Raw genomic sequence first — 60,948 nt, 5'->3', positions numbered from 1 at the left:
AGTAATGAAAACCTCAAATGACCCATTATAAGCCAAGCATCCCACCAAGTGCATTTGAACAAGGCACTCATCATTGATGTCTTTGGGAAGCCCCGCATGTGAGGTAAACACGACTTCTTCTGGTCCATGCCATCGATCATTAAGCACATGTTTTATTCGGAACTCTTCAAAGACTTATCTCTGCGACGCATTGCCTTTAAAGATTGTGCTTCACAATGCTCCTTTAATAATTTCTTACTCATATCCTTTTCCTTTGTTGCCTTCGCACCTTTAGCCATGCTTTTAAAGTTTGCACAAACTAAACAATACCCCATTCTTACTTTCCACGGAATAATAACGTTTGTAAACCATATTGTCCACAATCTTGTGAACTGATTGTATGTAACGCATTTATCACTTGATATCAACATTTCTGATCTATGGACATCATATACTTTCTAACGTGTGTAATTATCAAAGTGGTGCATCCTAACGGTAGTAGACATTATGACACAATTTACCTTGAAGTAATTTTTCATCCAGCCAATAACATGTCTTCTAGTTGCGCCTTTCATGCTTGGAACATCTTTACAATGGACCGTAAAATCCCCATAAGAAGACGTTGTTGTACTCTACGTAGCCCGATGTTACTAACACATAGGGCAATTTTGAATGCAACCTCACTTTTTCATATTTATACTATGTTGTGAATGTGTGTGTGACCTCACATTTTCACATTTTGTCATATTGGACACGCCACATCAGAACACCGTAATAAAGTAATTCGCCAAGAAGTAATATGTTGTACTATAAGGAACACTTCATGCAGTTCTCTAAGTTAGGTTTTATTACACAACCAAAATGCACTAAAGGTTGCCATTGGACAACTTAGAATATCATCTCACCAACTTGAGACATTCTTACCAAATGCACTAAAGGTTGCCATTGGACAACCTAGAATATCATGTCACCAACTTGAGATTGAAAATGGTCATACTAATGGACTCCCAATAGAGGAAAGGATATGTAGATTTTGTCGCATGGAGATAGAGGATGACTATCACTTTACATGCAAGTGTCCAACTTACACCGAGATAAAGGACAAATACTACGACATACTCGGCCCCTCTCCCACCCTCTCCAAACTATTAGATACTGCAAATACAAAGAAATTATGTAGATATATCATAGAGCTAAGACAACATCGAGAGAATAAGCTACAAAATGTTAACAATAACCTTTCTAATATCACCAACATATAACAAGTAAATGTTTTCAAGGATAGGGGGAGAGGATCAATGTGGCAATAGCTACGCCACTCGGCCTCTCCCATGCTAAAGCAAAAAACGAAAGAAGAACCAAATGCCCTCAGAGGTGGGGTTTTCAAAGCAACTTGACATGGTGTAGATGCAATCCAAAAGCTAAGGGAACGTGAGGTACACCGCCTAGAAGCTATGGTTGAGGTACCAAGCGGCACACCCACATCGAAACCCTTTGACGACTAGGATGGAAATGAAACTAAACCTAGTATAAAGTCATTTCCTTTCTAGAATATGTTACATGATAGCATGTTTTGTACAATACTAGAACTCTTTTAGCTTAAGTTCTATTTTGGTTTATTTTTATTTTCAATGGTCAGGTAAACAACCCTTTCTTATTGTAAACCAATTGTCTCATCGGCCAATTTGTGTCTTAGGTGTTGTTGATATGATCCAACAGGGACATAGTCTTCAAACTGTCTAGGACTCATAAAGGGGCCCATTCCCACTTTCAAATAAGGCATAGTTTGGGTTTTCTCAAGATTGTCCCAACTCTGTTTATTGACTCCTTGGGGCTACTCAGGATTGTTCCGACTCTGTTTGTGGTCCCTTACCAATTGGGACTACTTAAGTGCACCACACTTGCGTTGAATTAATATTAGATAATTTTGTCCCATGTTTAGTCTCCATTGCATGTGCTTGTCTATGTTAAGTCTAACCGTGTTTTGGGAAAGTCTAACAATGCCGATAAATGTGGAAGAGAACTTCGAAAGCATGTTTCTGTAAGAGCATTATGTCAAGTGTTTACTAGTCTCCGTTGTGTATGGTTGTCAGTATTAAGTCGAACAATGGTGATAAATGTGCAAGAGAACTTAGAAAGCATGTTTCTATAAGAGCATTATGTCAAGTGCTTAGTCTCCATCGTGTATGGTCTAACAATGCTGATAAATTTGGAAGAGAACTTAGAAAGCATAACAACATTATGTCAAGTGTTTAGTCTCCATCGTGTATGGTTGTTGTGTATTATGTCTAACAATGGCGAGAGAATTTAGAAAGCATGTTTCTATAATATTATAGGGGTCCATATACTTAATATCTTATTTACTTTCTACAATCGTTTGGGGTTTGTTTCAAAAGTGAACCTGGAAAAACACATTGATCTTGAGAATTTCTGATTCCTCCAATAATGAGCTTTGACTTTGAGTTATAAAATCATATAGTTGACTTACAGTTACTTTTGTATTTTTTACTATACAGCTCACTTACATCTGCAAGATGATCAGAGCGACAGATAATAAGATCTAACGACCATCCAGCTTTAATGGTGGGGCTACATGAAGCGTTGAAACCATGTAGACTTTGGATTGCTTCCATGTAGACTGTGTTTTGGTGGGGTAGCTGTCGTTTAAAAAGTTTTTGTGTTTGTTAATGATCTGACTGTAGGCTATATATATAAGTAACTGGAGGCTTTGAGTGTATTTTACAATACGCTAAGAATGGCTACAGGGAATGATTTTAGTAGTGAGGATAATGGAAGAGGGCCAACGACCTCCTCCGGTGATCATTCCATTAGCATCCGATCCCCACCATCTAATCCTGCTGCTCCATCCGATCCCGAGCATGAGAACAAGCTCAACACCTTTGCCTTGCAGCTAGCTATTCTCGAAAAGATCGCAGTCATGGTCGGCACTCTCACATTCATTTGGGCCACGGTCGTCCTTCTCGGTGGTTTCGCAATCATGATGAAGGAGATCGACTTCTGGTTTGTCACGGCAATCCTCGTGATGGAAGGCGCACGGATCTTCAGTCGGAGCCACCAGCTAGAATTGCAGCATCAGGACAAGAATGACTGTTCAGGCAGCCTCATCCAGAGAACGGCCAAGTTCTTGAACTTGGGCTGTTTCTCTCGTCCGGATCCTTCTCCTCATTCAACTGCTACAAGCCATGGAGCAAGCCATGGAAAGGATACTTGGAGAACTCATTGGGGACTCCGCCAGTCGAAGATGAGGAAATGGGATAATTTGAGGTTTCCCATCCTCCCTTGGCTTGAGATTAGGGCTTCCAACGTTCTTCTACTGTTGGAGTTGGTGCAGGTTCTGGCGGCACTCGCCACTCTTGCGATGTCTATCATCCGTCTATGCGTGCGTCGGTTCACATTGCCCAAGGAGAAGGAAGATGGGACACAGATCAACCACCGGTCTGCGCTCTTCATCTTCTACAGCCTCGCGATAACGGAGGCGCTCGTGTTCTTGATCCAGAGGATGTACTGGGAGATCAACATCTATTACATGCATGTGTTGGAGCGAGTGAACAAAAGCTTGGGGCTCAAACCAGAAGACCTACCCATGACCCGGAGCTTCTTCTACCAGGTCTATAGCACATGCCTGAGCCAGAGCATCTACGGGAGTCTGAAGATGGACATGGTGGACTACGCTCTCTCATGCTTGCAATCGGATCAAGCCGACGAGCAGCTGGGTGGGCTGAGTGTGCTGGTGACCTACTCTAAGAGAACGCAAGTCGACTCGGGCAGAGTGGATAACACCCTCCGCAGCATTGGGATGAAGCAAGGAGCCGTTGAGCGGCTTCTGGATATGGTGACTTGGAACGACCATCAGACCACTCTCATCCAACAGTATGCTGCCGATCTGTTGTGCATGATAGTGAAGTCTAGCCAACAGATCGCCATATCGGGTTCAATCGAGCGTATCGCCAGGCTTTTCATCTCCAATGACAACCAGGATAAGATCCAGATTCGCATCGTGGCCCTAAGGATTCTGAAGTATATGATCAGAGACCCTCTGGCCAGGGACAGCATCCCTACTGTGAGCCCCCTGAAAACCTGCCTCCTCAACTACATCAGGGATACCAAACACATGCTCAGCGACGCCCAGAAGAAGGAGCTTATCATCCTGCAGCTGAAGCTATGTTTGCAGCTCCTCCATATGTTGGCCAGCAAGGATCTAGCTAAGGAAAACACGAAGAGGCTGGATCAATCTAAAACCAGTCGGAGGGCTGGCAAAGCTTTGCGTTTGTTAGAGCAGACGAGCATGGGCCATGCCTTTTCAATGGAAAATAACCTTAACGAACTTAAGGAAGCCTTAGAAAGAAAGAAAGAAAGAAAGAAAGGTGTATTAACGTCTTCTAAGGCCAAATTTGGCCCATGAGACAATTGGTTTACAACAATAGAGTATTTATCCAGTCATCATAACTAAAAATAAAATTAAGTAAAAAAAAATAGAACTTAAACTAAAAGAGTTCTAGTAGTGTACAATATGTAGTATACTCGAAAGTGACTATACACTAAGCCTAATTTTATTTCCACCCAAGCCTCTCGAAAAGAAGTGGGGGGTCAAAGGGTCTTGATGTGGGTTCCAATGTAGAGAGTGCCCTAGCCATGGCTTCTAGGCGGTGTAGCTCACGTTCCCTTATTTTCAATATTGCGTCCACATCACGTTGAGTTGTTTTTAAACCCGGCACCCGAGGACGTCTGGTTCTTCTCTGGTTTTCTGCCTCATCAATGGAAAGGCCGAGTGGTGCAAGTGTGTCGGCATTCGTTGTCTCCTCAGGTTCCTGAAAAACTGCATTTGTTACATGTTCGTGATCATTAGCAGCATTATTGTCAACATTTTGTAATTTATTCTCTCTGTGTTGTTTTAGTTCTAGAATGTATTTGCCTAATTTCTTTATATCTAGGGTATCTAATAGTTTGGGGAGGGTGGGAGACGGACCAAGTATGTCTTGGTATTTTGCCCTTATCTCGGCATAGGTTGGACACTTGCAAGTAAAGTGGTACTCATCCTCTAGTGGTATTTTGCCCTTTCCTCCCTAGGGACTCCACTAGTACGGCCATTTTCAATCTCAAGTTGGTGAGATGATATTCTAAGTTGTCCAATGGCAACCCTTAGTGCATGTGGTAAGAATACATCTAGATATTTTGGCCGTGTGATAAAACCTAACTCAGAGAAGTGCATGAAGTGTTTCTTATAGTACGACATTTTAGATGGGAGTGGCTCTAGTGGGGTGATCCATTTACACCGAGTGTAAATTTGCCATATTTCTTGGCGTATTACTTTATTACGGTTCTCATGAGAGATTAAGGTGTTATCACTCGTGTGGTTGTGCCTAAGGGGAGGTAGGTTATTAATGTCTAGACCATTCGCAAGAAGCCAAGTCACCATCATGCCATACCATGAGCTAGTATAGCCGGACTCATACAATGATCGAGAGGCCTTAAAGGCTTGATGAGATATTCTATCATGTGGTTGGCTATGTATCCTATCAATAAAGACTACAAGTTGAAAAAGTGCCTCTACTAGCATTGGGGGTAACGTGAACTCGGCCCTAATAATGTCATGTGGTACAGTCGATTTGCTTCGGAGTTGGCGTGATAGCATCATCACCAATGGTCTCTCTAATTGCGTCCACATGAAGGATGGTAATCCTGGAGCCCAAACCGCAGATGCATACATGAGGGAGGGGGTCACTAATGAGTCAAAGAGCCACCCTTTAGTCCGTGGCTCTTGAAAGTGTGCTTGGTGGCATTGTCTCTCTAGGAGTGAGAGGGATGCATGTCCTCTCGTGAGTCTATCCTTCGCTGCCTGTGTCATCGAAAATTTACCTGAGCGGGCACTAAAAGTGACTCCGAGATATACGTACGATCCAACCACCTCGACTGGGCTATGGGAGATAGTTAGGTGACACTTAGCTCTAACTTGGGCCGATGTGTGGAAGATAAGGACTTTCGTTTTCCCTAGATTCACTACTAATCCTCGTTGTACACAAAAGTCATCTAAGGCATTGAGGTGCCTCTGTAGGTCGTGTTCGGATTCAGAGAGCAAAACTATGTCATCCGCATAGAGCAAGATACGAACCTGCGTATCCCCAAGGACCACTCCGGTGCCTCCTTCACGAGCAATAAAATCTGTGATCTCATCAATGTAAATCCCAAAAAGCGTCGGTGATAGGGGGCAACCTTGTTTTACACCAATAGTGCTAATGAAACGATTGGATAGGCCACCTGGGCATCGGACACACCCGGACACTTGTTCATATAGTGCGTAGATGGCCCATACCATATCATCTGGTATCCTCAAGCTTTTAAGTCTATCAGACAACCGATCTCTAGGGACTGTGTCAAAGGCTTTGCGGAAGTCCACAAAACAACAATATAATCTCTTCTTGCGAGCCCTAGTTTGGTCAATTAGGCATCTAAGTGTGAAGATGTGATCAATAGTGGAGAAGGCTCGTCTAAAGCCAGCTTGTTCAGGTGCACGAAGGTTTAGGGTCTCCATGTAGTCGCTAAGCTCTGCTTCCATTACTGCACCATATAACTTAGCAAGGGTATGGCCTATCATAATGGTCCTATATGTATTTGGGTCCATGGGGTCCCCCCCTTTATGTATGGGGGTCACTGTATTCATAGTCCACTGTGGTGGAAAACCCTCCGCAAGGGCACGATTGAAGATTAGAGTTAGCAAGGGAGCTAGGCACTCTCTCGCATATATAATGTGTTCTGCTCGCAATCCTGTGTGGTCCATGGACTTCCTATGTTGTAATTTCTTTATGACCTTCATGACCCTAGAGGTCGTGAAAAGTGTCCCCGTGGTAGGCCGGGGTGTGGAAGGCATTGGAAAAGGTGGTTGGTTTGGGATTTGGTAAAGTCTCTCTGTATATGTGTGCCAAGTTTCGGGATCTTCGATGGGTGTTTGTGGTCTTGGCTCCCGTAGTCTCTTCCATGCCGTGGCGCAATCGCTACTCATGAGCATATGGTAGAGTTCCCAGTATTGGGATGCCTCCCACGCTCGTCTCTTACGACGTGTCATCTTACGCATTTCTTTGCGAGCTTGTGTGGAGGTAATACTACCATTGAGTTGCGATACTGTAAGTTGTCTATGTAGGTCCCTACAATCCTCGTCATGCCATTTATTTTGTGGCATTGATCCTGATCTACCTTGATTTGAGTGTTTTGTATATGGGAAACTGCTAGCTGCTGCGGAGTGAAGGATGTGTGTGAGTTTTGTACTAAGGCTTTCTAACGGTAGAGAGGGATCAATGGAGGGGAGATGGGCCTGAACATGTTGAGAGTATATGTCAGAGAGCTCATGTGTGAAATGTATTGTGGTGTGATGGCATGGTTGACTAGACTTGGTGACCTTAGAGATATCACATTTTAGCTCGAAGTATAAGAAGCTATGGTCTGCGCCAATAGGGCATGGGGCCACTCGGAAGGAGTTAATCAAGTGGGTAGCTGTCGGGCGCCCTATTAGATAGTCAACTGTGCTTTCCCCTCCTCCATGTGGGAAACATGTGAGCTCTTCCGAGCCCGGCCACTTAGCTAAACCATTATATATGACCATCTGGTGCCGACTGCCAAGTTCGAGCAGGTGATGGCCAAAGCTCGTGGCGTCCGCACCTTGATCCTTTGATCTACGTGTGGTGCCTATGTCTAAAGGATCAACATTTACCATTTCTAGGTTTCTATTCATCTGAAATACTGTGCATTGTCGGGATTGGGTTCTCGCATAGTAACCATAGTATGAACCATACGTAACATACGCGCATTCGCATTCTCCAATGTTTCAATCATTCTCGTAAGAAAAACACCATCAAAGAATGATAAATACCATACTTTTGGATTAACTATTTATTATGAGGTAAATATGCCTAAACAATGGAAAAAAAACAAAAACCAAAACATTAAAAAATGGGAAAAAAACAAAAAAAAAAACACAAGAATGTTTGAATAACATTTATTTAAATAAATAAATACTTTTTTATATTTATTTTACAAAACGAATGGTTTTTTAATATTCTTGGGGCCATTTTGTATTCTCCAATATTGAGAATATTGCACATGGAGAATATCACGAATATCACGCATGTGTCAATCTATGGTTCCAATGTAGTGTAGTGCGCATGGAATAAAGGCATACCACCAAATACCTTACCAAGATGTCACTTCTCTTTTTATTGTACGAATGTATTTTCTTTCTTTGTAGCTTCACACAATATGCTAACATGAGGTGGTACTTCTTTCAAACTTCCCATTGTTGTTCAACATCTTAAAGTTAAGCGCAGTAGTAAATATGTTCATGGAATAGTCTCATCAAGCATAGCACAAACTCATTTCCTTTATAGAATATGTTAAACCATAACATGTTTTGTACAATACTAGAACTCTTTTATCTAAGTATTATGTTATTTTATTTTATTTTCATATTCGATGATCGGGAGTACACCCCTTTTTGTTGTAAACAAATTGCATCATGGGCCAAATTTGGTCTTCGAATACATTAATCTCTCTCTCTCGTGAAAACACACAATTACAGTTATAAATGTGTGAAAAAAACACTACTTACAATGGGTGTGACAATGGAGTATGGCCACGCACTAACTACACTACATGGGTAGTGGAACATGCTAAATTGCCAATAGATGTCAGGATTAGTACTAAAGCAGAGATGGAATTAGTACTAAGAAGAGCAGTACTATTAGTACTAAGAGGACAGGACTGCGTAAGATTCCCGAGAGAGGACGTGAGAAGAGGAGAGAGAGAGATAGCGAGGATGAGAGAGAGAGAAAGATGATGACAACAGCTAATACAATATGTGAAAAGATAAGTACAAGCGGCTAAGAGGCTTAAGACTGGTGTTGAACCAATTTGGTTCAAAACAATGCCTTGTGCCTCCTTTTATAGTGTTTTTAGGAATAATCCTGAAGCTTCTAGAATGTTCTAGAGAGATCTGGAATATACATCAAATTTCTATGATGAAGCATAAATGAAAATAATATCCTACAAATTACAATTCATAGTCTAATGGTAAGAGCTCGACCCATGTAGCATAAGATCATGGGTTCGAGTCTTGCCATATCATGACACTATCTCCCCCTTAAAGACGACGAGTGGAACGAGTTGGCGCTGATTGCGGACCGGGTTTGTCCGGATACTTTCGGTGGAAATCAGCAAGAAGATCCTATGCATTGGCAACATGCTCGACGGGTTCCCAAGTACGTTCGCTCGGACTATAACCGAGCCAATCGACCAAGTAATAAAGTTTGTTGCGAACAAGTTTGGAATCGAGGATGGCAGCAACTTCATACTCGGGGGCGGCGGTGGTGTCACACGATCGGGAATGGTGTTTGCTTTATAAGGTTCAAGAAGAGAACAATGGAAAACCGGATGTATCTGAAGCTGCGGAGGGAGATCAAGGCGGAAGGTGACATCATTAATCTTCCCCGTAATACGGAAAGGACCGAGTCGTCGATAATCCAACTTGTCGCACGGTCGAGTAGTCTTGATGTGACGACGTAAGAGCCATACTCGATCTCCGATGGCAAAAGAGGAGGGAATCCGATGACAATCCGCATAAGTCTTCTGTGTGTGTTGAGCATGACGAAGGTGAGTAGAGAGATCCATCTGGATCTTGCGTAGCCTCTCCAAATGGTCCTCGGCACGAGGGTTGGTAGGTAGCTCCGGAGTGTCGATCACCGACCAGCGAGGATGGAAACCGGTATAAGCGAAAAATGGGGAGACCCGAGTCGAGGAGTGAATAGCATTATTATACGCAAACTCCGCAAAGTGGAGAATCTCGGCCCAATCGTCCTGTTGATAACTCAAGAAACACCGGAGATATTGCTCCAACGTTTGGTTTGTTCGTTCCGCCTGTCCGTCGGTCTGAGGATGGTAGCCGGAGGAGAGGTTGCAGGAGACCTTGAGCATCCTGAAGAGATGCTGCCAAAATTTGGAGACAAATTGCGGGCCTCGGTCACTGATAATACTGTCTGGGAGGCCATGATGCCGAAATACCTCACGCATAATAAGAGCGGCGGTTTCCTCGCTAGTGATGGCTTTAGTACATGGCACAAAATGTGCCATCTTCGTATATCGATCGATGACGGTTAGGATAGCATCGAACCCCTTCGAGACCGGCAGATCTGTGATAAAATCAAGACAAATAGACTGCCATGGCTTACTTGGAATTGGTAAAGGTTCCAACAAGCCATATGGATGGTGTCGTGGCATCTTTGCTCGGCAGCAAGCATCACAGGTCCGAACGTAGTCGTCGACAAAACGGCGCATGTGGGGCCACCAAAAAGATCGCTGCACTAGCTCCAACGTCTTGGTACTACCGAAATGTCCCGCCGTATGGGTGTCGTGACAATGTTGGACGATTTGAAGGCGACAGGAGCAATCGGGGACATATACGCGCTTTTTAAAGAATAACAAACCATCATGATATTCGAATTGTCGGTAGTCAATACCTGGTTGTTGAGACTGAGAACAGGATGCCCGAGAACTATCAATGTGCGCCAGGATGTCTTGAGCAAAACTATCCGTCTTCAAGGTTGCACGTATGTCATCGGTAATCCGTGAATCCATCGGGGTGTGAAAAATCCGCGTCGTGTGCAATCGTGTTGGTCCCAAGATTAGTTGCTTTTGATTATCAAATGTTGCGTCACCAGGACGAGGTGCAAGATATGAACGCCGTGATAGTGCATCTGCTTTTCCTTGCTGCTTCCCCGGTTGATATGTGATTTCGAAGTCGAAACACGTGAGGAATTGCGCCCACCGAGCTTGCGGTCGATTTAGTACGCGAGCGTTCTGAAAATAAGCAAGATTTTTATGATCGCTAAAGACAATGACCTGATGTGGAGAGCCCTCTAAGAAATGCCGCCATTGTACAAATGAATCCACGATGGCTAATAACTCCTTGTCATGTATTTCGTAGTTGATTTCTGCGACATCGAATTTGCGCGAATGGAAAGCCACCGGATGCAACTCTTCTTTATCTCCTTGTTGAGAAAGGATGCTACCGAGGGCGAAATCTGATGCGTTGGCCTCCATGATGAATGGTTTGCTTGTATCCACATGAGCTAGAATCGGTGCTGATGTAAAGGCTTTCTTAAGATGCCGAAAAGCCATATCTGCTTCGATGGACCAAAGAAATTCTTGGCCCTTCTTCGTAAGTTGTGTGAGAGGTAAAATAATCTTCGAGTAGTCCTGTATAAACTTACGGTAGAAGTTAGAAAAACCTAGAAAACATTGAACATCTCGTACCGACCGTGGAATTTGCCAGTCTAGTACAGTTTGGATTTTAGCTGGATCCATGGCGATGCCCTTTGAGGAGATGACGTAGCCTAGAAATTCCACTTGCTTGCAGTCAAAGCTACATTTTTCTAGCTTGGCATAAAGACCATTCTCGCGGAGATAAGACTACGGGTGCATTGGTTAGGCCGAACAGCATAACAGTATACTCGAAATGCCCATACCACGTGCGAAAGGCGGTTTTCCATTCATCTCCCGGTCGGGTTTGCACGAGGTTATACGCTCCTCCTAGGTCGATTTTAGTAAAAAACTTGGCACCATTAAGTCACTCTAAAAGGCTTGATATAAGAGGAAGTGCATACTTATTCCGGATGGTGACCTTATTCAATCCACGGTAATCAACGACGAGACGAAGTGAGCCATCTTTCTTCTTGACAAAGAAGATGGGTGCACCGGCTGGAGATTTTGAATGACGGATGAACCCGCTTGCCAAGTTCTCCTCTATGTAGGCTCGAAGGACTTCTAACTCGGTGGGTGACAAGTTGTAAATTGGTCCCCATGGTGGCTCGGTTCCTGGTTGTAAATCGATGGGAGAGTCATAGGGACGGTGATGAGGAAGGGTACCGGCTTTTACCTTGTCAAATACATCGGCATAAGGATGATATTTTGCCGGAAGTTGTATTGAGGAGTCCTTCTTAATAGTGCTGGAAGGATGTACTGATATTGCAAATAGGAACATTGCCTCCTTGTGTCCTTCTTCGCGTAATTGATGGAGTGAAATGGTCGAAACTCGGTGAGTAGATTCTTGGGGTGGTCGATATCGGACTTCTCTTGTTCTCCAATCTATGGCTGGATTATGTAATTCAAACCAAGGTAATCCTAGGACAATGGGATGCTCTGGACTACTAATTATATTAAATGATATTACACACAAAAAACTACCTAGGACAACTTGAATGGGTTCTGATTCTTCTCCAATATTCCCGGAGCAATGGGACGACCATCAATGACCACTACAGATGCGGGACAAGGAAGTTTCCTTAGGGATATCTGAGAAGCTTGGGCAAAATTTCGATCCATAAAACAGGAATTAGCTCCGGAATCTAAGAGTGCTAGGACGGGTACTGAGGGAGTACTTTTAGTACTAACAATGACTTGGGCTAGGAACACATTGCTAACTTGCTTGGAAGGAATGGAACCACTAATGGGCTGTACATATCTAGGGCTGCTGTCGAACCAAACAACTCCTATTTTGGCTAGACTCAATCGTTTAACTCTTCATCTAATTGACTAAGGATTTCAAATTTGTTTGAGATACTTGGGCTATTAGTACTATGAATACTATCTGACACTCTATTAGTACTATTAATACTATCAGACACTCCGAAGGGAAGAATTGACTCGGGTTTAGTACAGGCGACGATTTGATTTACCTGTCTTCTTGGCCCATGGGGACAATTGATGGCGATATGCCCTGGTCCACCGCAATAAAGACATAATCGATTGGCATGTCGTCGTTGCTTTTCTTCTTCCAATAACGGGCCGCGTCGACGCATGGTGTCGATCTCCATCGGTGTCGGAATATTGGCTTGAGGTACATCGCGTGCAAACGGTTTAGCCGTGACTGAGGCGTATGTGGGTTCCGGCCGAGAGCGTGGTATTTGTAACTGACGTTCCAAACGCCGTTCGAAAAGGCGGTTGACGCATCGGACCGCTCGACTGATTGCCTCCGTGAGAGACTTTGGTTCTTCGGGGAAGGTTAAAAGCAAATCTTTGACATCATTGCGCAACCCGTAGCGAAACTGCTCCATGAGGGCCTGATCATCCCAGGGGATATCTGAGGTGAGTAGACGGAAATCCGCCGCGTAGGCAGAGGCTGGACGATCGCCTTGACGCAATCTTCGGATCTTGTTGATCGTCGTCCTGATGCTATCGATATCTCCAAAGCAAGCTTTAAACTCACCAATAAAATCTTCAAAGTTATTAAGCAAGGGCGATTGTTTTTCTAGAAGCGGAGTGAACCATGCCAAGGCTGAGCCGCTAAGTAACGTGCCTATTAGGCCGACTCGAGATGCATCAGTGGGATATCGGGAAGGAAGCATCTGGATGACTAAGCGTACCTGATTAAGGAATCCCCAGAATTGCGATCGCGTTCCATCAAATTACACAGGAAGTCCAATCTTGGGCTCTTTATGAAATCCTTGGGGACTTGATCCTTGTTGCAATTTTGCTTCGAGTTGTTGTACTCGTAATGCTAACTCCCCAGGTTGTTGTTGCGTTTGTTGTTTTTTGAGAGCGATTTGTTGCAGATCCCCTATCAACCGTTGGTTTTCTTGTTCGAGGGCAACAAACTTTTCTTTTAGGCACTGTAACTCAGAGAAAATGGATTGATATTCTTGGGCGCTAACAGTAGCCATAGTATAGGGAAAAGGGTAGGAAGATGAGGGAGAACGACAAGTAGGCTGGAGGAAAGAGAAAATTGGTTCAAACTGTTAGGAATAGTACTAAAGCAGAGATGGAATTAGTACTAAGAAGAGTAGTACTATTAGTACTAAGAGGACGGGACTGCGTAAGATTCCCGACAGAGGAAGTGAGAAGAGGAGAGAGAGAGATAGCGAGGATGAGAGAGAGAGAAAGATGATGACAACAGCTAATATAATATGTGAAAAGATAAGTACAAGCGGCTAAGAGGCTTAAGACTGGCATTGAACCAATTTGGTTCAAAATAATGCCTTGTGCCTCCTTTTATAGTGTTTTTAGGAATAATCCTAAAGCTTCTAGAATGTTCCAAAGAGATCTGGAATATGCATCAATTTTCTATGATAAAACATAAATGAAAATAATATCCTACAAATTATAATTCATAGTCTAATGGTAAGAGCTCGACCCATGTAGCATAAGGTCATGGGTTCGATTCTTGCCATATCATGACAATAGGCAAGACAAACACCCCACCGACGAAAGAATTTCCACTTGCTCCAATAAAGAAAATTGTGGCCCACAGCTTCCGGCTATGGTCGTCTATGAACGTCATGAAGTACTACGCTCCGGCATGTGACTTCATATCCACTTGACACACATCAGTATGCACCAACTCCAGTGGTGCATTACGTCTCATTGGTGGCCTTGATCGGAAGGAGGTCCGGTTTTGCTTACCGGCCAGGCAGTCGGTGCACCTCTCAAGATGCACGTTCTTCACCGGAATGAGGTTGTCATCGACAAGCCTCCTCATCCCCTTCTCGCTCATGTGACAAAGTTTCTTGTGCCACAACTCATCGGTAGTGTCGGATGCAACGTTCACTTCTTTCGGGCATAACCGGGCATTCATCAGGTACAACGTGTTGACTTTCCAGGCCCGAGCCACTATTAGGCTCCCTTTGCTGAATTTCATGACTCCGTTTCGGATGCTACCCATGTAGCATTCGTCATCCACCCGACTGGCTAATATCAGGTTCAATCGAACCTCCGGAACGTGTCGGACATCCTTCAGCAACAACTTGCATCCGGTTGGTGTTGTGAACCAGACGTCTCCTATGCCGACAATCGGCATGTACCTTCATTCCCCATCCGGACACAGTCATGCTCGCCGGCTGTGTAGGATGAGAAGCATTTCCGGTCCGGGGTAAGGTGGAACGACACTCCAGAGTCGACAACCCACGTTGTCTCGTCGCCGGCAAGGTTCCACTCACTCTCTTCGGTGATGAGCATCAACTCTCCTTCACTTGCCGCGATTGCCATCGTTCCCTTTCGGTCCAGTCCCCTTCGGTCTTTACCGTTCCGGTCCTGTGACCGCTTCAAATCGGTACTGTCGGTTTCCTTCTCTTTCCGGAAATGCAGACAGTTCTTCTGGAAGTGCCCTGGCTTCCCACAATAGAAGCAAGTGGGCCTTCCCCTTGACTTTGACCCTGGCCCCGACTTTTCCCAGTTCTAGGGACTACGGTTCCTTTGTTTCCGCGTTCCAATTCTGTAAGGAGCGCTTTGGATTCGGAGCTCGTATCCTTGTCTTTCCGACGCGCCTCCTCATCTAGCAAGCTCGACTTGACTCTTGCTAGGGATAATTGTTTCCCTTCCGGCCCGGCGTTGCCCAAAGTGACAACTAACGTCTCCCAGCTATCCGGGAGGGAACCGAGCAGGAGTAATGCTAGTACCTCATTGGCGAGAGGTACTTCCAACGATGTTGGCTGGTGAATCAGCCCCTGGAAGGCATTCATGTGCTCTACCATACTGGAGCCATCTTAGTCCCGAAACCGCACTAGCTTCCGGAATACCGAAACCCGATTCACAACATTTTTGTTCTGAAACATAATGTTGATCTTCTCCCAGAGCTCATGAGCCTTGCTCTCTTCATTCAAGTTGTTGTACAGGCTCATGTCGATGAAGCACCGTCTGTACGCCATTGTCTTCATGTGCATCACCTCCCATATCGTGGCATCGATCTTGTCTGGTCTCTTGTCCCCGAACTGAACCGGCAACCAAAGATCTTTAACCATGAGCATGTCCCTCATCTTCGACTTCCACACTGAGTAGTTGGAGCCGGTGAGCTTGAACATGCCTCCTAACGAATTGTCCATTTTTCTGTGCCATTTCGCTCTGATACCAATTTGAAATGTATACGCGGAATAATGCTCGGCCAGAATAGAGACTTCAATCACTTCATTAAAATCACAACCACAGAAGAAATGGGCAATGAGGGTAAATGCACATATACCCAGACAATATGAGAGAGGGTACACAGTATGTTAACGTGGAAAACCCTAAACGGGAAAAACCACGGGAGCCCACAAACCCCGAACTATCACTATGTATGAAGAATAAAACAGAAAAGAGCACAGAGGCGGCAACCTCGTGCTCTTAATCTTCGCCTGGCGGCGGTTACAATAGAGACACACTTTGTATCTCTCCCTCTCTCCCTCTCTCTCTATTATGCTCTGTACAGTAATTACAACATAACAACACCAAGAGTATCGATATTGTTTGCCCTAAGTCATATTTATACTAATATAACTTTTGGGCTATTTACAAATATAGCCCTAGTGGGCACTCTAGAACATATTTACATATATATCCCTTCAACCGATGAGAGGTTCTCACCGGGCCTGCATCATCCGGTTCTCACCGGGTCTTCCATTGCCAGGTACTCCTCATCCGGTTCTCACCGGGTCTTCCGCTGTCGGGTACTTGTATCCCATTCGGAGGAACCAAAATCCTAACATTATGCGCAATCCCCAATATCTCAGAAATAGAAAAACGATCTCCATCTCTGATTTTTCGTCAACCTTTGTAAATTGTTCAAACACCAACTGTCTAGGTGTCAAATAACATTGTGATAAGACTTGCCAAATTTGAGAAATGTAACTCCAAATCTGACAAGCAATCGGACGTTGTATAAATCGATGAGTATTATCTTCCATTTGAATAGTGCAAAAGAAGCAATTACTCGCTGCTAGTCCACGAAGCTTTAGAGCTAATCCCAAAGGCAATCCTCCAATTTAGAATGCCAAGTTACTACGATGTAGGATCTGCCACCACCCATGATCGGATTTGTGTATTCTCCATTCTTCTTCAACCTTAGATGATAACCATCCAAGAGACTCAACAAAGCAATGATAGAATATCTCTCTCTCTCTCTCTCTCTCTTGCTTTTTAGGGCACACAATCGTATTAATTGTATATAACATTACAAGACTTCTTAGTCTGGTTTTTGGAAAAAAAACACACTTCATAGTCTCCACTACCTATCTATCCTATGTAGGGAGAGGGATGTCCTAATAGAAAACCAGAATATACACTTGAGGAAATGATCCCCACATGCTCTAACAACCAGATATTCCACATCACACTACCTTTCAACTTCTTCATATAGGCTTGCACCTCATGTCTTCTACTGTCAAACATGAAAGCATATGCATATTCCAATTGTTTTCCATGAAAGCGCTCAAGAAAATCGACCCGACTCAAAGAACGCCGACTACTCAACATGGGAGCAAGCGGCAAGTCAAGACATGTATTGCTTGGCAACATGTGTCCACGACCACATGCTTAGCCACATTCGAGATGCCAAGACGCCCAAAGAGGCATGGGAGAACTTAAAGAAAATGTTCGCCACCAACATGACCGCCCGAAAGCTTCAACTCCGACAAGAGTTGAACAGCATTCGGCAAAAAGAAATGTTTGTGTCGGACTACACTGCCAAGATCAAGAGCATTTGCGACTCTCTTGGCTCCATCAAAACAAACGTCGACGAAGATGAGATGGTTCAAGTATGCTTGGCTGGCCTCGCACAACAACTCGACTCGTTGAGGACGGCAATCTTGGCGAGGGAAAATCCTCCTTCGTTCTTTGACCATGAATCAATGCTAATGGTTGAAGAGAAGCACGTCCAAACCAAAACCAAGACATCAGAAGGACAAATGTTCTTCTCGAATTTGGATGGTGGCCGAGGACAAGGTCAAGGTGGTAGAAGAGCCCAATTCGGCCCATCACACGATGGGAACTCAAACCTTCACGGAAGCCATCGAGGAACATTCGGAAGAAGGGGGAGCTTCCATGCCGAACAAGGCCCGTAACTTGCAATTATTGCGGCAAAATCGGCCACCAGGAAGAGGAGTGTCGGAAAAAGAGAAGTGAGTCGGTTTCGACAAGCTACGTCGACAACTCTGAATACGAGAACTACAGTGGTCTATTCGTAATGAGACATAGAGCAAACTCTTTGATGGCCTTTGACTCCACAAGCACCTCAAACTTGGAAGACGTGTGGTTCGTCGATTCCGGCGCCTCACATCACATGACATCCCACAAAGAGTGGTTCAGTGATTTGCACACACCCGATCGAGCCGGTGTCATAGAGACGGGTGACAACACCACACATCCCATTCAGCACATCGGCAATGTCCCATTCGGGAAAGAAGGCAAGAAAACTTGCATCAAGAATGTCTTTGCATGTGGCCACAGTAACAAAGAATTTGGTCTCCGTCGGCCAAATTGTGGAGCAAGGCATGTAAGTCCGCTAAGGGGCGGAGAGATGGTCGAATGTTCATCCTCGATTCGAACAAGGTGAAATCGGCAATGTATGCTAAAGGTCTCAAAACTGAGACAAGCACAGAGTTGTGGCACAAGAGAATCGGCCACATAAACCTCCAACGGCTCCAAGCTATGCAATCAAAGGGAGTTGTCATCGGACTTCTAACATTCGAGTCGAAACGGCTATGCGAAGCATGTGTACTCGGCAAACAACATCGACTCCCATTCCCAAAGATGAGCCACGCGAGCAAAGGCCTCCTCGACATCATATACTCAGATGTATGGGGACCGCTCAAACGTTGATGATTGGCGGATGCCAATTCTACGCAGCTTTATTGACGACTACTCATGCTACACATGGATCTTCCCGATGAAGAAGAAGAGTGGAGTGTTCTCCCACTTCAAAAAGCTCAAGGGCCAAGTCGAAAAAGAAACCGGTCGGCACATTTGATGCCTACGATCGGATGGAGGCAACGAGTACTTCTCCGATGAATTCACCTCCTACCTCCAAAGTGAAGGCATTCGGAGAGACTTCTTGTGCCGACACACATCCCAACAAAATGGAGTAGTCGAAAGGAAGAATAGGCAAATACTTGAGGTAGCACGCGCCATGATGCATGAGAAGCACATGTTGAACTTCTATTGGGCCGCCAGAGCATCCATGGCCGTCTATCTCATGAACCGGTGCACCACCAATGGAGTCCATGAACTAACTCCCTACGAGCTCCTCTTCGGAAGGATGTTGATCCTGTTGCACCTCAAGGTGTTCGGAAGCATTGCGAATGTACGCATCCCGAACGACCAACAACAGAACCCCGACACGAAGTCGGAGGAATGTATCCTCATAGGATACTCGTCAGAGTAGAAGGCATACTAGTGCTACAACCCTTTTACCCGAGTTGTTCGACGAGTCTGTATTCTGGTACACACCAGGACAACTTCGACTCCGACTCCGCTTAACCCGGAATCCACCGAAGAAGAGGTGGAAGATGGAGATCACTTCGAGCACATGTTCGAAGAAAGTCCGATTACGGCAAGGCCTAGTGGGCCACAAGAGCCCTCATGTGGCCCAAGCACGTCGTGGCCAAGTACGAACTTGGATAAAGGCAAAGGTAAGATGCCCAAATACGAAGTCAATCACCTTGACGACAGCGATTCGGATGTGTCGGTTCCCTCACTAGACAGTGAGTTCGGTGTACTTATCATGCGGACACCCAAAGCAAAGAAGAAGCTCACATCGGCAAGCGAAAAACTTCGACGTTCTTCTAGAGAGAAGAATCCCGTCACTCGGCTCGGCTACAACGAGTACATGGCCCATCACTATGCCTTCGTGATGAAGGTAGCGGCCGAACAAGAGCCCAAGAGTTCCACCGAAGTGGCTCGTAACCCAGAATGGGTGGAAGTAGTCGATCTTCACCCACACACTACAAGCCTTCGTCATCAGCTTGACGGGGAGGAACCAAGATTGTCACGGTGAAGAAAACCGAAGGCCAGACAGAAGTCGCACATAAGCTGACATCCAAAGCCGGACAACGCCGAAAGCAGAACCAGATGTCGGACACCTCACACTTAAGCTTGAGGGGGCGTGTTGAGAGATCGAGCTCAACTTAGTTTAGTTAGTTAGTCAACCATGTAACTTCGTAGTTACCTAGATAGAATCTAGTTAGAAGTGTTGACTACAACGCCTTAAATAGGACCTTGTACTTAAGTAGGATATTCTAGATCCTCCACTCCCAAGTACATTTAATATCGGACTTACACCTTTGTACCTACATTCTCCTCACACATGTGCACCCTTTCACATGAGATCTATATATACCTCATTGTGGGTGTTTTCGTTTTTGATGATGATAATGCTAATTTAATATAGAGTTAATCATCTCCTATCTTGTGTTGTTCATAAGTGTTAACTTCCTCTCTCTCTCTCTCTCTCTCTCTCTCTCTCTCTCTCTTCCTCTCACACACATACACACACATATCACTTAATCTTCGGCTTATCAACTAATCACGTAATTAGGTACTAATTAACCCTTGCTTAATTACTTACATAATTCTTAACAATTTTGGTTAATTTACCGAGTAGTAGGTGACAAATGTGAACATTGGGAGGATTAGTGTGTATGTAACCTCAAAATGTAATCTAAGATCTCATGTCATTGTCAAAATTGATGATCATTAATAGCTAAGACCTTTTCATTTATAGGAAAATTTAGGGCATACATTGCAAAAAGGGCTTGTTGATCGCAGGAAAACAAAAGAATGTCGTCAATTTATTGGTGAGGACATAGTGGTCCTATAGTTAATGCAATGGATGGATTGGTCGTTTAAGGCAATAGCTTTTGTATTGTTCTGAAATTTTGGTGAGAGTCCAAATAATCATGCTTCAATGCTAGCATTGTGTGTGTGATTAGATAGTGTAGTGGATCTCATGATATCAATCATTTGATTGATTAAGGAAGGAGTAATATATATAGATACATGATGAAATCTAAATTCTTCGACTATAAGTTGAATTTGTATGTACACACTTATTCCAAGCTAAGACCTTTTTGTTTATAGGAAAATTTAGGGCATGCATTGCAAAAAGCGATTGTTGATCAAAGGAAAACAAAAGAATATCATCAATTTATTGGTGAGGATTTAATAGTTGTCCTGTAGTTAATGCAATCAATGGATTGGCATTAAAGTCAATAGATTATGTATTCTAGTGAAATTTTGGTGAGAGTCCAAATGCTAGCCCGTTGTGTATGATCACATAGTGTAGTGGTTCTGGTCGTATCATTCCTGTATAATAATAATGAGTCCATGATTTTACAATAATATATAATTTTCATGATTCTTAGTTGGGTTTATTTGTTTTCAGATTACCATTGGGTCATGTTTACATACTTGTTCCTCCCACACATACTCTTTTGCAATAGGGTAACAACCATGTTTGAAAATGGGTTGGATTTCCCCTTCATTGGCACTGTGAATTGTCCTCCAAAAGAACTAGATTCATTGTACTTTCACTTTCGTTGACGATAACCCAACACTCGATTGCTTCTTTATTGCCAGATCAAAAGCACTGTGTCCCAGCTAGGAGCAGCTTCGTCAACATCTAATTTAACATCAGAACTCAGACATAACAATCTCCAAGTGATTGACAACGAAGAGGATTTGTAATCTTAGGTATTCAGCTAATCTCTCAAAGCCAAAGGTCTAAGTTTGAAACTCAAACCCATAAAGAATTTATACAGTTCTCGAATGCAACCTCTACCAGGGACGATGATAAGCATCTATATTATTAACAGGGTCGTGTTTAATCACCATTTTTTTCAACAGAGAAACCTGATAAATATAGTATTGATGATGATTGGGCTTAGGTGGGAGCCTAAATAGACTAGGTCAATGTACGGAACTCTTTAAAGTCAATGCCGACAAGGCATTCAAAATAGCTCTTGCCTCTTCTTTTGGTGGGTAGTTGTCGTTAGGAGAGCTTTTGCTACCTACAGACAAAACAGTCAAATCGAACTTGGCACTAATGGTTTCAACTAAGAGCTATGCATGCATGCATACATACATATATATTCATATGCTAACATATTCACATGCTAACAATGGCCGCACAGAATGGGCTAACTAGTGAGAATCATCTTCGAAGTGAAGCAATAACCTCCTCCAATTATCATAGCATCAACATGGATGGCTCTCTAACATCACGAGCATCTCCCACTAATGGCACCAGATATTCCCAACCTACTTCCACTACCACTACCACTACCAGCACCACTACTACCCCTGGTGCACCCCAATCATCTCAACAGGCCGTTCCTTACTCTCTCGAGGTTCCCGCAGTGCCATCAAATCCGTTGATGCAATCTAATCCTAGCATGTCGTCGAATCCTGCCGATGCAATCTAATCGTGGAGTTGCTCAACCGTACCCTGAGGAATTAGTCTACCGGATTGTGTTGGGCCTGGTTATCCCTGAAAAGATGGGAATCCTGTTTGGTTCCCTTATGTTTATTTGGGCCACCGTCGTCCTCGTGGGTGGTTTTGCAATCATGATGAAGGCGATTGACTTCTGATTTGTCACCATTATCGTCCTGTTTCTAGGTGCACGGTACATCTATCGAACCAGCCTGCTAGAATTGCAGCATGATGAGGACAATGACGGTTTGGGCGCCACTTACACCATGCCCAGCGAGGGTGTAGCAACAAAGTTAAACCGAGGCTACGCACTTGAAGTCTTACGGGACGTTAATATAACTTTTCTATCATTTGTCTCATGTGCCAATTCTGGTCCTACGGGACATTAATATAACTTTCTTTTAACAAGTCATGGAGTCTTTCTTTCTTTTAACAAGTCATGGAATCTGAGAATTATACTTAATAATACATTTCTCTTGCCTTTTATCACATTGGACTATGCGTTACTTTAATACATTGTTACTGCGCTTTATCACATTTGATTATGTTTTCCACACATATTCGAGCAAACCCAATCCTTACATGAATTTCTGTCTCATTGTCCCAATAGTTTACACAAGCGATTGTGACATTGATTAGTGACATTCATCTCTAAAGGTTTCTACATCAAGAAGTGTATGCTCCAATGAAAAGTCTGTTAGTTATATTTTCATGCTACTGAAATGGTGCTATGGGTTGTTCTTTGCAAGGCTAAGGGTTTTTGTATTTAATTTTCAAATAGTAGATATATTGCATAACTCAAGACATCACATCTTGTCTGTGGCAAGACATATATGGTCCAAAGCCCATTGTATGCATTAACCCAGAAACAAAGAACTAATTAACATGATCATACACTTTCTCCAAATCTAGTTGCACCATAACTCTCTCACCTCACCCCCCCCCCCCCCCCCCCCCCTCTCTCTCTCCATACACCCTTCTCCTCCTTGAGATGAATCACTTCTCACTGAGATCATGGCCATGGAGTGGGTTGTGGAATACATGCTTAAGGTTCAAAAAAGTCCCTCACTCTCTCTCCCCATACACCCTCCTCCTTGAGACGAGATCACTTCCCATTGAGATCATGACCATGGAATGGGTTGTTGAATACATACTTAAGGTTCAAAAAATTCTCTCACATCGACTTCCTAAAATTGCATTGAAACCTATCATGAATAATAGCAAAGCTCGAACCCTCAACTGTAGCACACATCTTATAACACCTTACCCGTTGGGTCATTTAGATTATGTGATAATAATTCATGTCATTATTAAGAGATGTATATATATAGCATTATAGAACATTTTGGAATATTCCAAAACAGGGATGACATGTGCCATTGATTGCAGTTGCAGGGATGACACATGCCATTGATTGCTCCTACATGTGGCATCACCCACTCCTATAAATTGCAGCCCCTCACTATTTTCAAGCCATTCCAATTCAACACCAGTCTCGAGCCCTCTAGCCTACATTATCATTCATCCTCTTAATTCTCTACCCTAGTGTAATAATAAATATCTCCATTCCGCTTCTTCTAAGCACCTCTATCCTTTTCTCTTGTCCGCGCACTGGTAGTTTGAACTGGAATTCACCTCTACCCAAAATCTCCTAGCACTCTATTGGCTTCCATTAGCCTTGAGGAACATCAATTTGTCCTATCAGAGCTTGAATGCTTGAAAGGCAAATTCGTGATGCTTGAACAAGATAATCAACGTCTACTTGGAGATCTACAACAACTCATAATGGAGAAGCGACAACAAGATGAAGGATTGAAACAACGAGTACGACAATATGAGGAACAAGTTCAAAAATTAGAGATGGCACTAGAGTCTTGACAACAACAAGCAATCGAAAACCAAGGCATTTTTAAGGAACCTAAGATATGTCTTCCAGCAAGGTTTGATCGAACGCGCTCGTAATTTCAGGGCTTTCTGAATCAGGTACGATTCGTAATTCAAATGCACCCGACACATTATCCAACTCAGGCATCAAGCACTCGTAATTTCAGGGCTTTCTAAAATGGCCTTCACAATGATGTAAAGGATTTGCTTCTAACTTTTCCGAAGGATCCCAAATCACTTACGGAGGCAATTAGTAGAGCAGTAAGATGTGACAATAGACTATTCAAAACGTGTTCCGAGCGGCAACAACGTATGGTGCGATCAACATTAGAGCCCACATATGCATCAATTGCGGCAATACCACATTCTAGGTAATCATCTGACATCACTCTTCCTCGAATGATTTACATGATAATAAATAGAACAATGATCTTTCAACCTAGGAAATATTGATATGGAGTGATAAACCTAAAGTCATTTAAATGAAAACCTTAGAGACGTGGGGTAAGTTTACTATAAATTCTATTTGAATAGGATCAAGCCATCAACTCATCAAGATGTATATTAACTTCACAACTCATCAAGAAATAACTCGTCAACGAATTGGTAAGCCCATTCAGGAGCTGTTACCGCCGTTTTAGTAGCAATAAATCTGGCCATTTTAGTTAGTCGATCAACCACAACCCAGATGGCATCGTGGCCTTTTTGGGTGCGAGGAAGCCTAACAATAAAATTCAATGATATACTTTCCCACTTATTATTGGGAATGTCCAAGGGATGTAAAAGTCGTGCGACTTTAAGTCGCTCAGCTTTGTTAACCTGACACTGGTGACACTTAGTCACATAGTTATGTATGTCAGGCCGCATCTTAGGCCAATAGAATTGAGTGGAAATGAGAACGAGTGTACGATGTATTCCAGGGTGCCCTGTTGAGGGTGTATCATGGCATTAAAAAAGAATTCTCTTTCTGACCTCAGGCAAATTTGGAACACAAACCTTCCCATTACGGCAGAGCAGACCGTTAGCAATGTGGAAGATATCCTTCAAGGATGTGGTGGTGTCTGTTTCAGACTCAACTCTTGCCAAGTATTTTGCAACATAACTGTCATCAGGATACTTTCCTCGGAGGTGATCATAAAGATCTGATGTTATTTCAGTGAAGTTAAGCATGTTAACTTCACGGATGTGACTTTGTGCATCAACGATAGTGTTCATGGAACCTTTAAGATGAGATGTGACCATCATGTTTTACGACCTTTAAGGCCTTGTTGGTCACAAAAATATTTCAAGAACTCATGGTCCGTAGTTACCACAAAAAAGTTTCCATAAAGATAATGGCGCCATGTCTTGAGTGCATTAATAACTGCAAACAATTCCTTTTCTTGCGCGGTATACCAACACTGAGCCGAATCAAGTTTCTTACTCTCAAATGTTATTGGTTTACCATCTTGATATAGGACGACACCTATAGTATAAACGCTTACATGAATTTTAACCTGAAAAGGTTTTGAAGGATCTAGTAAAAGAAGCGAAGGAGCCTTGCACACTAGGTCCTTGAGTTCCTTAAAGGAGAGGTCTAGTGTAGCATTCTACTGACCTTTGAGAAGATCAGTAAACGGTGTCATCAATTGGGAGTAATTATGAAGAGATTTTCGCAAAAACCCGACAAAACCAAGGAATGATCGAACTTCTCGAATATTCCAAAGAGTGGGCCAAAGTTTTACTTTCTCGATGCGAGAATGATCAATTTCAACTCCTCATTCAGTTATGAGATGTCCAAGGTAAGTAATTGATTTCTTAAAGAACTCACATTTTGAGATCTTCGTGTAGAATTGCTTGTCACAAAATGTTTGTAAAATAAAGTGGACATGTTTAACATGTTCTTCTAGCGTACGACTATAAACTAGAATATCATCCAAGAAAAAAACGACAAATTTTCCATGTTGTTCTCGGAAAATGTTATTCATTTGTTGTCGAAATGTGGCCGGAGCATTGGTCAAACCAAAAGGCATAACCAAAAACTCATAATGGCCATTTTAGGAACATCTTCCTCACTTATATGAATTTGATGGTAGCCCGTACGGAGATAATGTTTCATAAAATACCGAGCTCCTTGGAGACGGTCAATTAGATCGTCAGCCGGGGGCAATGGATATGAATTCTTGATCGTCAATTTATTCAAGTGTCGATAATTGATACACATACGCCATGTGTCGTCTTTCTTTTTTGCGAAGAGAACAGTTGCCCCCAATGGAGATTTACGATAACGTTGTCGTAGTGTATTCCACACACTACGTGAAAACCATAAAATAATATATCCGATTTGAGATACATATAAATAAATAAATAATATATCAAAATATTTATCACGTCAATTTATTCAAGTGTCGATAATTGATACACATACGCCATGTGTCGTCTTTCTTTTTTGCGAAGAGAACAGTTGCCCCCAATGGAGATTTACGATAACGTTGTCGTAGTGTATTCCACACACTACGTGAAAACCATAAAATAATATATCCGATTTTAGATACATATAAATAAATAAATAATATATCAAAATATTTATCACATGCATAAGGCAAGATTCGAACCTTGCACCTCCACATAGATAAACTCAACTTTACCATTATGCTACCTTATCTTTAGTGTTCTACAAATAGATTTAATAACTATAAGTGCTTTATTTGCACCTACCTATTAAAAGGTAAATCATGCATTTTTAGAGTGCGTGAATATTTTATAGAAAAACGCAAGCAACTAAAAAGTGACTCATGCACATCTAGCGTGCATGAGCACTATATTTAGCAAATAAAAGCAAGGATTAGAAAAGCATCACATGCACATTTAGTGTGCATGAACATATTAGAAAAAAAAAAGCTAGCTATGCTTAGTCTCTCCCATCACTATATAAGGATGGGGAGCACATTATAGTTTTTGTTGATTATTTTTCTACAAGGATTGATCAATCTAATATATTCGTGGGATTCACGAATTTTGCCATCTAAATTACTCTTATAATCTAAATATTGTTTTAAATACACTAAACTCGTGGGATTCACGAGATTGCTATCTTACTTCTCTTTCTACTATTCATAACTAGCCTTAAGTTGTATTCCTCTTCCTCCTAGTTCAAAACCTCGGCGGTTCCCACCCAACTCACGCAACGATCCAGAGCCGAAAGGCACGACACAAGTTGGTGAACCCATTTGTAAATAGTCATTGAGTTGCTTAGATACCTCATCCTCTTCGGATCGACTTATGCGATAAGGAGGTATACTTATTGGTGCAACACCAGGTACAATATCTATACGGTGGTCTAGATTACGTTTAGGAGGTAACCCATGTGGTAGTTCACTCGGAAAAACATCACCAAAATCATTTGAGATTTCATCGAGCTGTTGTTCCTAAAAATATGATAATTGACCCCGAGACATTATCGTTATTATAAACATGAATGTTCTGATCAAATACACAATAAAATAAAGAAGAACAAGATAACTCAGATATTGATGGAGAGGAAACAATCGAAAGAGATTGTTTATTTAAACATTGAATAAAATGAGTACAATCATTCAGTGCAAAGGAAATGGAATGGTGAACCCAATCAATAGACAAAGAAGAGTTTTTATTATAAAACTAGGGATAGCCTAGTATTACATTAGTGGTTCAAAGATTCATTACATGGAAGTCTACTTCCTCTATATAAATAACAATAGAAATTCATAATGAATGAATCGCCTCTTTGATTATACTGTACTCTTCCATCAGCCAAGTACACCCTATAGGTGTGATCACTTACGGTGGGTTAGATTCCCCATGTCCGAACCAAACGATCATTCACAAAATTGTGTGAGCTTCACGAATCAAATAAAAATTGTACGGGAGATCCATTGATATACTCGTTTGCACGTAGTAAATCATTAGGTCCCAATACATAGTGAGGGAAAGAACATTTACAATTATTTAAATGATGTGTATAGACCTCAAGGACATCAGGAATCTGTCCTTTCTAGTCTGCAACTTTTGTTTTGTTGTCATGCTCTTTCCATTAGAGCTTTCGACATTTCTCTTTTGTATGGCCCTTCTTTTTGTAGAATACACGAAAAGGATTTTGTTGCTTACAATCCCGATCCATGAATTTGTTGGGTGTCTTGCCTTTCCCAGCAAATTGCGACGGCTTAGTCCCAGGCGCTTCGTTGGGTTTGTTATGGTCCTTTGAAGTGTGTTGATAGCAAAGAACTATTTCAACAACCTCTCCGAAGGATTTGGGATCCTTATCGTGCACTATCCAGTGATAGTCCGAATTGAGGATGCCATGGACAAAACAAGCTATCAACTAATTGTCCCCTTCTAGACCCGATTTTTGGATTTGTGTTCTAGCATCATGAACATAGTCTTCTAGCGAGGAGAACTCCCTACTAGAGAGCTTCATTAAAGTTTGTGTTGCCTTGGTTCGAGATGGAGGTTACAGAAATTGGCCCATGAAAGCTATGACACATTTTGTCTAGGTATTGGGAAATTTCTCCAAAGTCTAGAACCCACGCCACCAGGCTTGGGATAGAGCTCAAAATGAGACTCCCATCAGCCCAACCACGTGCAGATTGCTTCTTCGGTTCTTTCCTTTTTTTCTCCCGTAAATGGCTTTACGACAAATGATCGTACGCCTTGACACTCATCAGTGACAAGGCCTTAGCTTGACCAAAGAAGATTAAACAAGAGAGGAAAAGAAAGAGAGAACAATGACTATATTTTATTATAATAGGAAAATATACAAGAGCAAGAACTAGAATATTTGCCAAAGACTGGTGTTGAACCAGAATAGTTCTAACAATACAATATGTCCTATTTATATAGGAGTAGTATGTGCCCCTTGAATGTTTGTAGAGTCATGATACCCTTTGGGATGTTGTAGGGTCATGATACCCTTTCGGATATTGAAAGGTCATGGCCCCTTTCGGATATTTATAGGGTTACATTATCAATATTATAATAAAGTAAATTATAATATCTTTATGTACAACATATATAACCTAATGGCTAGAGCTAAGTGCTTCTCCTTAGGAGGTCACAGGTTCGAGTCACCCTAAACCTCATGAGGTATCATCTACTCATGACAATCAAATCTATTAGTATCACGTTGTAAACTAATGACACGTGCCTCGAGAGCATTATGAGATTGCCAAAGTTCACACATCTGATGCACGGTTGAATTAAAGACATTTTGTATTTATATCAAATACGACTGAACGGGGATTGACTAGGAGGATTTCCTGATCAGGTCGTTAGTATGAGCCATTGAATGATAATTTCTGGCAAAGAAGTAGGATAAGGTCAAACAAATAGTCATAACATTATGTCATGATGTAAACATATCATGGGCAAACATTAATCGATATGAGCATCTCACGTCAATACCCCTCTAAACGTATGAGATAAGGTTCAAGATCAGGTTACTATGGTAACACAAAGGTGTTTTAAAAACCATGGGGGTGACAAATGAATGTGTTTCCCTGATCTTTATCTCGATTTTTTCATGGCAGCTCCCCGAGGCTCAACCATGTATGTTTGCTTCATGAATAGTTTAAACACGAAAACTTGTTAACAATAAACTATATCTCTGCGGCTACCCATGTGGTTTCAGCTCTTTAAGTCCTATTACGAGGATCTCGAAGTGCACTTATACCTCAAGTCTAAACATGTGTTATTGTCATATGTATCAACAATGTTGTATGGTCTTGGTCATATTTGAACTCGAAACCTCGAGAAGAAATACATTAAACACTTGAGCTAAAAAATGGTTTGCTTCTTTTGAAGGTTTAATGTTTATGCATATGAGAGATATGCGAAGGCATTTGCCCATATATGTTTTTTTAAATGAAAATATATATGTCGAGAGTCCTTATTTCCCCCTCGTTTACTACAAAACTATGTTGGTACGTTACCCAACCTCAAGGCTCATCATTACAACGACATACCCCAAAGTGCAACCTAATGGTCAAACCACACGAGCCCTCTTTTCATAGTAGGCCCACGTGGCCCATCACATGGTTACATCATTACGAATGCCTTTCGTAATGATGATCTCCTGGTGGCATCGTAACAATGTAACATGGGAGGGATGTTGGATGTGTGTGTCATAGGGGCGACCTCACTTAAAGTAGGTTACGCCCTATGCTCTCAACATCATTGTGGCTATAATCGTTTCATTATAACGCATAGTAAGGTTGAAGTGACCAACGGAGATGGCAACAACAAAAAAAATTGTTGAAAAAAAGGATGGTGAGTACGACATTGATGCTTTCCCTGAAAAGTACAACATTCGACATACACAATCACGTAATAAAAACTAATATATATATATATATATATATATATATATCTTTATCACACGTATACGATTAAATACGTATACATGTGATTATATATGCATATATTAATTATTACCAATTATTACCACTACAACATAATTGAATCAATGTAAAAAAGTACATATTGACTATACATGCTTATATTGGGAGAAGAAATAATAGATAAAAAAAAGAGTTACCAAAGTTCCTTTGTTGATAATTATCTGGATCAAGCTCGATCATACATCAATCGATCACCATCCAACAAGAAAAAAACAATCAACAAAAGAAACATTAGAAACATGGCTCAGATACCAATTGTTAGAGCTTAGCTACTAATGTACGCATATGATCAGGATAAAAGATTGATAAATAAGAAAGGAGAGAGAGAAAGAAGGGTGCGATCACCCCCGAGCCTCGATCGGCATCCCATACCACCGTTGTGGCGTCGAGTCGTACATGGTGCTAGCGTGCTGGCTACATAAGTTGACCCACCACAATGATAGAGTCTCCACATAGTCGATAATGTGTCGAATGAGGGTAGCAAGTACTCATATTTATAGCCAAACCTAAGGCCCCCAGGAAAGTTCACACTTGCCCTAATGGGTTGTCTGAATCGTGAGAATTAAAAGTAATCCTCCCCTTCTTTACACTCTCGTTTAACCCTCATACATTATCCACATTGTCGTGCCTTTCAGCGCCAAATCGTTTGCATGAGTCGGGTGGGAACCACTGGGGTTTTGGACTAGGGGAAAGAAGAATATGAGATAATGTTAATTAGGAAAAGATTGCAAGAAGAAGATATGAAAATTGTGAATCCTACGAGTATAGTGCATTAATTGATACTTAGATTGTAAGAGAGAAATAGATGGCAAATTTGTGGATCCCAAGAATATTTTATATTAATCAATCCTTATAAAAAATCAACAACCATATACATCTTTCTCTCTTCCTTATATAGTGATGAAAGAGTCTAAGTTTATCACATGCAAGCATCATGCTTTTTCTAACTTTAGTTTTCATGCACACTTTAGCTTTTTTTACATATTTCACGTAGTGTATAGAATACTATGGTAAATTCTCACCATAGATATTATATGGTCATGCTCGTAATAGAAAACAATGTTCTTCATCTGCATTTCTCGAAGTTGGGGGAAGTTGATATGTCCGAACGATTTGTTCCATAGGTCGATATCTAACTCCTCTAGAGTTGTATCATTCCTCTAGAGTAATAATGATTCTATTAGTTCCCATAATATAATTTTCATGATCTTTAATGGCGTTTTTTTGTGTTAGGATTACTGTTGGGTCATGATCTACTTGTTCCACCCACACATACTCTTTCACCATAGCAAACAACCATGTTTGGAAATGCTATCTATGACAAGATTTCCCCTTAATAGGCATTATGAAGTGTCCTCCACAATAACAAGATTCATTGTACTTCACTTCCGTTGATGATAACTCGAGAATGGATTGCTTCTTTATTGTCCGATAAAAAGCATAGTGTCCTAGCAAAAGAGCAACTTTGTCGACATCTAAACTCAAATATAACAATCTCGAAGTGATTGACAACAAAAAGTTCTCAAAGTAATATTGGTCATTCAGCTAATCTGAATGTCAAAGTTCTACCTTTGATACTCAAACCCATGAAGAATTTATACATTTCATGATCTCAAATGCAACCTCTACATGATTAAATCCAATAATCACTGGAGAAACCTGATCAATACATTATTGATGATGATTGGGGTAGATGGGAGGCTAAGGAGACTTCAGTCAATGTACGGAACTCTTTAAGGTCAATGCTGACGAGGCATTGAATGCTGCTCTTTCCTCTTCTTTTGGTGGGTAGTTGTCGTTAGGAGAGCTTTTGCTACCTACAGACAAAACTCAGTCAAATTGAACTCGGCACTTGATAATGGTTTCTGGTAAGAGCTATACATACATACATACATACATACATACATACATACATACATACATGGCTTTGAGTGTATTCATATGCTAACAATGGCTACGCAGAATGAAAGCACTAGTGAGGATCATATTGGAAGTGAGGCTCTGTAACCTCCTCCAATAGTCATACCATCACCATCAATGCCATGCCAGTAACTATTACTACCCTAAAGTTTCTCAAGTATCTGACCAGAGATCCCTGCTCTCCATACCATCAAAACCTGCCTCTTGAACTTGATCAAAGAGATGAGCACCCACGCGGTAGAATTAAACAGGACTCCTGCCCCACTGCAGAAGGCCGTGCATAATGCCGGCAATAAGGAAAATGATGATGCCATATGCAGAAAACATGAGAAAGGGGTCAGATGGCGCTGCAGGTAGCGGCAATGGGGTGGGTTTCTGCGGGACGTGCCCGGTGACATATTGGAGATGGGAATGAGAAGCTTCATGAATATGGATATGCCGGCGGTGCCGGCGAGGTCAGGCGATGCTATTGGAGGCCAAGAGCAGATGCGAAGATCAAGCGAGCAAGAGCGAATGCTTCCCTATATGAAGCGGAGTGCATTGGAGCTCGCAATCGCGCTCCTCAAGCATCACAGCAGCATTTTCAAAACCAACTTCCGCCGCTTCGATTTTAGTGATGCTCTGAAGGGCTTGTCTTCGTCGGACCTCCTCAAAACAGAATCCTCTGCCGTCAGTGCCGTAGTGGCCCACCCAGTTATCATGTCCTTCGATCCTCACCTCAATAATTATGCGACGATCAGCGCATTGCACCTTCTCAACGAAGCCCAAAATGCAGTTGAATCTGAAGAGGATATGTTGTTTATTGCTAGCTTCAATCCAAGAATCTAACACCTAGCTACCTGCCACTTACACTCTCTAAACTTACTTCCCTGCATTTCCAGTTGTTGTTTAGCATCTCAAATTTGGAGGTCTCCAGCTATCTATCTATGGAGACGCAATTACCCCTTTTTTCTCGTATCTCTCTTTTTCTCTAGCATGATGTAACTCCTCGCATTTTATGTTCCGTTTTGGGATTGGCCCCTTGGCCATTTTTATTTTTATGTATTTTTATTTTTATATTTTGGATGATTGGATACATATCTCGTTATTGTAGAGTATGCCAATCCCATTATTGGGGCCTTTTAAGCCACTTTATTTTTTGTTTTTATTTAATTTTGCATCATTAGGTACACATTTCTTTATTGTATCATTAATGTGCCAATTCTGGTCTTAGATGACGTTAATGTAACTTTCTTTCTTTCTCTAATAAATTAGAGAGAGTCTCATCATTAGATTTAGATGGATTCCTCTTGCCTTTCATCACATTCGCTATGCTTTCCACACATTTTCGACAAATCCCAATCTTTGGATGGATTTCTCTCTCCTTGTCCGATTAGTTTTCACTCTCAATTATGACATTCATCAGTAAAAGTTTTTGGACATCAAGAGTGGCTACTTACTTTCACATATATTACTTGAAAATAGAATATTTTTGTTCTCAATGCCAACAAACGAAACTTTGACATTGGTAATCTCTTCAACTTTTGTAGATATGGTATCACTCAATGCCTACCATTGATTATAAACACAATACATATATCCTAATTATGCTGCAATCCCCGATATCTTAGAAATAGGAAAATGATATTTGGCTCTAATTTTGCGTCAACATATATGAACCGTAGAACCACCCATTATTTTGGTGTGAGTTCCTCAATGCTAACCCTTAGTGTATGACTACATAGTGTGGTGGTTGTCATGATATCAATCATTTGATTGGTTCTGGATGGAGTAATTATGTATATAGATACATGATAAAATCTAAATTCATCGACTATATGTTGAACAAGTACACACTTGCTCCAAACTAAGGCCTTTTCTTTTGATAGGGAAATTTAGGACGTGCATTGCAAAAAGGAATTGTTGATCAAAGTAAAACAAAAGAATCTCATCAAGTTATTGGTGAGGATGTTACGGGCATAACCATAAATTATTCGTAGTAAGTTTGTACTGTAGTATTCTACCATTGAGGACAAACCCTTTAAGATCTTTAGAAATCATCTTCTCTTTCTGCTCCATAGTAATTAAACCTCCTTCATCATCTTCTTCCTTCAAAACGGCATATTATGTTGTCATTTCCTATTCTGATAAGGAATCTTCACTTTCATCACTTTCATATGCGGACCCGCTATCATATTCAGTTATTCCATCTTCTTCTTTCTCAATAAGTCGTTATTGCCGCATATCATAATGTATGCTCACTCCATTTGATGGCGTTATGGTCATCAAACCTTTGCTCCAATCTTGGACAACATTGAGTTCTTGCATCCATGGTCTTCCTAGTACCAAAGAATATGATGGTCCTTTTAGTGGTATTACATGAAAATCCATCGAAATGCTTACCCCAAAATACTTGATGACCACATCCTCCACGATGCCAATGCAATGAACGACTCCACCATCAACTACAACCACCCTTGCCGAAGATGACCTACTAATAGGAATTCCCACTTTGTTTACCACAAATTCAGAAATCAAGCCAAGACATCTCTGATGTGAAACCCTTTGATGGAGATGGGGATGGTTGGTCGTATGTCCTTTTGATCTTCTACTCGCACGATCCCCACATAACGCACACTCTTCCGACTTTGGCGAATACTTGCAAGCTGCCCCCACTCCTTTCGTAATGTGGGAGATAATTGGAGAAGTTGCGACCATGTTATCCTTGGTCCACTTGATATCAACTCATGCTGCAATGTGGGAGATAATCGGAGAAGTTGCGACCATGTTATCCGTGGTCCACTTGATATCAACTCATGGTGCAAATTGAAAGCTTCTACACCTTCACCCATAGGAATGTCCTCCATCTTGATCTTTCTTCTAGAGTGTCTTCTTCTCAATATTTCCTCATTCTCATTCTCCTTAGACTTCTTCTTTTGTCTTAAGGCACTAGATTCTCCTTCAACTTCTTTCTCCTTTTGCGAGTACCTTGTCCTTTTCACATGAGCTACTTCACAAGACATATCACTATCATCAATAAAATTAAGAAGATTCACATGATGAGGAATTGTAGGAACCTGAGCCATAGGAAGTGTTACGCCTCCTTCAACTTCATTGTTGTTAGGTCGTTGTCCATTCCTTTGCACTTGATACATTCCTCTTCCCATGCCTCTTTGTTGTCGATGAGGAGATCTTGTTGAGATGTGTCCCTCCTCTTGACAAGAATAAAAAATTACACCATCGGGAATAGTGTTGTGAATTGCTTGGGATTGTCGCAAGTGGGCCATCACTTCATTAGAGCACCGATTTACCAATGCCATTGTATCTTCTTCACTCTTCACTTGTTCCACTTCTTGAGATATACTTGTTGGGTTTATTGTTGTGGTGGTATACACATTTGGAAACACTTGTCCACCATGCACAATTTAATATGAGGCTTGAAAGTTAGCATGAGGCATCAAATTTGCACCCAAAGACGTCATTTGGGGGTCCCCCATGGAACTCATCATCTTCACTTGTCATTCGTAAGCTTGACAAACTTGGATAAGAGCTTGAAAAGATGTGGGATCCTTCAAGTTTGCCTCCAAACAGAAATACATATCAAGACCTATCTTGAATCATTCCATTTTAAACCACTCGTCTTCAATGCCACCACGAATACGAGTCCATGTTGTCCACAAATCCTTGAAATTTCTTTCATACTACATGAAACCAAGTGGTGATTCCACCTTTAGTCGAAATAGCTCTTCCCTTACTTCGGTTGCAAATGGCTTGACAAATCAAGTGGAAGGACGAGCCTTGGCAAATAAGACGATGTCAGCTATTTGCAAATTTCTACTTGAAGAGGTTGTCTGCCGATACGGATGTGTGGGGAAGATAGTGGCCGACCGAGGGGAATTGGATGCACACAAAGCAACGGAGCTTTTCGAACGACTAAGCGTGAAGCTCTCCCTCATGACTGCCTACAATCCAAAAGCAAATGGGAAGATCGAGCGAGGGCATGGAGCAATCGTCAAAGCCATCGTACGAGCATGCAACGGTCAAGTCGGGAACTGGCCACGACTATTACCTTATGCCTTGTGGGCCGACAGAACTACACACAGTTCAGTGACAAGGTATATGCCAACAAAGCTTATGTATGGACAAAAGCCGGTAATGCCCATTGAAAGGACGATCGCCTCCTGGATAGTGATACCATGGGAAAACAAGATGAGCCAAGAAGAATTGTTAGTGGCACGGATAAGGTAGCTTGAATGAAGGCCTGAAGATTTAGAAAAAGCGCGAAAGATGATTGAGGTAAACCAAGTGAAGAACAAGATTCAGTTCGACAAGACACATCGACTGTGTCCCAAGAAGATCAAAGAAGGAGATTGGGTATTGGTCTACAACTGCAGCCTTGACAATTAACACATGACAACCAGAAAGTTCGCAAGAAGATGGTTTGGACCGTATGTGGTGACAAGTTCCAATGACAATGCCACATACCACCTTGCGGAGCTAGACGGGTGAAGGTTGGCCATACCCATTGTAGGAAAAAGAGTAAAGATTTTCAAGAAAAGACAAGATAAGGATTCTGACCTCAATAACCTTGACGATGAAGATAGTAGGACAAAACCTACAGACATAAGTTATGTGAACGAGGACATGGAGGAATCTGATTGATCACCATAGCCAAAATCTCACACTCTCTCTTCTTGGCACATATCGGAGGACGTGCGGTTTGGTGGGGGTGGATGTCATGAAGATTTTCGGCAACTGTGTGAAAATTGCATGGAATGTACAAAATCGAGTGTGGTTCTTCACACACAATATGAAACAATAATAATGAAGATACAATTTTATATTAGTTTAATATCTTGATACGAAAAGATAGATGTCTTCAAGAGCTTCCTAATGCATTTAATACGTGTGAAACGGACAACTTAATGTCAAGTTATGTGAGTGTAAAGTTTGAGAAGAAGAGGAAAATAAACTGTGGGATATCCCACATAGATAGGACAACAACAGGATTCAAGAATATATAAGTAGTTGTTCTAATTGGTTTTGGACGGAACTGGACCGCCGGACGACGACGAAACCGGGACCGGATAGGTTGATCGCGATGATTTCGGTGTGAAACGAACAAAATTATCTAGAGTAAGAAACCTAGTAAAAATGTGTATACAAGAAACCTAGTAAAAATTTGTATACAAAGGGATGTATGTAAGCAAGGCTTGATCCTTGCACCTCCAAGAGGAAAGGCAATAAACTTACCACTAAACCAATTCATTTCTTCAAGAATTATATTTTTATCATTGTGTTTACAAGTAAATTCTTATACATGAGAGCTTGAATGAGTGACATGTTTATCATGCATCACATGTAATGCATGAGTGCCAAATTGCAAACATGCATGTCTTGCACCCTTACATGCATCATATGCATGAGGGCATCTATAAAATAGTGGATGGAAAAGAAGAAGGGAGCTATGTATGGATTAAGAAATTAATAGAAAAGAAAATTCGTTATCCCATTTGATGATGTATTAATCTTATTTCTCAAATCTAAAGTCAAGGGTTCAATCTTAATCTCTCTCTCTCTCTCTCTCCATCTAAATCTTTCTCTCGCCATATCAATCTCTCTCAATCTATCTTAAATACTTTCTCGCTAAAGCTAGTGCAAACTTCAAAATCCTTCCGGTCCAGGACCCCGGTGCTTTTGCCTCACGATCCGCACATAGTGACGAATCTTCACGACATCATGTTTCCCGGGATGCAATCCTTCAAGACTTTGTTCATGGCATGCATCATATGAGCCACCGAGTTCGTTGCACCTTGAGGTAAGAACCAGCTGCCACAGACGCTAACACCACGATCCGACCTGAAGTTGAGCTTGAGGGGGAGTGTTGGGCGGCAAGCTCAACCGGATCCGAATCGGCTAAATAAGCCTGAGCCGAATCAGCATCTAGAAGGATGAGACGGATTGGCCAGCTGGTGAGCGAGTGAGCCGATCAGCTGGGGAGCCGGTGAGCCAAACTCAAGCAGTAAACAGAACCCTAGTAGTAGCCTAGACTACTAGGTAAAAATAGTCTCATAGTTAGTGTCAAACGCTCCTGTGAGCATTGAAGTACACCGTACTTATGTCAATCCTTCAAGGACTTGTATAAATAGTGTTGTTGAGCACATTGTATATACAGAGTAACAATGGATTGATATTATATTTGAAATAGACTTCTACGTTCTGCTCATTCTCTGTCTCTCCCGCGTATATTCTCTGTGTTGAGCTTTCACTCTTATTTTCTTACTCTCTTTCGTTATCCGACTGTCTAACGCTTCCACATCTAAGCTTTCACATGGTATCAGAGCGAGAGGGTTACATAAATGACGCACACGATCTTTGGCATGGATGTAATCCATATCCATATCGCGCTCATTTTGTCCCCATGCATGGACATGGCCACATGGTGTATTTGTATGTATGTGGACATGGTGTAAGTAGGCCCATGTAACATGCCTTTTGGGTCTTCTTGTTCTTTTTTTCCCTTTCCACACTTCGTCTTGTCATCATTGGCACTCATGGGTTGTGAACTCCACAAAAGAGAAAGAAGCTTTTGATTTTATTAATTAGGTTGTGAACTCTTTCTTTACCTTTAGTCATCCTCTTCTTAGCCTATAGAGATATATAGACTTATGACCTTTTTCTATTTGTTTTCTTTCTTTTTTGCAACCCCCCCTTTCTATAAGGTATCTATCTATCTTATTCCTTCTTTACTTTCTTTTGTTTTCTCTCTTCTCTTTGACTTATCTTGTATTGACATGCTTTTGTTTTTGGCACACTTTTGTCTTGGTACCCTTTGTCTCTGGCATTTTTTGTCCCTTGCTCCCCTCCCCCCAAACACTCCAATTTGCTTTGCCTTTTTTGTAGTGTTCCTAACATTTTACCCCATGTTGAACTTCGAATACTCTCTCTCTCTCTCTCTCTCTCTCTCTCTTCTCTCTCTCTCTCTCTCTCTCTCTCTCTCTCTCTCTCTCTCTCTCTCTCTCTTGTATCACCTCATCCATTTGCCCAAATGTGATGTAAATGGGGTAAATAAATAAGATTATGGATGGAGCATAACTTACTCAAAAAGAGTTAGACAAGAGAGACGGGTATTTCTTTCATAGTGAAGATAAGGAAATATCCAACTAATTTTGATAAGACATTTGCCAATGTTCTCACAATGGCATACATGTCTTGATACCATTTTTGTACACGCCTAATGCTATCATTATTACTGGCATAGAAAGTAACACAACTTTAGATTGATACAACTTTACATATGGTTTTTTTATGCATGGATTTTTTTTTTAAAACTTTGCTTGATAAGAAAATTATCGCATATCAAAATATCCATTCACATTAGGCAAAGGAAAATGGAAAGAAGAACTCTACTTCTCAATTTACCTTTGGCCCCACTACATATCATGTCTCTAGGGAGTATCCTAGATTGGTTTTTTTCAAAATAGAAGAAATGTCACTTTTTTTTTATTGGTTATTCAAGTAGAACGAGATGAGAAAGAATATGTAAAAAGGTAAATAAAGGCAAGAAAAAATATTTCATTTCCTAAGTCAATCCTTGTGAAATGTATTATGGTGCGTGGAAAGGATTTTAAATAGTTATGGACCATGGTGTGTTTCCTACCTTGTAGTGTGAAAACAAACTAATTTAGTTTTTGTGATTGTATTGTTGATCAAGTGTTTGGCTATTCTCTCACACAAGTTCATACTAGTAAGATCCAATAAAGTTGCCTTATGTTGTGCCATTTCATTATCCCTCACTCTCTAGAGAATAAACATTAGAGGACAAATAATTAATCAATCTCCAACAAACAAGAAAATATTTCAATACACTTTCTTGATTTTAGTAGTATTCAAGCAAGGATTCATTGATGGTATATTGGAGCATTAGTCATTTGATTACTCATGAATCCCATCTTCATCTCCGGTGGTAAGTTTTTGTAGAAGCCCTCCTCATTTGTAAACATATGTCCTTGTCAAGACAACTAGTGTGGCCATGTAGAATCTAACATGTACCTTTTGTCTGGTTTGTTGTCTTCTTACTGAGAAGGTACTATATTGACACCAGTATTGCCAAAGACACATGATTCATACTAGAGTAGAATTGTATCTTAAACACAATATCGTAATAAAAAGGTATCCTGTTCTCACTCCACTCGAATGCATGTTATATGCTAACAAGACCTTACTAAAAGCATTTGGCTTCTACCCTCATTTCTATGTAGCCCCAATTATGTCAATCCTTGGTTCCAGACCAACAATAATATGTACACTCACACAACTTTCACCTATCTTGATATTGGGCTTACCATATGTTATTTCATGTTCAAGTGCAACTCTTGCAACCTCTTATCCCCCCTTTCAATCATAGTTTTGATGGATATCAATATTGCTCCCATGCCCCCCCAACAAGCAAATATTAAAAGAAAAGAATTAAGCAATGGAATCCTCCGTTTGCATAAACTTATGGAAGTTATATTCGATGTGTCACACTCAACATCTTGTTTAAAAGGATGACTATATCTAGTGTGATTGAACACAAGTTTCCAAATAACCACATTGGTGCTCCCCATTTCATATTTGATTTCACTAGTTCCATTGAAGTGAACAAGTGAAGACAAGCATGACCAAGGAACACAATAAATGCCATGTTGTTGCACCTCCATCCCCTAGCTACAACGAGACCACATTGCCATTCACTAACTTGTATAGATTGATAGGAAGAGACAAACCAAGGTTTCAATTTTCCCAACTCATGATTACAAAATCTCCCCTTCTCCCTAATCGCCAACTAAATTCTCTTTATATGGGGGCTACTAATACTTTGACTTTATATGCATTAAAACTTTGATCTTCAAGGTAAGGAGAAAACATTAAGTGACTCAATATCAATCCCCACAAAAACTCAATAGCAGTGGATGAGAGCTTCAATTGATAATTGTGGCAAGATACTATGCATGTTTTTAGGAGTCACATAAGTGATGGAAAATACAACCCCATCTTATTATCCATTATGAGTCGGATAATAAAGTTAGCAACCATGGTAATGCCTTATTTCTTTAAAGAAATAAGTTGATGATGATATGCCATTTATCATTAGTTCACTTTTTGTCCATTTTGCGTAGGCAATTCACATGAGTTACATTGGTATTTTTTAATCTCAAACACATATGAAATCAAGGTTATACTTACCCAATTGTCTTTGTACTAAGATTGTCCTTTGTAGGCACTATCCAGGCACATAGTGTGTTTCATAAAATGTAATGATGATAATGTGGTCCTCAATCAATTATTGGCCACAAATGTCTACAACAAGAAATAAGCTAAATGAACACAAACCAGAAGCTTTTGGCTTCACAAAGATGGCCTATATAAAATTTAGCTTCTTGAAAAGAAGACTTGATATATATATATATATGTATGTTTTATAAAAGAACACCTTTTATGAATTTTTGCTTTTGAAATGGAATTCATGACTTGACTACCTTCAATTTTTATTGTTAATACAATTCAAGTCGAGGGAATAACATGTGTCATGTACTTAATGCTATTATGGCTTCAAGAAATGGTAAACGCTCTCTACGAATATGTATGGACACACATTCACAAGCGAATGAGTAGACATTGGGTTATAAGGAAGATGAGACTCAGGAGTCCTCTTTAGTGAAATTTTAGGCCTACACATTTTTCAAGAATAAGGTAGTCCCAACATGAGAAGTGTACATGTATACAAAGGCTTAGCTAGATGCCCATATGAAATCCCATATGTGAAACTTTAGTAAAAAGCTTGACCATGGGGAATGATTGCACTTTGGAAAGTTGTGAGGAGATTCGATCTCATTTACTTGTGTTCTAAATTATAAAGTCATTGTACTGCTATACAAGCAACATATGTTCCCTCCGAGTGTACCTAACATATAGATGGGTGTTGCCATGAGAAGAGAGTGGAGGAATGTCTCTGCTGAATTCGGGTTGTATGAGGCTCAGGTTGAGGGTATGCAGTCGACTAATGCTATGCTCATCGAATGATGTGGTGTTTTGGAGTTTTTTTGTTGTTTCCTTTACACATGTTTTCTTTTCGACATACAAGTTGGCATGTAAGATATGAGTTGTATATTATCCTATGTACATTGCCTTAAGTAATGGAAGTAGTTTTTTTTTTTTTGGAGAATGGGGACATATAAAGCCCACAACTAGTGTTAAATATAGGGTGATAGTCTCATCGTCACTTTAGAGCTTAGGTATTTATATCGAGATTTAAGATTGGGGGATTTACTCTTAAGAAGTGCCCTAAGAAAGCAAAATATTGTTGGTGAAATGTGTTTGTTATGCACAATGTCACTAGAACGTACTAGGCATCACTTTATTTTCCCCCCTGATGCTATCTATTTGGACATATGGTTTTGTAGTGTGAGTTTCTCCCATTGGGGTTTTAGATATTCATTCTAATTTAGATTTCCTTTTTTACATATTCGAATAGTTTTTAAGTTCTTGATGTATTAGGGGTTAGGGCATGTATTACAAAATTCTAGTGATACAAATTGGGGTGCAAAGATATATTAGGCAATTGAAAGGAACATTACTTTGTTGGAATCCTCAAGGATATTATTGCCTAAGGTGATCCAAAAAAAATGTGTTGTTGGCAAGGCATCATTTTTGTCTTTTGTGTTGGTCTTTCCATAACACCACTTCTCAAAGTCTACAGAATATCAATTACGATCCAAAGGTCCCTCTATCTTCGAGTTGTTTGTAGTTTTCTTTCCAAAATTAATACAACTCTATTTACAAAAGAAATAGGTTTATTGAAAAAAGAAAAAGCTAGTTTTCATTCTCTTTTTGTCTTTTCTACTACTGTAAAGGAATTGTAATTTTGTTCTTCTCTTACCTTTTCTGATAGCTTCTATCTGTCTTGAACCACTGTTGCTAGTTATCAATATGTGCACTACCCCATCCATCACTGGTAACCATAAATGTTGCTAACTATCATGTACCATCAACCTTTTGTTTATTCTACTTGCACAAACTATTGTTTATCATTGATGTCCATTGTTGATCACAACTCCTCTTTGCTAGTCTCCAATTGTGTCAATGATCATTGATGGTGTTGTTTCACATTGCCTCGTTCTAGTGTTGATTGTGTTTTAACTAATATGTGCAACACGATCTGTATAAAAGATGAGTGATTGTTCGTATGACTCATCTATTCCTTATGTTGTTTATCAACACGTGTGGGTCTTCTATTCAATTTCTTCACCTCTTGTTCATAGTTTTCCCGTTTGTAACTAATGGAATAGTTAAAGATTGTCCAAGTGGATCCTTTACGTTCTCCAAAAGATGAAGTTATATGTGAATTTTCACAAGAGATGGACAAGTCTAGTTTTGATACCTAAACGAATAGCTCCCAAAAGAATTTATATATGGAGGTATTAAGTTCCACCCCGGTTCATGGAGGAGAATGTTCAACATCTGTGCAGTTCAATTCAACAACTTCTTCTTAAGCACTTTCTTAACTCTCATTGAGCCGACATTTGTGTTCGAAGACAAAAACCTAATACCCGGTAACAATAGACAGAGAGAAGATATGGACAGAGGAATGTCGAGTTCACTTCTAACAGAGAAGCTCGACCAGAGCAAATACGCATCTTGGTCGTATAAAATGCACCAGTACTTGTTGGGGCATGGATATTGGAGCTTCCTAGAAGGAACAAATGAAGTAGCGCCGGAGCCGTCACACAAGGATTTCCTAGTATGGGAGCAAGGAGTGAGCCGAGTATTGTACTACCTTGCGTCATGTGTGCACGACCAGATGCTCGACTACATCAAGGATGCAAAGACGCCGAAGGAGGCCTGGGAAAACCTACGAAAGATTTCCAAAATGTAATGATTTCCGTATGAGGGTGTATAGGGAGCGTAGGGCTAAAGTCAAAAGAGGTAATCGAGGAACTGGGGAGGATAGGTGACTAGATTATCTTACTCAAGAAGAGACAAGAAAGGAATTTCCAAGTTCTAAGCAAACTATCCGTTGTGCTCATAGAAAAATATGGTGGCTAGCTTGCAAAGTTGCAATGCTTTCGGTAAAGGTAATGACTCTTAAGGAAGCATCCCTTGAGAGTGTGGAATGGAAGGATGTTCGAAGATTTTGTAATAACATTATTGAGGTTCATCGAGCTGGAAAATTTGGTGGAAAGAATGCACTATGGGATTTCTTGACAAATGTTGCACAAAACCTTACTCGAAAGCCACACAGACAACGATGTAAAGACACATCTAAGGCAATTTTCGTCATGATAAAAATGTGGGCTGGACCAAGATTACACGACTTTGTTTCTAAAAATTTAGATGGACCATCATTAAGCACTACAAAGAGAGTTGAGAGGAAGACAACTAAATTCCTTCTAGGGATCCATGAATATATATACCAAGATGTGGCTAAGATTTATGAAAATGAAAAAAGAGTGCATGGCATTATAACAAAGGTTCCTTTCATTATTGTTGAGGATGAGACTGTGATTAAGCGGAATGTTAAGTGGGATAGCTCAAATGATTTACTTTTGGGTTTTTGTGGGCTGAAGTCATCCAATCATCAATGTGTCTCATCATGTATGATAAAGTTGGGTGACTCTAATGTTGGTTATGAAACCATTGTGAGCTCCTTTAAAGACTATGTGGTTGGACACTGTGCTAGGGTGTTAATTGTGAATCCTCTTCACCCTAAACTTCCACGATTAGTATTGGTTGTACAATGTACATGTAATTGCTTTGATGTAGATTTTGTAAAATGCCAATGGAATGAAGTGGAAACTCTATGGGAAAAACACCTCTCCACAAGTATTGGGCCAATTGTTGGACATGCATTAGATGGAGATAGTAGGAGAAGAAAGATTATGCTTCAAGATTACTTAACCGCAAGCATATGCTTAAGATATAAATTGCCTTGGGATGGTTGGATCTTCACATGTCAAATGCATAATGATATGGTAAGTTGTCTTCATGATCAAGATTTCATCCATAATGGAAAGAAACTTGTGAATGAACTACATAATCCCTCAAGACAATTAGTAATCGGAGATGTATGGATCACATTGAATCATGTGTCATTGGTATATAATAACTTCTCTATAGATGTACATGGCTTAAGGGAATGTGATATTAAGAGAGACAATAGACAAAATTGGGCCGGAGCCCAAAGAATTGCAAGTAGAAATGTTACTAATTGTTTAAAGATGTTATACCAAGGTGGAGAAGATGTCAAAGTCAGAGAAAGAGGTGCTTTGGGAACACATGTATACTTGCATATATTAGGTGACTATATAGATATTTTTCTATCCCCTCATGAGAGCTTATTCACGCGTGTGGTACTTGCATCTAAAGTGGCATTCTTCTTTCAAATATGGAGATTATGGATTCTAAATAATCCAATTTATAATTTAAAAAGTAATTTCATTAGTCGGGAAACATTTTTGGATGTACAAATATCTTGTCACTTTGTAGTTTTACTTATAAAAATGTTTCGTGACTTTTATCCACAACTAGAATGTCCATTGCATCTCACAGGGTCTGATGGAGCTGAGATATTTTTTAGTAAAATAGGGGGAATGATTGGTATGGAGTGTGCATTTGATATATCAGATGTTTTGCATTGTAGTGGAAATGTAAACAAGCTTGCCAAATTTGAGTGTAGTGATAGTGGATTGGTTTTTCCAAGAGCTCATAAGAAGCAAGAATCAATATGGTCTAAACTCAATTTCATGCATGGCAAGCCTCTTGCAAACTTACAAGACTACATTGATATCTCAAATGATGATCAACTTGTTTTTGCACTTAAAGAAGGTTTAAAAGAAGCCCAAATTTTATGTGAGCCGTTAAATATGAAGCCTAAACACAATAGGCAATGGTGGAATTATCCCGGGATTGAGACAAAACAGTCCTTGAGTTTTATATATGGAGAGAAAGATGATGAACAATGTGTTGAACACAATAAAAACTTAGCAATGCATGAATGTGTGGAAATTGACGATGAGATTGCAATAAGGGAAATTCGCCATGAATTGGATGCTATATTGGATGACAACAATGTGAACTCTAAAGTCCCTTCATTTGTTCAAGTGGATGATAAGATTATATTTAAATCAACACTTGTGTGTCATCTAAATGGTAATCCAACATTGTCAAAGGATAGACTCACACGTGTAAGAGAAGGGGTCTTCTACTCATGTGAGAATGCAAATAATTTCCTAAATGGAAATGGGAACCTAATTGGGATTGGTTCAGATTGTGTTGTATTCTTTATTGAAGAAGATGTTAATTCAACAAGACCCAAAAGAAAAGGAATATCAAATGAAAATGTTGTTTGGTACTTAGGACGAGTACAAAGGATGCGAAAAAAGATTGGAAATAAATTTTTGGAGTACAAGAGAGGAATTGACTTGATGGATAGACTTGAAGATGTTCAATTACAACTTGGTTGGTATAGGAAGATTAAAGGGAGTAGATTATTTGCATATGATTTGACAGATATAAAAATGGTTGACTTTGAGTCAATTATTGGATTAGCGACATGATTAGGGTTTTCTTTTTATATAGTTGGTCTTTATAAGGGCAACCTTTATTGTAATAAGTTTTTTAAGTAGACATTGTAATAACAAAATGATTTATTTTATTTCATTTTGATTTGGGTAAGAATGTGTGAATAGATGATGTCTTACATTTCAAATGGAAATATGAAGTAGGTTGCCATTTGTTTGATCAATGTGTTTGAGAAAAAATAATGTTATGGCTTCATATGAGTCTATCCATGAAACCAAACATAATGTTAATTTGTTAGTAATTTCATTATTGATATGCATTTTAGATTGTTCCATGTGTGCTTTTTGAGATATATATGTCAAGTTCAAGATTGTTAAATTGTAAATTACATTGTTTTGTATACTCTATTCTTCATACGTCTCAATAAACTAAAAACAAAAACTTATATGTGGCTTATATATGTTATACCTCTAATGTTTTTGGGTAATGTTTCCTAATTGTGTGTGCATTACTTTGTCCTTTACAGATTGTGTTTTCAATCTATGTGGCACTTGATGAAGCATTTCTAGGAATTTGCATATGATGTGTACTGTTGATTCATAATTTTGCGAGTCATCAATTGTAAAGACGGTCATTGATCCTTTCAAGGAATAGAAACTATGTGTGCATGTATATTTTATATGTAAGGGTATTTTAAATGGGTGATTATCTAAAAATATATTCGTAATAAGGGACATTTTTATTAATCGTTTTTCTACACAAGGGTCACTAAAATAGTAAAAAACATACGTATAAGGGGTTTATAAATGATGTCATGAACGCACGTGATACAACCTTCTTATATATAGTGCAGTCCCTGGGCTGGGAACCAGAGATCTTGTCACTAAAGTTTCTGAAGTCTTTGACCAGAGATCCTGTCATTTTTAATTGATGAGTTTCTCAATTCGCAGGAATCAAGACGGACATTTATTTTTTACATGTAAAGTAAGAGAAAACAGTCAAGATATCATCCCAATCGACGTCTTCAAAACTGGAGGCTATTACTTCCATGGCCTCAGATTGAATGCTTATTCGATTTATTGTGGTCGGAAGTAAGATCATTTCTTTCGAACAATCGCAATCAAGAGATCGTTAATGAGGTTTTTAATACACTGGGCATTCTCAGTAGATATTACTCGCAGTCGATCAAAGAGTTGAGTCGACCGAGCATTGCCGATGTGAGCATCCACAAGAGGCTGAAGGAGGCTTCGAATGAAAGAGCTCCAAAACTCTCCGAAAGAAGGAGGATGGGAGAGTAGACCATCGATTTTGGTTGACGGGATATGATGACATTTTGCGAGTACATGAAGCTCCAACAGCTCTAGCTCCACCACACTTTCTAAGGCCTCTTCAAATTCCCTTCGGGAGAAGTTGTAGTACGGCACATTGAACGTATCCCTCTCCGAAGCGTCGAGAATGCCCTATATATATATGTATCATGTATGTATGTATGTATGTATGTATATATATATATGAATGAAATATTGCACAGAATAATGTTTAATTCTAAAGTTAAAATGAAATCACTATGAAACCCTGAGGCAAACCTTCGATTCATGGCGACAATTAGTGGAGTACCTGTTCAACAAGTTCATTCCATGCTTGTTCGAAATAGACACTCCATAAGTTGCTTCCTGATGCATGCTTTGATCCGTCCATTTCTTGTCCGTCACATGTCGCTAATATAAACAGCATCCCATTGCTTCTCATCTCCTCAGCTCTATTTCTCAGGAATTTCCTGGCATCCCCATGGAATTGCTTTGCATATGCCTCTGAGACTGCTGCCTCACCCCCATCTGCTGGAATCCATACATGCCCTCCATTCCAAGTCGGCGCATTTTTGTCGAGAAGTGCCGCTGGAGCCTATATAATGCAACATTTTCTTCTGGTTATCTCATATGCAACAAGTTTCACTAGAATTTCCAACAGGAAATCCATTATGTAACTCTACATATTTCAGAATTTCAATGTGGAAAGCTACTCCGAAACAGTTCAATGGCGTGTATCAAACCTGCGAAAGCCAGTGTATTGCATAGGTGGTAATAGCAAAATCCACACTCCCCTCTGGCAAAACACGATCGTAGAAGGATCCAGGCACACCAGCACAAAAGAACTTAAATGACCCTTTGAAAAGTTTTGCAAAATCATGATCGTGTAACATGCAGAATAAGTTGTTGAAATCATCTGATGGAAGATCAACAAAACAATATTGGAGCTCCTTGATGAACGTTGGTTTATTTTGAGCCGTTTCTTCTTTGTATTCATTGCATTCCTCATGCAATTCCAAGAATTTGCTAGCAATAATTTGTGCATAATCTACTGTATTTCTCCCATAGCCACATCCGTAGTCTGCAATTCGAATAAATCTTGGACTCATGGCTTGTATTACATGATCTTCATTCTGCTTAGCCTTATCCCTAATGCAAATAGCATTGTTTTCCATGTATAGCTGGATGGCATCAACAAGATGAGCTTTCGCATATGCATTAAAACCAAAATTCTGTGGACCTGAGTTTATAGCATAACTCTCAGCTCCATCTCCACCTTGCATAGACATGAGTTTCCCAATCTCCATTTTCCTTTACAGTTTGTATCTTGCTTTATTGCAAAAAAAATTATGTTGCAAGTTCAGTTTTCGGAAGGTTTGTCTTATAACTCTCACTGCCTTTAGGCATTATGATTAAATCAGAGCCATGGATTCTTTAAAATACGACATAATTGATAGCTTAATTTCGACTGAATTATTTTAATCCTCAGTTTTTCAGTTCTGCTATTAGTTTTCATCTCAAAACCGCCTCGACATACAATTTATTCACAAATCTATGCGGGAATCCTCAAACATTCCTAAACGCAACAAATCTAGTTTTCGTGTCTTATTACAGATGGATGTGATATAATATCCCCATGCAAGTGATTCCTATGAACGAATTTTTATGTTTGAATTGTATACTGGCTATCCGCACAGGATGTTATGTAGCAAGATAAAGTGGGAAATAATCTCACACTTTTAATTCAAACACTCTTTGGCATTGTGATTAATGAACATACATAGATTACTTCAGTTGCAGGAAGGTTTATCTTTTAATTCAAACACTCTTTGGCATTATGATTAATGAACATACATAGATTACTTCAAACATGGCATAATTTAACGTTTCATTTCTATCTCAATATTCTAATTATTCCTTCTTTGATTCTCCTATTATTTCTTGCAGCCTCAACATACATACAATATTCATAAGTCTACACGATAACCCCTGACACACTGCTTATTGCAACATTGCAACATTGCTCTTATGGTTATGCTACGATCTAGTTCCTTGTCTTTCGATGTAATACATTCCCATCCAAGTAATTACAAGCAGTAATTATCCTACTTGTATGATTGTTATTAAACATAATTGTCTACTACCATCCCCTCTAGAATCCACGCGGTATTTATGGTTGCAATATATCCACTGTTCGAAAATGATTTGCAAAGAACAATATGACAATATGCTAGGCTCTTCGGAGGTTGTTCTGAAGAAAAGGTAACAATTACTGCAATTATGGAGGAAGTCTTTTTGATAATAAAAACAATGCACAATCTGTAGCATGAAAACACACTTAGCGGACTTCCCATTGGAGCATACAATTTTCTATCCAAAGATCTTTGTTTTGATAATGAAGGATACTAGTAAGACGAAAACTTTTTCAAGTAGAGATTATTTCTAATGTTTCACCTTGACGTTTATCTAGTCTATTAGTATCTCGTTGCATTGTAGTGACATTTTGTATCTGATTGCCAAAGTTCAGAAATCTCGTTGAGCTAGAATTAACGAAATTTTGTGGATGTAAAAAATACGACAAAATTGGGATTTCCCCAAGAGTATTTCCTTGAGTCCCCTCCGCTTGGGAGAATGCCATCGGGTAATCGTTATTATGAGCCATAAAAATGTAATGTCTAGGAAAGAAATGAGATAGGTTTAGACAAATAATTATAACATATTGTCATGACGCAAACATTTCTTGGGCAAACATAAATCGATATCATGATATCACGTCAATACCCCTCTAGATGTATGAGATGAGGTTCAAGATCAAGTAGCGATGGTAACATAAAGATGTTTTAAAAGGCCATAGTGGTGACAAATGAATGTCTTTTGATGATCTCTATATCAATTTTTCATGCCGGCTCCCCGAGGCTCAACCATGTTTGTTCGTGTCATGAATATTTTATATATGAAAGAATGTTAAAAATAAACTATGTCTCTATGCCCATCGATGTGGTTTCCACTCTTTAAGTTCTATAATGAGGACCCTGAACCGCACATAGACCTAACATCTAAACTTGTTTCATAGTCATATGTATTAGTAATATTATATGGTCTTGGTCACATTTAAACTCGAAACCTCAAGAAGAAAGGCATGAAACACTTGAGCTCAAGAAATGGCTTGCCTATATTGAATATATAATGTTTATGCATACAAGGGATATGCAAAGGCATCTACCCATATATATATATATATATATTTAAAAACAAATGTCTCTAGAATCCTTATTTCCCCCTTATTAAATAGAAAACTATGTTAGTACGTTTCAAGTCTCAACATTACAATGGCATACCATAAGGAGAAACCTTATGGGCAAGCCAACACTAACCCTCTCTTTCATAGTAGGCCCATGTGGCCCATCCCAATGTGGTTACTTCATTAAGAATGTCTCTCGTAATGTTGGTATTATGGTGACCCCACAATTATGGAATGAGTGTAAGATGTTAGATGAGGTTTCATAACGGCGACCTCGCACGAAGTGGGTCAAGCCCTTATGATCACAACATTAGCCCTCTCTTTCGTAGTAGGACCACATGGCCCATCACATGATTACTTCATTAAGAATGCATTTCGTAATGACGGTCTTTTGGTGGCCCCATAATCATGTAATGAGTGTGGAATGTTGGACACGGGTTTCAAAAGGGTGATCTAGCACGAAGTGGGTCAATCATTGTGGCCATGCTTGTTTTTCTTGTTACATATAGCAAAATCGAGGTGGCCAATGGGGATAACAAAAGAATTTGTTAAAAAAGGATGGTGACTATGCCTTTCTCATAAAAAATATGAAAACAACTACCAAGAAACTTGCCCCAAAATGACAAATTTTGATGTACCAATATCATGTCAAAAATTCTTAATATATACATGATATGTTTACGATATGTATACAATTATATGTGTATATATGTACTCATATATATATATATATAAGAGAATTGTTAAGAGAACATAAACCAATGAATATGTAATGAAGGTTACTGGGATTAAAAGTAATCCTCCCTTCTATACACTCTCGATTAACCCACACAGTTTATCCTCGTGTATAGAATATTGCATTTCCACTCACCCCAAGATAAATTATTGTCATGCTCGTAACATCTATGAGTTTAAAGCATATAAAATCAAAATCACATTTGCGAGATCATAAAAGATCTACTTCTCTATAACTTTGAACTTAAGATAAATTATGGCCCAAAAATCACTAGAATTAGGATACAGAAACCACAATCTTTTTATACTTTGATACCAATACCTACACTAGAACACTATACACACATGTATATAGATTTCTATCTCAAAAGTCTTGTTTGCAAGAAGAAGGAATATGAAGACTAGTTACCTCATTAAAGATCAAATATCAAACATATATAAATTATTGATTTTTTTGCATATACTTTATGGCCAATTCTTAGACAAAACGAATGTTGGAGCTTACATGTATATAGAGGTGTAGATAGGGTTATATGCAGTAGGCTATGCTCATGTCTTGTAGCAATAGGAGATGGATTCTTTGAAGAGTTTTCACGTTAGTGAGATCAAGGTGAAACCAAATTTCAATGTGAATGAATGGTCTACAATGTTGAAAGGAGAAGGATAAAAACAAGAATATGACAAGACATGAGGCTACAAGGAGAAGTGCGTTTGAGGCAATGTTTTGGATCAAATGTAAGGATAAGAAACATGATGGTCACAAGGATATAATCAACAAGACTGCAAGGAGAAGGATATATAAAAGCAACAAGATGACAAGAATGACAAGGTTGAAAGGAGAAGGATATAAACAACATGACAATGATTCTTGTATGCCATGTTCTAAATCAAATGTAAGGATACAAATTCATACATCAAAGTGGCCTTTTGGCCCTACAAGATACAAAGCCCTAGATAGATCAAGTAGCCCATGTCATTCCTAAGCACACAAACATTTGATATCCACATATCGTGTGAATTATATAGCCTTGATTCCTCCTCTGTAATTTACATATATGATTAGCATATACCAACTTAGCACTAATTACAACGCAAAACATAAATTGTGTCATGGAATTAGACTATAATCGAATCGGGCAATCCTCATACTATAAGAGAGGAATTCAATCTTGATTTAGTCTTACAACATAAATCATGGACAAATCAAATAGACATTGTGCTTCTTGGGAATATAAGAAGAAGAACAATTCATGACAAAGATGATGATGTCTAAGAACTAGCTCACAGGGAATTTGGAAGCAATTAGAACCATTCATAAGTTACCATCTATATTATAAAACAAAAAGATTTATGGCTTTAAAACATCCCAAGCTCTGGAGTAATATTTAAGTTTATTTTGGAAATTGAGATATGGCAAATTGAATACAAGTGGTATCATATTTGCATGACGTTTCTACCAACAAATAAAATTTCAAATTTTTCAAATGGCTAAGTGCAAAATCATATCCTTACATATTTGATTGGAGAAGTGCATACCTCTCTAGTTGGTCAGGAAAACATGCATTTGACAAGAAAGAATGTCACCTTGAATATATAACCATAGGAACTTTGATCACTGTGGTAGGTTATTGGACCTTTTACAAAACCAACATTTCGAGACTTGTATATTTATCCATAGCTTTACATTTTCTCCTAATGTTTGATGTAGACATATGTACAATAGAAAAAATGGCATGAAAGAGACTTAAAGTGGCTGGAGTACAATATAATAACACCAGTTCAACATCAAATATCTATGATGATGAAGAGCCAAAAGTGTCGTTTATGGAATTGTCTTGAGTAAAATTTCCATGTGCTTATCATAGTTGTGGTTCTCATTCTCAATAAATAATGTGTTTACTAACATCAAAAAAGATTTCAAATTTATCATAGGGCTCCCTTTGATCATTTCCTCAAACAATTCTTGAAAAAGTTATGATGTGACTAATACTTTTAAGATTATGGTGTATTTATGCATTTCACAATATGACTAATACCTTTGAAACCATTCATGGTGTGACTAGAGAGATTATTAATTGAGAGAGATAGAGAGAGAACTAGAATTATTATTTCCACATGGAACATTTATATTCCATCAATGACATTCCCCCTCCCCCTGCCCCCTCCCAAAAAAACTCCTTCCATTAGTTATAAAATATATTTAGATGAGATTAGTATATACAAATCCCTGTAGGGACGCGATAGGTCCATACACAATTAGGAGAGCTATGGCTCCCACACTGCCATGCACCAACCGGTAGTGACCTATGTATTAATAACCATTAGAAAGTGGTGATTGAGAAATGATAGCATGGTTTCCTCAAATAATTGTGCAAAAAGTTATGATGTCACTAATAATGGGGAAAAAATGCACAAATAGATTTGGTCAATCAAAGATAGCTTGATTTTAGCATTTGTCAAAATCATGTTCTAAGAAAATCACACAATCATTTTTCTCACCAAAAATGTTGTTTATAGAATTGTCTTGAGTAAAATTTCCATGTGCTTATCATAGTTGTGGTTCTCATTCTCAATCAATAATGTGTTTACTAACATCAATCAAGATTTCAAATTTATCATAGGGGATTTGTACATAATCGTCTCATTTGTAAAATTTTATAACTAATGGAAGGAGTTTCCTTTTTTTGGAAAAATAAATAAATTATCATAGGGCTCCCTTTGATCGTATGTGGACAACATTTGGTAAGATTGTGGCAAGATGCATTATCTCTTTTTGAATGGGGACCATCAATTGATCAAGAATATTGTAATTCATTACAAAATGAATTGCTTGTTTCTTCTCGAGTGTTGTTTTGGCATGGGAAAGAGAAGTTGAGATCTCAATTCAATCGTTTATTTTGATTGGGGATTGTACATTTGGAAGATGTGGTTGATAATGAATCTCAAAGGCTGTTAGAATCTAGATTTTGAAGATGCCACGCAATGGTTATGTATTCACCCAAATTATGGATTTATTTTGGAGAAATTACATGATATACCATTGTTGTGAGGATCTTTACCATTGAAAAAAAATTTGCACCTTGGGTAGATTGGCAGTTACAAGATGGTACGCGCTTGTCACGGGTCACTACAAATATATTGTATCATCATGCGATGGCATCATTATCTTGGTTATCTCCTAAAGCAGCAAAGTTGTGGAATGTATGTAAGTCAAATGCAAGATGGTGGAAAATATTACAACGTGCATGGCATTCCCATCTACCATTTCGTGCAAAGGTATTCATATGGAGAGTCATGATTGGTGGGCTCCCATTAGGTTTGGCCTTAAAGAGACGAGGACTAGGGTATGGCACTTGTTTCTTTTGCACCGTTCCATTGGAGGATAGTACACATAGGTTCATCAAATGTCCTATAGCATTTATCATTTGGAAGTATTTATCGGACATTTGGCAAGTTTTAACCCGTTGTTGTTTGAGACCTCAGCAATGGGTTTTTTCTCAATATGTTCAAAAGGGATCAAATGATGAAATGGAGATATTGTTCTAATTTTTACGTTGTTGCGATCTACAACACAATTGGAATATGCGCAATGCTTTCATGTTTGACAATATACATGGGGTCAAACCCTATATAAAGAAGCTAAAAGGTATTCTCATGTGGAATTTTTGGATGTTAGAGCATGTGGGGATCATTTCTTCAAATGCTTATTCGGGTTTTTTGAATAGCATTAGAGGATGTCCCTCTCCCTACATAGGCATATGATAGGTAGAGGAGCCTAAGAAGTGTTGTAGCTAAGTGGATTTTACATACAATTAATATAAGGGAAAAGTCCCAAGATACCCCTAGAAGTTCGTCTATTTACCAGAATGCCCCTGGAAGTTCCAAATTTACCAAACTACCCCTATGCCCAAAAAATTACACTTTATAAAGTAATTATACACTCAAATCTTTGGTAAATAGGGCTAGTTCGGGTCCATTTTTTCCATCTTTGGTAAATAGGGCTTGTAGATTTGAGTGTATAATTACTTTATAAAGTGTAATTTTTTGGACATAGGGGTAGTTTGGTAAATTTGGAACTTCTAGGGGCATTCTGGTTAATAGATGAACTTCTAGGGGCATCCTGGTACTTTTCCCTTAATATAATTGCATGCTTTTACCAACAACAAAAAAGAGAGGAAGAGAGAGAGAGAGAGAAGAAATGAAAAAGCAAGAGTGGAGAGGGAAAGAAGAAGCGAAATTGTTTTTATTGCTGCGATCTCTATCGGTAACATGTTGAGCGGCAAGCTCAACCGGATCCAGATCAACTGAATAAGCCTGAGCCGGATTGGCATCTGGAAGGATGAGCCGAATCGGTGAGCAATTGACTCGGTGAGCTGGGGAGCCAGTTAGCCCGATCAAGCAGTAACCGGAAGCCTAGTAGCAGCCTGAACTACTAGGTAGTTAATGTCTCGTAGTTAGTGTCAGACGCTCGTGTGAGCATTGAAGTACCTGTTAGTACTTCTGTCAATCCTTTATGGACTTGTATAAATAGTGTTGTTTAGCACGTTCGATGTACAGAGTGTTAGAGTTATTTTTTGAATTGAGTTTATGTTCTGCTATCTCTCTCTCTCTCTCTCTCTCTCTCTCCCCCGCGTACTGTGTATATTCAAGCTCTCCATTAAACCTGTGTTTCTGTGTTCGGTTTTCTATTGCTTCCCCACGCTATTCCTTTTACATGGTATCAGAGCGCAAGGGTTGAGAACCTCTTCAGCTAACCTTAGCACGAGAAGCAAACCTAACCTTCGTAAAGAACAGGTAAAACAAAATGGATAGAGGCATGGCTAGCTCGCTACAACGAGTACATGGCCCATCACTATGCCTTCGTGATGAAGGTAGCGGCCGAACAAGAGCCCAAGAGTTCCACCGAAGTGGCTCGTAACCCAGAATGGGTGGAAGTAGTTGATCTTCACCCACAGACTACAAGCCTTCGTCATCAGCTTGACGGGGAGGAACCAAGATTGTCACGGTGAAGAAAACCGAAGGCCAGACAGAAGCCGCACATAAGCTGACATCCAAAGCCGGACAACGCCGAAAGCAGAACCAGATGTCGGACACCTCACACTTAAGCTTGAGGGGGCGTGTTGAGAGATCGAGCTCAACTTAGTTTAGTTAGTTAGTCAACCATGTAACTTCGTAGTTACCTAGATAGAATCTAGTTAGAAGTGTTGACTACAACGCCTTAAATAGGACCTTGTACTTAAATAGGATATTCTAGATCCTCCACTCCCAAGTACATTTAATATCGGACTTACACCTTTGTACCTACATTCTCCTCACACATGTGCACCCTTTCACATGAGATCTATATATACCTCATTGTGGGTGTTTTCGTTTTTGATGATGATAATGCTAATTTAATATAGAGTTAATCATCCCCTATCTTGTGTTGTTCATAAGTGTTAACTCTCTCTCTCTCTCTCTCTCTCTCTCTCTCTCTCTCTCTCTCTCTCTTCCTCTCACACACATACACACACATATCACTTAATCTTCGGCTTATCAACTAATCACGTAATTAGGTACTAATTAACCCTTGCTTAATTACTTACCTAATTCTTAACAATTTTGGTTAATTTACCGAGTAGTAGGTGACAAATGTGAACATTGGGAGGATTAGTGTGTATGTAACCTCAAAATGTAATCTAAGATCTCATGTCATTGTCAAAATTGATGATCATTAATAGCTAAGACCTTTTCATTTATAGGAAAATTTAGGACATGCATTGCAAAAAGGGCTTGTTGATCGCAGGAAAACAAAAGAATGTCGTCAATTTATTGGTGAGGACATAGTGGTCCTATAGTTAATGCAATGGATGGATTGGTCGTTTAAGGCAATAGCTTTTGTATTGTTCTGAAATTTTGGTGAGAGTCCAAATAATGATGCTTCAATGCTAGCATTGTGTGTGTGATTAGATAGTGTAGTGGCTCTCATGATATCAATCATTTGATTGATTAAGGAAGGAGTAATATATATAGATGCATGATGAAATCTAAATTCTTCGACTATAAGTTGAATTTGTATCTACACACTTATTCCAAGCTAAGACCTTTTTGTTTATAGGAAAATTTAGGGCATGCATTACAAAAAGCGATTGTTGATCAAAGGAAAACAAAAGAATATCATCAATTTATTGGTGAGGATTTAATAGTTGTCCTGTAGTTAATGCAATCAATGGATTGGCATTAAAGTCAATAGATTATGTATTCTAGTGAAATTTTGGTGAGAGTCCAAATGCTAGCCCGTTGTGTATGATCACATAGTGTAGTGGTTCTGGTCGTATCATTCCTGTAGAATAATAATAAGTCCATGATTTTACAATAATATATAATTTTCATGATCCTTAGTTGGGTTTATTTGTTTTCAGATTACCATTGGGTCATGTTTACATACTTGTTCCTCCCACACATACTCTTTTGCAATAGGGTAACAACCATGTTTGAAAATGGGTTGGATTTCCCCTTCATTGACACTGTGAAGTGTCCTCCACAAGAACTAGATTCATTGTACTTTCACTTTCGTTGAGGATAACCCAACACTCGATTGCTTCTTTATTGCCAGATCAACAGCACTGTGTCCCAGCTAGGAGCAGCTTCATCAACATCTAATTTAACATCTGAACTCAGACATAACAATCTCCAAGTGATTGACAACGAAGAGGATTTGTAATCTTAGGTATTCAGCTAATCTCTCGAAGCCAAAGGTCTAAGTTTGAAACTCAAACCCATAAAGAATTTATACAGTTCTCGAATGCAACCTCTACCAGGGACGATGATAAGCATCTATATTATTAACAGGGTCATGTTTAAATACCATTTTTTTCAACAAAGAAACTTGATAAATATAGTATTGATGATGATTGGGCTTAGGTGGGACCCTAAATAGACTAGGTCAATGTACGGAATTCTTTAAAGTCAATGCCAACAAGGCATTCAAAATAGCTCTTGCCTCTTCTTTTGGTGGGTAGTTGTCGTTAGGAGAGCTTTTGCTACCTACAGACAAAACAATCAAATCGAACTTGGCACTAATGGTTTCAACTAAGAGCTATGCATGCATGCATACATACATACATACATACATACATACATATATATTCATATGCTAACATATTCACATGCTAACAATGGCCGCACAGAATGGGCTAACTAGTGAGAATCATGTTCGAAGTGGAGCAATAACCTCCTCCAATTATCATAGCATCAACATGGATGGCTCTCTAACATCACGAGCATCTCCCACTAATGGCACCAGATATTCCCAACCTACTTCCACTACCACTACCACTACCAGCACCACTACTACCCCTGGTGCACCCCAATCATCTCAACAGGCCGTTCCTTACTCTCTCGAGGTTCCCACAGTGCCATCAAATCCGTTGATGCAATCTAATCCTAGCATGTCGTCGAATCCTGCCGATGCAATCTAATCGTGGAGTTGCTCAACCGTACCCTGAGGAATTAGTCTACCGGATTGTGTTGGGCTTGGTTATCCCTGAAAAGATGGGAATCCTGTTTGGTTCCCTTATGTTTATTTGGGCCACCGTCGTCCTCGTGGGTGGTTTTGCAATCATGATGAAGGCGATTGACTTCTGGTTTGTCACCATTATCGTCCTGTTTCTAGGTGCACGGTACATCTATCGAACCAGCCTGCTAGAAATGCAGCATGATGAGGACAATGACGGTTTGGGCGCCACTTACACCATGCCCAGCGAGGGTGTAGCAACAAAGTTAAACCGAGGCTACGCACTTGAAGTCTTACGGGACGTTAATATAACTTTTCTATCATTTGTCTCATGTGCCAATTCTGGTCCTACGGGACATTAATATAACTTTCTTTTAACAAGTCATGGAGTCTTTCTTTCTTTTAACAAGTCATGGAATCTGAGAATTAGACTTAATAATACATTTCTCTTGCCTTTTATCACATTGGACTATGCGTTACTTTAATACATTGTTACTGCGCTTTATCACATTTGATTATGTTTTCCACACATATTCGAGCAAACCCAATCCTTACATGAATTTCTGTCTCATTGTCCCAATAGTTTACACAAGCGATTGTGACATTGATTAGTGACATTCATCTCTAAAGGTTTCTACATCAAGAAGTGTATGCTCCAATGAAAAGTCTGTTAGTTATATTTTCATGCTACTGAAATGGTGCTATGGGTTGTTCTTTGCAAGGCTAAGGGTTTTTGTATTTAATTTTCAAATAGTAGATATATTGCATAACTCAAGACATCACCTCTTGTCTGTGGCAAGACATATGTGGTCCAAAGCCCATTGTATGCATTAACCCAGAAACAAAGAACTAATTAACATGATCATACACTTTCTCCAAATCTAGTTGCACCATAACTCTCTCACCTCACCCCCCCCCCCCCCCCCCCCCCCCTCTCTCTCTCTCCATACACCCTTCTCCTCCATGAGATGAATCACTCTCCTTGAGACGAGATCACTTCCCATTGAGATCATGACCATGGAATGGGTTGTTGAATACATACTTAAGGTTCAAAAAATTCTCTCACATCGACTTCCTAAACTTGCATTGAAACCTATCATGAATAATGGAAAAGCTCGAACCCTCAACCGTAGCACATATCTTATAACACCTTACCCGTTGGGTCATTTAGATTATGTGATAATAATTCATGTCATTAT

The 60,948-nt window shown here is 39.9% G+C and overlaps 2 protein-coding genes across 3 annotated transcripts; one reads left to right on the top strand and one right to left on the bottom strand.

Moving 5' to 3' along the window:
- Nucleotides 1-2,734: 2,734 nt before the first annotated feature.
- Nucleotides 2,735-21,468, top strand: LOC147866677 (uncharacterized). The gene is made up of 3 exons (XM_087316768.1): nt 2,735-4,265; nt 21,167-21,273; nt 21,361-21,468. The coding sequence occupies exons 1-3, from the start codon at nt 2,735-2,737 to the stop codon at nt 21,466-21,468; spliced, it is 1,746 nt and encodes a 581-aa protein (XP_087172894.1).
- A 26,458-nt stretch (nt 21,469-47,926) lies between these two features.
- On the bottom strand, nt 47,927-53,870 carry LOC147866676 (indole-3-acetate O-methyltransferase 1-like). 2 transcript variants are annotated; one of them, XM_087317132.1, is made up of 4 exons: nt 53,791-53,870; nt 49,022-49,608; nt 48,589-48,873; nt 47,927-48,431 (listed from the first exon to the last, which is right to left on the bottom strand). In XM_087317132.1, exons 2-4 carry the CDS (start codon nt 49,583-49,585, stop codon nt 48,069-48,071), a joined length of 1,212 nt encoding a protein of 403 aa, XP_087173258.1. In that variant the 5' UTR covers nt 49,586-49,608; nt 53,791-53,870; the 3' UTR covers nt 47,927-48,068. The 2 variants fall into 2 exon arrangements, with proteins under 2 accessions (XP_087173258.1, XP_087173257.1); XM_087317131.1 differs by having other exon boundaries at nt 53,767-53,799.
- Between the last annotated feature and the right edge of the window lie 7,078 nt (nt 53,871-60,948).

This window comes from Azolla caroliniana, unplaced genomic scaffold (genome assembly GCF_043228905.1).
Source record: "Azolla caroliniana isolate FFs.n. ecotype wild unplaced genomic scaffold, voAzoCaro1.0.p SCAF_3, whole genome shotgun sequence".
Lineage (NCBI taxonomy): Eukaryota > Viridiplantae > Streptophyta > Polypodiopsida > Salviniales > Salviniaceae > Azolla > Azolla caroliniana.
The sequence above is the reverse complement of the archived record's forward strand: the minus strand, read 5'-3'. Positions and strand labels throughout refer to the sequence as shown.

Bases quoted from the DNA above. Each gene is read 5' to 3' on its own strand.
- LOC147866677 (XM_087316768.1), top strand. From the start codon at position 2,735: ATGGCTACAGGGAATGATTTTAGTAGTGAGGATAATGGAAGAGGGCCA. The intron at 4,266-21,166 runs GTTTGTTAGAGC...ATTTGTTTTCAG, and splicing joins GAGGGCTGGCAAAGCTTTGC to ATTACCATTGGGTCATGTTT. The intron at 21,274-21,360 runs GTGAATTGTCCT...CTTTATTGCCAG, and splicing joins ATTTCCCCTTCATTGGCACT to ATCAAAAGCACTGTGTCCCA.
- LOC147866676 (XM_087317132.1), bottom strand. From the start codon at position 49,585: ATGGAGATTGGGAAACTCATGTCTATGCAAGGTGGAGATGGAGCTGAG. The intron at 48,874-49,021 runs GTTTGATACACG...TGCATTATATAG, and splicing joins CAATACACTGGCTTTCGCAG to GCTCCAGCGGCACTTCTCGA. The intron at 48,432-48,588 runs GTACTCCACTAA...ATATATATATAG, and splicing joins GGAATGAACTTGTTGAACAG to GGCATTCTCGACGCTTCGGA.